Genomic DNA, 72089 nt, shown 5'->3' with positions numbered 1-72089 from the left:
GATCACTCACTTCCATACTGCGGAACAAATGGGCGACCTGTGGAACACATACCAATGGCACAATAACAACTTCAGCTAGGAAGGTCATAGGATGGTTAGACTATGGCGTTCCCACTTATAAAGAACATCCTTCAGTGAATTAATAGGATTAATGTCAATTGACCATGGAATACACCTAATCAACATCAAAGAACCGCTGGCACCTTATGGCACACAATCCAAAACACACATAGGTAGATGAAACAGTCAACGTAGACATTGTCCAGGACAGGTCACAAATGGTATACAAAGGTTCCTTCATAGACATGTAAGCGCTTTCACCCGTAGGCTCCGTCAGATTTACACATAACATAAAAGCATCCAGGCTTTAAATATCCCCCCTTACACTTTCATTGGTCAATTTCTCAGCAAACAATGAACATTTAACCACAGCATATAAAGCACAGATGCAATGTTAACTACACACACATATATTAACATCTCCAAAAACATCCTATTAACACATGTATTATATGATATTGTACTATGCCTAATACTCATCAATCAAAGATCTAACAATATATATATAGAAGATATGTATATCATATGAATGTAATACAGTGGTAAACAACTGAAAGAGTGGACTAATGTGTGTTAACTGTATATCTGTACCTAAACTACATTCCTGTTACGGGGGTTTAAGCCAACTGCTTCTCAAAAGAGGCTTCATCAGTGTTTCATCAGTCAGCCCTGGTGTGTGGTCAACCCTCCACCTAATAATCCATCTAAATCCACATTCTAAAGCATAGTTGATGAGGTCCCCCCTCTGGTATTATAACCTAGCCTTCGTAAAGCACTGAATGTAAACGTATGCCTTGTGATGTGCTCATAGCCGGCCGTAGGCATACGCCAATCCTGCGGCTGCCTAGGGCGCCGCACTAGTAGGGCCACCTGTCTAGTAGGTATGTCATGTAGGTACACCAGGATGGGGGCACCATGTGTTGTGGTGGTGGGTGCCATGGAGCCCTATAGCCTAGGGCAGCGGTCGATCTAAGGCCGCTGCCATAGGAGGGGTAGTACGGTCTGCAGGTATGTGCAGAAGTGCACATGAAACAGCGGTCCACAAGGATTACCCATAGTGGCGACACCTGCACAGATGGCTATAGCGGGACACACACGACCATGCATACAGCACAGTTAGACATACACACACCATAAATAGGCAATTATACACAAGGTTTATGGCGTGTATGGGTACAGTGTCAGTACAGCAAGGATAGCTGTCTGCCACAATATCCAGCAGATGTCTCTAGGGTGTTCTGGAATACGGACGTTGCATGGACAATGAGTGGATATGCATCGTACCACAGTTCTATGTGTCAGCCGTGCAAATATGCAATGCATGGGACAGACAGCTGTCCATGCAAGAGCAGCGCTATGGGCACAACATAGGTATGTAGATATACAACGACAGAGATACAGACGGACACATGTGGCAAGGCCGTGAGTGTAACGTACACAGCACCACCCCACCACACCATAGCAGGGTGCACGTGGAGAACACGCTACGGAGGTCGCCAACCACAGCAGGCACACAGGCAGTCCACAAGCTGCGTCTCACCATCCACAAACACAGGGATGGCGGCAGGATATGAGTGTTCTGTGGAAACTCTAAAGCCATACCCTATGAACCATGCGGCTGGGAGCATAGACACACACACACATCTGGCAGGCATGGTGATTGACCACACCCCCACATACCCAACCACACAACAGTATGACACAGGTATGGAACGCGCTACGTGGACCACCAAACACAGCACCGTCAGAGGCACATGTCCAGGTGGGTGACAACATCCGTAAAGGAATAGCCACCGATAGCCAAGGTATGTGTTGCCAAGCGTCTAAAATAACTACACTCTACTAGGGAAGCTGTGAACACACACACCCCACACATGTGGAAGGGCCAGGAGTCGAACTTACGCCTACCTACATGTACTCACTACAGCATGATGCATTTACAGAATGCGCTACCAAGATTACTGAGCACAGTTCTGTCAGAGGCATACTTCTAGGCGGGTGATATCATCCATAAGGGAATAGCTGACAATAGCCAACGTATGTGTTGCGAAGCATCTAAAAGCATGTTCATCTGCAGAGGCAGCTGAAAACACACACACACACACACACACACAGGGAAGGTCCTGGAGTCGAACCTACACCTACCTACATGAACTCACTACAGCATGATGCATTTACAGAACGTGCTACTGAGATTACTGAGAATAGTGCTGTCAGAGGCATACTTCTAGGCGGGTAACATCATCCGTAAGGGAATAGCTAACAATAGCCAAGGTATGTGTTGCGAAGCGTCTAAAAGCATGTTCATCTGCAGAGGCAGCTGGAAACACACACACACACACACACACACACACACACACACACACACACACACACACCGGGAAGGTCCGGGAGTCAAACCTACGCCTACCTACATGAACTCACTACAGCATGATGCATTTACAGAACGTGCTACCGAGATTACTGAGCACAGCGCTGTCAGAGGCATACTTCTAGGCGGGTGACATCATCCGTAAGGGAATAGCTGACAATAGCCAAGGTATGTGTTGCGAAGCGTCTAAAAGCATGTTCATCTACAGAGGCAGCTGGAAACACACACACACACACACACACACACACACACACACACACACACCGAAGGTCCGGGAGTCGAACCTACGCCTACCTACATGAACTCACTACAGCATGATGCATTTACAGAACGCGCTACCGAGATTACTGAGCACAGCACTGTCAGAGGCATACTTCTAGGTGGGTGACATCATCCATAAGGGAATAGCTGACAATAGCCAATGTATGTGTTGCGAAGCGTCTAAAAGCATGTTCATCTGCAGAGGCAGCTGGAAACACACACACACACACACACACACAGAAGGTCCTGGAGTCGAACCTACGCCTACCTACATGGTCTCACTACAGCATGATGCATTTACAGAATGCGCTACCGAGATTACTGAGCACAGTGCTGTCAGAGGCATACGTCTAGGCGGGTGACATCATCCGTAAGGGAATAGCTGACAATAGCCAACGTATGTGTTGCGAAGCGTCTAAAAGCATGTTCATCTGCAGAGGCAGCTGGAAACACACACACACACACACACCTCACACGGAAGGTCTGGGAGTCGAACCTACGCCTACCTACATGAACTCACTACAGCATGATGCATTTACAGAACGCGCTACCGAGATTACTGAGCACAGTGCTGTCAGAGGCATACTTCTAGGCGGGTGACATCATCCATAAGGGAATAGCTGACAATAGCCAACGTATGTGTTGCGAAGCGTCTAAAAGCATGTTCATCTGCAGAGGCAGCTGGAAACACACACACACACAGGGAAGGGCCGGGAGTCGAACCTACGCCTACCTACATGAAGTCACTACAGCATGATACATTAACAGAACGCGCTACCAAGATTACTGAGCACAGTGCTGTTAGAGACATACTTCTAGGCGGGTGACATCATCCGTAAGGGAATAGCTGACAATAGCCAAGGTATGTGTTGCAAAGCGTCTAAAAGCATGTTCATCTGCAGAGGCAGCTGGAAACACACACACAGAGGGAAGGTCCGGGAGTCAAACCTACGCCTACCTACATGAACTCACTACAACATGATGCATTTACAGAACGTGCTACCGAGATTACTGAGCACAGCACTGTCAGAGGCATACTTCTAGGCGGGTGACATCATCTGTAAGGGAATAGCTGACAATAGCCAACGTATGTGTTGCGAAGCATCTAAAAGCATGCTCATCTGCAGAGGCAGCTGGAAAGACACACACACACACACACACACAGGGAAGGTCTGGGAGTCGAATCTACGCCTACCTACATGAACTCACTACAGCATGATGCATTTACAGAATGCGCTACCGAGATTACTGAGCACAGTGCTGTCAGAGGCATACTTCTAGGTGGGTGACATCATCCGTAAGGGAATAGCTGACAATAGCCAATGTATGTGTTGCGAAGTGTCTAAAAGCATGTTCATCTGCAGAGGCAGCTGGAAACACACACACCTCACACACACAGGGAAGGTCCTGGAGTCGAACCTATGCCTACCTACATGAACTCACTACAGCATGATGCATTTACAGAATGCGCTATTGAGATTACTGAGCACAGCGCTGTCAGAGGCATACTTCTAGGTGGGTGACATCATCCGTAAGGGAATAGCTGACAATAGCCAAGGTATGTGTTGCGAAGCGTCTAAAAGCATGTTCATCTGCAGAGGCAGCTGGAAACACACACACACACACCTCACAGGGAAGGTCCGGGAGTCGAACCTACGCCTACCTACATGAACTCACTACAACATGATGCATTTACAGAACGTGCTACCGAGATTACTGAGCACAGCGCTGTCAGAGGCATACTTCTAGGTGGGTGACATCATCCGTAAGGGAATAGCTGACAATAGCCAACGTATGTGTTGCGAAGCGTCTAAAAGCATGTTCATCTGCAGAGGCAGCTGGAAACACACACACACACACACACACACACACACAGGGAAGGGCCGGGAGTCGAACCTATGCCTACCTACATGAACACACTACAGCATGATGCACTTACAGAATGCGCTACCGAGATTACTGAGCACAGCACTGTCAGGAGGCATACCCCTAGGTGGGTGGTATCATCTGCAGAGGCAAGGCAGCCGATAGGGAATGAAGACAGAGTGCGCAGTCACACAGCATGTTACCATCCCAAGGTGGCCGTACAGTAATACGGTAGTGCTGCAGTCGGGAATACCAACTAACTACGGAGCAGTACATCATGACATGAATACGGGGTGCACCACATACAGTATACCCTATGAGAGGGTATCTGGCATGCAGGATGTAGGCAGCCATTGTGGCATAACAACCACATATGAGTCACCTGGATGGTCACCATGGCTATGCAGGATGTCATTGGTCATGGCTACACGCCTAGTAGCAGACATCGGTGCCGACTGTAGTGTGTACCCCCGAATGGTGTACTGGCCATGCCTCTCACACCTAGCGGTTGCGAAGGGGAGACAGACATGCTCACGGGGTATCAATGCAGACGGGCGCGGTGTGCACTGTACTGTGTGTCCATCTACACAGCTGCTTACTGGGCATGCTCAGACACTTAGAATCGGCACAGTGCAGACATGCATACACATGGGGCGATGGCATGGGAGGCAGAATGTGGACCGTCGTGTGTGTCCACCCACACAACAGCAACCCGGCCATGCCACAGACGTGGCAGTTGCGAGGAAACAGGCATGCACACGCGGTATCAATGCAGACAGGCGCGGTGTGCACTGTACTGTGTGTCCATCTACACAGCTGCTTACTGGGCATGCTCAGACACTTAGAATCTGCACAGTGCAGACATGCATACACATGGGGCGACGGCATGGGAGGCAGAATGTGGACCGTCGTGTGTGTCCACCCACACAACAGCAACTCGGCCATGCCACAGACGTGGCAGTTGCGAAGGGGAAACAGGCATGCGCACGGGGTATCAATGCAGACGGGCGCGGTGTGCACTGTACTGTGTGTCCATCTACACAGCTGCTTACTTGTCCACCCACACAACAGCAACCCGGCCATGCTCACACACATAGTATGTGCTACGCGCCGTCCGGCATGCAGATGGAGTGCACACACCGCAAGTCACGGCCAGGTAAACCCGTACACACGCACAGGGTGGACACACATGCAGTCACACGTACACACACAGATGACAGCACAGGCGTCACGGGTGCAGGCTGAACATGTACACACTGTAGTGAACACTGTAGCTGCACCATGTCATCGGTGCGGCAGTATGCCTCACGGTCCAGCAACTGCATGTGACATATGTCCAGAAGACTATATGGCGGTGTACGTCCGTCGTGCAGAGTACACATGTACTATCAATGATCCCACAGGTGTGATGTAGTCCACCCATACTGGTATACACGGACAGGTGTGCTCCACACATACCACGGGCCTGACACAGATATGACACATGACTGCAGCTGTACCACAGTGAAACAATGTCCGGATATGTCACATATGTGATTTCCTGGCTGTGTGCATGGACTGCACGCAGGACACATACGAAGCCTGTGATGTACCACATGCATAACACAGGCATACGCGGTAATACACACACGAAGGGAAGGCGGATACATGTCTGTGGTATGCACCCCCTACAAGGTGTAGCGGTGTTCACTGGGACACATACCCTTATACAGTTTGCCTGTGACAGCTGTGATACCATACCACAGTCCATGTTCCATGTATGTTGACACACATGTCACAACGTAGCAATGCATACACACATGGCAACAGGGGATACATGTGACACGTGTACTGTGCATGGTGCAGCCGTGCATGAGCGGTGTCCGGTGTCCGTAACACAGTTGCAACCCCGTACCACATGCATACCCATCATGGGGGCCGTCATATGGTGGCATAGTAACAGCACGCATGGCAGTCTGTGTGTACACCATGTGTTTAAACACCTGTCCACATGCATGTGTGCAGGTGCTGGTCACAGGTGTGTCACACACCATCCTACCCTGCCATGTGCATACAGTCTGCTATGTCGCCTTTACATGACAGCGCTGCCATGATACATACCCATCGGCCATGCGTGATCGACCATATGTCACATTGCCACTGTAACCCCTACCACCTCCCAAGTGCAGATATTGGCACAGCTGCCAGATACAGTGGTAGTACGCAGGATGCACCACATACCGCTGCATGCCTGCACAAATCCCATGTAGCAGATGTGGCATTTCTAGCACCAACATGTGTGCAGGAATGTGTGCCCATGTATGCCACAGATCGGGGGGACTATGTGCCACGTGCCACACATCACTGTACACCATGGTAGAGATCTGTACCTACCTCAGTGTGGGGTGCATCGATGTGGATGGTGCAGTACATGCAACACGTCATCCCTCCGTGTAGACATGTGTGGCCACCACCATGTCAGTGTGTCAACATGTGTGTATGTCTGCTGCCTGTTGAGAGGGTGTTTGCAGATATAGTGTTGTGACTGGACAATGACCACACAGGGTGACCATCCCGTACTGGTGCTGCATTGTACAGCCCTGTCAATGCCATACCTGTGAGCCTTACTGGCCACCTGTGCAAGACCACCCCCTGTGACATGGCGCGTGGGTGCATTGTCTTGTGAGGGTGCTGACCACACAGACAGGTGTCCCCATCTGCACACAATGGTGTGTGTGCCATAGAGGTGTACGCACCGCGAATGCGGGCATATTCCTGTACTGGTACAGCATCCGACTGCTGCACACCGTGCACCACAGCTGACAGGTGACACCTGCGGTCAGTAGCCAGCACACTGCGTACGACACCTGCAGAATGTCACCATACCTGTACTGTGTCATGCCATGTATGTGATGTCTCTGTCTACCGTAGCCTGTGGCACCGACCACAGGTGTCAGGTGCAGTATATGTGTGGACATGTGCGTCATGTACCGTGTAAGCAACGTTACACTGTATCCGGCTCCGTGCTCCGCAGGTTTATGTGTATGACCTCTCTTCTTGCAATCCCGACTGTCTGTTCTCTATATCACAAAAGCTCTGCACCTGCTCCCATAGTATTCCTACATAGGTAAAGTACATGTATACTAAATGGAGTACTACACTGGCCTAGAATCCCCTTGTGTACCCACTTCCCTATAGGTGCCTTCTGACCCGGTTACACAGCAAATGCATTCACGTTCTCTGGCATATCGAAGGGTCAATTGCTAGCGACCTCTCCTGTTCAGATGGTGAATCTGGGCGTCCTGGGCACTGTTACAGGTGCCTCATGGACACGGACAAGCCGCACCTCCCCCAATGAACATAATACATGTGACAGACGCAACTATATAGCCAGACAGGGGGCTGTGCTCTCTCAAACCATGACCAGCAAGACCAAGCGGGAGGGGAAGGACACCATGCACACCACAAACCCAGTGTCACATGTGACTATCGCAAATGCTAATCAAACACATGAACACACTAAGACATACCTGGAGGCACTGTTAAAACATGTCACGAACCTAACGAGCCCTCTGAAGCAGACACACAAGCAACTGCCTCCACAAGACATAGGACATGCAACACATAGTTCTCAACATCAGTGTGCTAAACTGTCAGAGCCCCAAAGGCAACACACACACTGCCAGACACACTTGTAATGGATGACACCACTGTCAGACACACCGACGTCCCACCCACCAGACTGAACAAGGGAATGATCACAGTAGGCTGCCTGCCGGGTGCTGGAATACGCCACATAACACATGCACTCAGGTCACTCCGCAGCATGTACAGGTATGACGCGGTCATTGCCCATGCTGGTGTCAATGACTGGAGACATACCACCCTGGGATACATTAAAGGAGACATAGAGGGCTACTCAGATTGTGTAGCCCAGGCCGGCATGTCCCTGACCCTGGGCAGTATCCCACCCTCATCAAGTATGATGCCACTATACTGGCTCCAAGTGGTCACCCTTGATAATGTGCCTGGTTACCGGTGTCAGTCTGAGGGGATCCAGATTCCTCATACCTGGGATGACATGCTTGGCACGCCACGCCCCTTCACAAGGTATGGCTCTCACCTGTTGCCCCTGGTCTTCAAGGGTTTGGCTAAGGCACCTGCCACCCCCACAGTGCCCACTGCAGGCAAGGCTGGAATGATAAACCTACCACCCTACACTACAAACCTGGAGAACAGACAGGGTAATACTGCTCAGTGCCAGTGGTCTATACCCTCAAATGCCCTCCTCAGTATGGAGGACATCGATGTCAGTGCTGTGACTAAAACATTGATCAGGCTGCTGAGAGCACCCCAGCACTATCGGGTCATACCCCATATCACGCGTTCAGGACCATAACCCGGACCTAACACAGAAGGAGGGGGAGTCTCCATTTCCATGAAGGATACACACACCTCCAGGTTGGCAGAAATGCACGTAGCAGCGGGGAATATCCAGGTGCAATTAACCATGGGTAGGACTGCCCTACAGTTTGTTGCATGCTACAGACCACCCTCCCATACCCAGGATACCTGCACAGCCTTCCTGAAGACACTGGTGAGTGTGAATGCTCTCACAACACCGTCATATTGGGTGACATCAACCACCCATACATAGACCGGGAACATTACCCAGGACACAACACCCTACACCAAAGGTCCCAGGTGTTCATACACCTGAATGCTGTGGAACAACCATGCACCATACCCACAAGGGGGGACGTATACTAGTTCTGATCATCACACATGGGGACGATATGCTCCACACAGGATGTACATCCCTCAATGGTGATGTCAGACCATATAGTGAACTCACTGGAGATCCGCATCCTGCACCCAACACCGGCATGGGAGACCACAGTGACGACCTCTCCACAGCGAACCACACACGTCATACGACCGGTGTGGTACCCTACAAGGCCTCCATGCCAGTGGTAAACACAGGCCACACTGCTGAAACCCTTACAAATGCCTTCTATGAGCACCCCCAGGAATGTCTGCACCAAGCGATCCTTATAACATCAGGACCTTGTCCACCGAAGGCAGGCACATGGTCTGGTGGACCCCAGCCATTGACAAACCGTACAACAAGAGTTGAGAGCTAATACATGACAGAGCAATATCAGTACCAGGGAAGGCATCACTGATTAATACTGGCATTAACATACGATCACTCATACAATCATCCAAGGCCGCCTGTGGGAGTGGTACTGCAAAGGACACATAAGACAACCATAGGGCCTTCCTTAGCTATGGTAGGAACATGGGTGGAAGCACACAGTTATGCCCGGAATTACTCCAGAATGGTACAATGATCACTGAACCCACAGACATTGTCAACAAACCAGCGGACATGTTCCATGCATACATCTACCCCCCCCCCAAGAGGGAACGTATCCATCCCACCAGAGTCTAGCCTCCCAAACATCCCGTATGCCCAGGAGCGAGCTGATATCTGTTAAGCAGTGAACACAGCATCAGTGGGACCAGATGGTGTCCCCGGCTGTGTGCTACACAACCTCATTGAGGCCCTCACCCCGCACATAAGGCTGCTGTTTCATCTTAGCCTTACTACGGGCTACATCCCCGATGGATGGCATACGGCAGCTGTGGTCCCACTACACCAGGGTAGTGCTCTTATGGACTCTAGACATCCCTGCCCTATCAGCTTGACAAGCCTTGTCTGCAAAGCTGTGGGGAGGTCCATACTGGAGCCCATAAATAAAGACATTGGTGTACAGCCAATACCGGAACATACCCACATCGGCTTAGTCAAGGGCAGATCCTGCCTCCCAAACCTGGTCGACCTGTTTGGAGGAGTCACTAAAGCCATTGATGGGGGTACGTCGGTTTGCACAGACTACCATGACCTGGTGGGAGCGTTCAAACCACACTCCACGTGGGCATCATTGAAAGGCTCACCAGGGTAGATGTGGAGACATATGTCACACGATGGTTTGCCAACTGGATGGAGGTCAAACCACACAGGGTTTGTGTTCCTGGTGCCATGTCAGACTCCAAGCTGGTCCCGAGTGGTGGCCCACAGGGCTCAGTCCTGGGCCCCCTCCTGTTCGGCATTCAACTTTCCAATGTGCATGCAAACATAGGGGGATTGTGGCAGACAAGGTATGCAGATGACTGCACACCGGCCACCATACTCAACACCCCATCAGACACGGACATCCACCTGGGGTCTCATAGAAATGGATAACTGGTGCCAGAGCCATGGCCTGATGCTACATGCCAGGGAAGGTATAGACCTACCCTTTGGGAAAGACATGTTCACCCTGACTTACCATATAGGTGGTAATCCATTAAACATGGTGGACGTGATCAGGGACATGGGTACCAAACCTGTCGGTAACCTCTGTCGACATTCACATTGCCAATGTGGTTGGGAAGACATTCCACTGTGCTCACCTGGTCATGAAGGGATTCACATCCACATCAGGGGAGGTCACTGTACCCCTGTACTCTTCACACATCAGACCAATGATTGCGTACAACGCCACATTTGGAATGTACCTAACCTGACACCTGCAGCACTCGGAAGGACCTCAAATGTTCCACAACACAGGGATAAAGGTGCTGAGACATATGTCACACGCTGCCCGACCGAGGGGACTCCGCCTGTATACCTTCTCAGCCCATCTGCTCTGTGGTGATCTGTGCCTGACATACACGGCCATGTCCAACCTGGGTGACATGGACATGTTCCACCTCCTATGCTCGAAACAAACACGGGCACAGAAGCAACTGACAGAAACCTCAACATGGACATAAATAGGACGTGCTGGGGGGACAGGGTCATCGCCCAGAGACCCCCTACAACATGGAAAAGATTCCCAGCCCATGTGAAGCAGAGCCCCTGACTGACTTTGTCCAAGAGTAATCCTGACGTGTGGATGTGTGATCGTAGGTATGCGCCAGGCATCATCTCTGTGTCACTGCTGGACAGAGGGACAGCGGACTGATGGATGTAGTATCCTCATCCTAAGGGGTGGTGAAAGCCACACACACTCTGGCTATGCTTACACATGCCGTAGGGCACATAGCCTGGTATGTACCTATGCGCCTATGTACCTATGTAGGGGTCCATGCAGGTTGCGGGTACCTGTGGTATGCTGATATTGCCAGATGTGCCTGTGGGTAACCCACAGCTACACGTGGGGGACTGATAACAGTGCTCCCAGTAGGCACATGCAAGTACACCATATTTGGCATACAGGTTAACAGAACCAACATGGTGCTACACATGTAACCATCATGCATACCGTGTGGACAGATCAATGTATGCTGCACCTGCACTACATGGTATGTCTGCTGCATGATGTCAGTACACAACCCACGTCACATACACACCTGTCACCTGTCATACACAACCACTGCAACATACACATCACGCACTATGCGGACACAGGTATCACATACACCTCTCACTATCTTGTCCACCCTGTGCATCAGAATATGTTTGCATAACCGTGCACCGATGGTGTGGATGACAGTGCTGTGGCAGAGGCTTCATCATATCCACGGGGTGATATGTGTGCCAGGGGCATAGGCTGTACCAATGGATGACATCATGTGTGTGTGTAAGGGCCGGTGCATTTACTGGGCATGACTGTGCAGAATGCATGTGGATGTGGTGGAGCCCTACAGTTGTGTCTGCTGTGTGTGGGTATGTGTGTACACAGTTCAGCCATCTGTGATGCCTACACGGGGTATACTTGGCAGCCCCAGACTGTACAGTGCAGGTTGTATGGCTCACTGTGTCTGCCTGCGGCCACGTGACCTGTGCCTGCCTGGGGTCGCACGGGCACTACCGGGTGGAGGTATGGAGTGGCCACTCTCCGATGACACATGTCCGCTGGAACCGTGTCCACGCTGGGACCGGCCAGGGCCACATCCACGTGGCCTGCTGTGTCCTGGTGTGGTTGGTGTAGCACCAGCTGCACTGCTGCTGCTACCAGCACTGTGTGAGTGGGCATGGGAGGTGGCATGCACACGTCGACCTGCACTAGGTGGTGTTGCTGGCCTACTGCCACGTGTCCTACGCCTCACCCCTACCAGGTGTTCCAGCACAGACAGCTCACGCTCGCGGATTGACATGCCTCGGTCGAGGATTCCAACCATCTCACCTAATCGCCTATCCAGAACATCGGCAAGCTGCTGTTGAGCATTCGCCAATGACTGGATGTTCTCATTTAGGGAATGGATTGCGGCCCTCTGGAGCCTCTGCCCTTCTTGTTTCTGCCATTCAGCACGTGCCTGTGCCGCCATTACAGTCTGGAACATGCGTCTGGTGATACCAGCTGCTGCACCCTGTACGGCAGGTGCATGTCTACCAGAGCTCCTCCTACGAGCAGCACCAGCCACATGCCTGTGTGGCACATCACCAGTCATTACACTGGCAACATGGTGTGTACCTGCACCTTCTGTAGCCACCACACATTCCTGCTCAATGCCAACAGATGCCGACTGTCCTTCCTCTATGGGCAACGGTGATGTGGTATGTGTCAGCATCTGACCGTGTGCAGAGATGAAGGGGACATAGGTGGGATGTTAAACAATGGCTCAGCTTCTGCCCGTGACGACCCTGCCTGTGCCTCATGCATATGGTCATCACCGCTAGTATCTGTGGGGACACTAGCATCAGATGGACCGCAGGAGGGGAACGCACCTACAGCACCTGTGAATACAAAGACATACTGTAAGATACATTACACACATGCAGACACACACGCAGACACACACACACACACACACACACACACGCAGACACACACACAGACACACACACACACACACATGCGGAGACACACACACGCTGACACACACACGCAGACACACACACATGCAGACACATCATGCATGTGATATTGCAGATGGCATACAGCATTCCCACACCACAGCTCAGTGAATGCAGGCCAGACATTAATAGTGGTAGTATGCATACTGCCCTGGGGTGCACACTACATCAAGCAGGTGTCATTTCAGTAGGCATGCAGTACACACATTCATGGTAGTTTGCATGCATCACCGTGATACACCGTGTGGCCACAGGCGGGTTAACAGTATACATGGCTGGCGTCACTTTGTCATGTACTCCGCCAACATGTGCGATAACATGTGGACATGTGACAATGGTGTCCCACCACATGCAACACATCAAACTGGACGTCACAGTGCAGTGTTATGTGTACAGGCTACAGATAGAATGCATGTGTAACAAGGATGTCTGTGCAGGTGTGGTTGGTGTGAGCTGTGTACATAGCTGTACAGTGGGGAGTACGGGCACTGTGCCACTGCACGGCAGCAAGACACAGGTATGTTTCTGTGCGATGCGTAACATGGACGCATTGCATTGCCATGTCTGCAACACAGTCATGCTGTTCCACAGCACGTATATGGTAGACATTGGTGGCACCTCCAGTGGCTGCAGACAGGCATTTCGTTTGTCTGGTGTACCACATCAGATGTACAGGGGGTCCACTACAGCTATGATCGCACTATGTGTGGACAGGGTGCAATGGTGACTACCCACTGCAGATGTACTGTGTGGCAACATGCCTGTGGGTATCACCCATGGCCATGTTTGACTGGGTCATGGACAATTGTGTGTGATGGGCATCGTGTACACATCCCTGTGGTGGCCCATGTGACATACACCCATACTAGTCTGAGGTGTCACAATCCCGAAGGCTATGCAGACATTGTGGATGTCTGCTATGTCATGCATAGGTCATGTCATGGTGTGACAATGTTGCAGACAGAACATCACGTGCATGGGACATGTCATGTGCCATGTCACAACGTGTGCACACAATGCAGGGGCATAGGTCACATTGGTAACACCTGTGTGCTGGCCAGATCACAGCTCACTATGTGGTACTGTGTGCGTACCGCAAAGGCATTCCGATGCATACTACACATGCAGCCATTGTAGAACACCTCCACCATTGTATGCATAGCTGACTGCACATATCACACCGATGGGTTATGTGGTGTCATGCAGGTGTATACTAACGGTTGTATCTACTGTACATGGGTGGTGTGTGTGTCGGGTGGTGCAACCTGTATACCATGACTGGAGCAGACCCAGGTGTGCATGTCATACCTGGACACATGGGGAATATCTATACACTGTAACATGCCTATTACTAGCAACAGTCTCACCTGCGACGGACCCATGGATGTGCGACACGCCAGAGGTACCTGTATAGGGGCGACACAACAGTATACACATTATCCATTACTGTAGCCACAGTAAGCACTGTGCATGTCACATCATGTACCTGTGTGGTAGCATGTGTTATGCACATGTCTGCAAACACAACATAGCATACTGTAGTATGCAGCTTGTGTGGCCATATACCTGGCATGTGTTGGTACATTATGTGGTGTACTATGACACCCACACCTATGTCAGTTATCATATACACATGCAAGACTGACTTACCAGGCAGCTCCAGGCTCGTTGGTTGGGAGACACCCACCTCCACGATGGCAGCGAGTGTTTCTGCATGTTGTTCCCTGGGTGTCCTCAGACTGGCCAGGAGCTCCTCCGTGTGTGTGAGTGGGTGCTGGGTTGGTGGCCCACCACCTGTCCCACCTTGTTCTCTGGCGATTGCGGCGGCACGCTGTTTCGCGTGCCGTATTAGGTCTGTGCAGTGTCGGCGGATCTGCTGGTAGGTGCGGTTGTTGCCACCCATGTTGTTCACCCTCCTGCGCATATCCTGCCACACGTCGTCCCGCTGCTGTGCTTGTTGTGGCACATGGCTGAATAGTAGCTCGTAGTTGTCGTGGAGCAACGGTATACCACTACAGCTATGATCGCACTATGTGTGGACAGGGTGCAATGGTGACTACCCACTGCAGATGTACTGTGTGGCAACATGCCTGTGGGTATCACCCATGGCCATGTTTGACTGGGTCATGGACAATTGTGTGTGATGGGCATCGTGTACACATCCCTGTGGTGGCCCATGTGACATACACCCATAATAGTCTGAGGTGTCACAATCCCGAAGGCTATGCAGACATTGTGGATGTCTGCTATGTCGTAGGTCATGTCATGGTGTGACAATGTTGCAGACAGAACATCACGTGCATGGGACATGTCATGTGCCATGTCACAACGTGTGCACACAATGCAGGGGCATAGGTCACATTGGTAACACCTGTGTGCTGGCCAGATCACAGCTCACTATGTGGTACTGTGTGCGTACCGCAAAGGCATTCCGATGCATACTACACATGCAGCCATTGTAGAACACCTCCACCATTGTATGCATAGCTGACTGCACATATCACACTGATGGGTTATGTGGTGTCATGCCGGTGTATACTAACGATTGTATCTACTGTACATGGGTGGTGTGTGTGTTGGGTGGTGCAACCTGTATACCGTGACTGGAGCAGACCCAGGTGTGCATGTCATACCTGGACACATGGGGAATATCTATACACTGTAACATGCCTATTACTAGCAACAGTGTCACCTGCGACGGACCCATGGCTGTGCGACACGCCAGAGGTACCTGTATAGGGGCGACACAACAGTATACACATTATCCATTACTGTAGCTACAGTAAGCACTGTGCATGTCACATCATGTACCTGTGTGGTAGCATGTGTTATGCACATGTCTGCAAACACAACGTAGCATACTGTAGTATGCAGCTTGTGTGGCCATATACCTGGCATGTGTTGGTACATTATGTGGTGTACTATGACACCCACACCTACGTCAGTTATCATATACACATGCAAGACTGACTTACCAGGCAGCTCCAGGCTCGTTGGTTGGGAGACACCCACCTCCACGATGGCAGCGAGTGCTTCTGCATGTTGTTCCCTGGGTGTCCTCAGACTGGCCAGGAGCTCCTCCGTGTGTGTGAGTGGGTGCTGGGTTGGTGGCCCACCACCTGTCCCACCTTGTTCTCTGGCGATTGCGGCGGCACGCTGTTTCGCGTGCCGTATTAGGTCTGTGCAGTGTCGGCGGATCTGCTGGTAGGTGCGGTTGTTGCCACCCATGTTGTTCACCCTCCTGCGCATATCCTGCCACACGTCGTCCCGCTGCTGTGCTTGTTGTGGCACATGGCTGAATAGTAGCTCGTAGTTGTCATGGAGCAACGGTATAATCATGTCATCCTCCTGGCGGCTGAAGGCTGGCAGCCAGGAACATGGCATTATCTGTAAGACATAATGATGGTGACAGGTCACATTTACACTGATGTACTGGCATACTGCTGGACATACATTGCTATGACATGTACAACATCTGCACAGTAATCTCTGTGATGCATCATGGCAGTGACACAGCTGACATGTTGCCGTCACACCAATAAGCAGTGGGTTTCATATCATATCTGTGTGTCAACTCATCACACTATACACACACCATGTTGATGGTAGCCTGCTGTGGACATGTGTACCTGCCTGCACCTGTGTTCATACCAGTTGGCACATGTCCCAATGTGAAAACAGTTCTACTGTTCACCTGGATGCTGTGTATATGTCACTAGGCATCACGTACGCGGCCATTATGAATGTCAGCGGTGGCACTGCACACATACACATGGACACCTGTACATGCATGTGTTGTGCCATGTACATCTACACAGCACTGTACGGGTGTTGGCCAACCTGCCACGGCTCACCTGTATTGCACATGTGATACACATGGGACATTGTGTAACCATGTGACATTAGCAGGAAAGGTCATGCATAGCATGTGCACACGCACGTTGTTCACACCAACACACAGCACCTGTGACACCACAGGGTGCATCAGTGCCACATTACTGCTGTGGACGGTTGATAGTGCAAGTGCCATTTGTCCATCGCACCATGTAGGACTGTGATAGCATGTGCAGCCTTGCTGGGCAGGGCTGCATGGTATGGCAGGGTATGTCACATACATGGCACTGGGATGTGTCCCACCTGGGGGGTACTGATATTGGCAGGGTGGCTGTCCATTCCATATGTCATTGCTATGTGTATATGGACATTACACATGTCTATCATCATGGTGTGGACAATGGCCTTCTGCAAGGTAGGCTGCATGCTGCTTGGTGGGGGTGTGTATGGTGCATGCAGGTATCGCACATCCATGCATACACATTACCCCTGACAGGTGCTATGTGCTGCGATATTGTTCAACACAGTGCTGTATGTGCCCACACACTGCTATCCCGTGCACATGGATGGTTGCCTGGCCTGACATGGGTACCACATATGTCTACATCCAGTGCCTGCTGCCACCCCATGTCAGCTGGTGCACCACACAGCGCCATTCCTCCCACAGGGAGCGTGGTGTTGGGCACAGCATAGGTATCCATGTATGGGGGCAGGAATGTTCACATAGCAGGGGCACTGATGGTATCATCCATCGGACCATACACGTATGACGCCCACCTCACACACACAGCCCATTCAGTATGTTGTTCACAACACTGACACAGCTATACTGCTAGGCCGGGGACATTCCCAGACGTACATACACAGATGCGTGAACATCTGTCTGTGGCATGGGCTACAATAATGGTGGGGTTCGACACATAACATGTTTGAGTGTGGCTGGCGCAAACCTTCTGTGCACATGTCTACACAGTAAGCCTGTTCTACAGTAGCCAGCGGTGATGTGCTGTGCACATGTCAATTCTGCACACTGTGTTGGTGTCTGTCTGTCCACGGGCCAGTGGTGGGACACACAGGGGTATTAGTGAACATATATGCATGCCACCCTGTACTGCTGTACTGCTAGCTTCTCAGGTGCTAATGTGTCATGGACATGCACACCTTACCCGAACAGGTGGTAGTGGGTTGCCACCCGTACCCATCTCCTCTTGTGGGTTGCTATGATCCAACACCCTCTTTGTATTGTATGTTCAGGCTATGCACCTGTGTGGGGCATGTGGGCATGCAATGCACTACTGCGTACCTTTGCACCCATTGCAGAACATGTCACACAGGTACACTGGCAGCCATACACTTCACAGCTTGATGACGGTACAACACGTGTTGTACACACGTAACACATATTCTGTGGGACATGGTCATATGTACAGGCATGTCCAACAGTCACGTACCACTGCTACCCCTACATGATGGATATGCAGTACATGTGGCGGTACAGCAACTGTCACATGTAGTCATGCAATGCCCCCCTACCTACATGGCGTGGTACTGCCTGTGGGGGATATGCGTCTGCATCCATGCTATGGCCATAGCTGACAGTTGTACATCAATATGTGCAACATACCTCATTTGGTGTTCTCATGGGTGCATGTTCAACATGGCTCCGCATTGTTTGTGTCTGTCACACAGTCATTATTGTACATGGTTTACATGCCAGCCATGACGTACTGTGTGTGATTCCATGTACTTCATTGGGATACCAACATTATACATTATAACCGCGTATTCCAGCCATCACATAGCCTTCCTAGATGACACTGTTAGCCAGCCAGTAGGAGGTGTTCCGCCATCTGCACATAGGTCACACAGTACGAGGGCGGCTGACACCCATTCTGGGGACAGGGTTCTGACAGCTGTGGATGGGTGTGATGCTGTCGACAACCATGACTGCACCTGATGGTCACATCTGGATGGGTAATATTCACAACACACACCTACCTTCACGTAGCAACACATCATCCACAACAATGGACATTCCTGCCAGAACAATGTGTGCAGTATGTCTGTATGACCACTGCAGGCACCACTGGTGGCCCCAGCATGGCAGCCAACAGCACCAGTGTATATCCCGTGGAACCATGGGTTACACCATTCACAACACACCTGTCTCAGATGACCCTGTTGTGGATCACAGTGCAGTTCCACACATCATGTTACACTAGGCATCATGCACTGATATGTTGCGGACGTGTGAACGGCTGTGCAACTCAACATATGCACACATGACACATCACCTGGTACAACATGTCTGTCATACCACATGTTATTGTGACCACCCTGTGATGGCATTATACAGGCTACGTGTACTGGGACATGTGATGGCTCACCGGTATATTCACCCTCTGGGTGTGTGTCTAGCCAAGTGTACAGTAGGCAGTGGTCTGAACACAGGGACACTGTACATTGACCTACTCTGTCACTGCAACTGTTGACTATGCTCATACTGTACTTATACAGGCATGTGGTATCTGACCACTATGACAGTCCTGGTCGACCACACTGCTGTGGCACACATGACCTGCGGACATCTGCCTGGAGTGTGGAGCATACTACCTCTGTGGCGGTGTCACATGACTGTCTCCAGCAGGGCTGTAACAGGCAGGCATGGCATGGGGTCATGTGGGACAATGCTTGCACCTTCCACTGTGCTGCACACAAGCAAGGTACACACACTAGTGCACGACTCACATTTATCTGCAGTGCCTAGGACCTGCCTCCATGCTCTGCACAGCACACCTGCAACTACAGATTGTACACGGATCATACCTCCCAGGCACATACCTGGACTGCAACACACACAGGTGAGGGGATCCCACATCACACAATGTTTTGCATACATACTGGATATTTGCCGAACACAATGCATCGTAGGTGCTCCATGTTCAGATACCCATGTTTGTGACCGCTAGACACATTGTAACACACAACAGAGCTTACACTGTACACCACAGGTTACATGCTGTCTGTGTTGTCATACTGTACATTGGGCCTCGGACAGCTGCTACTGCCATGTGCTGACAGCAACCCACACTTCCCTAGAATGGACACCCATGTACCCACACATGCTTGGGCATGCACTCCACCTAGCTGGGTGACACATTACACAACACATACCATACCTACACTACCCTCAGCATGCACGATACCTCCATGTGTCTGGTGTGTTAAACCTGGGGTTATCCCCCCTTTGGTAGATGAACATATATGCTTCACGGCCCTGCTAGCCACACCCTGGACACACACCCATTGCAGCATACATGGTACATGTGTTCTACAGCCAGTACTACTGACGTCTGCTGACAGGGGTTGTTAATGGCAGGGCACCCCGGCAGATGGACAGTGTACATAACTATGCTGACACATATCACAGTGCAGTTCCGTAGCATGTACACAATGGTAGGGACCATGCTATTCCACACAGAGACATGGCGGTACTGGCCTTTTCACAGACGCCACAGTGGTGGTCATGTTCCATGCACATCTGCTGTATGGGCACATGTGCAGGCTGTTGCACGGTGGGTATATTCACATGTGTGGGGTGCATCACTTGACAGCCATGGTGGGTCCTCGTGGTCCATCACATGCTCCAAGGCTAGCTACCTACACATGACTGCCGCACATTGCAGTGTGGGTCCTCAGGCAGTGTGGTGGTATGTCTGCGTTGTTTGGCTACATCCACATTCGATGTCGCATACAACAGTCACCCAGGCATTGCAGACTGAGATAATGTTGGCAACATGCCAGGCAATGGTGTACCTACCAACAATACACACTCTCACTCACTACAGGGTTGCAATCCATACATGGCCATCGTAGTGTCCCTGTGGACACATACATGGTACTGCCATGCACACGTTATGTCCTAAGACACTGTCCCAATGTCACCTTCCGATCTCCCTAGCTGTTATGTCCCGCCAACCTGTTTGGTATGTGTCTTCACACCAGCCCACTGAATTCACTGCTAGCCTGTTGTCGGACATTGTGTACCTTGACCGTCACACTGCCGCATCTATCGCACTACACATGGGTGGCACTGCATTGCATGTGTGGGACTGCATTCGTGCACCAATGACTGGACCATTCTGTATGGCACTGGGGCACATCCTCACAAACGTGCTTCACGCACTCATTGATGACCTCCATGCCTTTACTGGCACCCTTGTTGGGCTTCTGTGTGCCACAGCACGCCACATACACATGCTGGCCACCTGTCATACCATTGCATGGGTGGTTGGTGTGGTACAGAAGGAAACAGATCAGACATTGTCCTCACATTGTCCTTCAGCACCATTCCACGTTCTGGTATTGGCAATGCACACATCCACTGTCACATCATACCCTGTGTCTCAGGATGTTAGGCTATATGACTCCTGGACAGGACACACAGTGGTGCAAGCATATCATGCTACCTACTACATGTCAGGTACATGTGGCATTACACAGTCCTCAGTCATGGCGCACCTCATGTTCACTATTTGCTTACATACACAACATGCTGTCACAGAGTACTGTCCATGCCTAGATATCCCACATCTACATACCTGGCACCATTATAGCTCCACCAGCTCATACTGATAACAACCGTATGGGTGTCAGTGTGGCAGATACATCATGTGGGTGTCATGGCATCAGGATGCATGACACATGGTGCATGCACATCACCTTTGCATAGCAACATTCATCCACTGAGTATCACATGGATACTGTCCCCGTACATGCATATCAAATTGTACATGGTTGCTGTACACACACATGCCCCACATGGTGCTGTCGTTGCCGTATTCCACTGTGGCATGGGTACACATCTGCAGGGCCATACCTATCTGTACTGTGTGTGATGCTGGTACATAGGTAGCCATTGTACCTGTGGCATACACACATCTACACATGGGCAGGGTTACAATACCACATTCGTGGTGTACCTTCCACAATGGCTACAACTTTACATGGCACAGCATTATCATGCCATGATGTGTACCAGGCTCAGACAGTTTACATATGCGGCTGACAGACGGGAAACACATCTGTACGCATCTGCATACCACATACACAAGGGTGTCTTCTGCTCTGACATGGACCATGTCCTCCGCATTACTGATGCATGTAGTACTCATACATGGCAATTGCAGTGGGCAGTGTGAACGGACCACTCATGGATATGTGCACACATGCCACATTGCATGGGCTGGGCTTCTGTGTTACTTCCGCAGACACAACACACACCATGCTGTGGAACATAGGTCCTGTGCACATCCCACAGGGACACACAGTGGCACTGTTCATGTGATAGCTCCCTTGCTGTTTGAGTGACATGTAGTCATGGTACCACCACAGCAGCAGTACTGTGTAGACATGCAGTTGACACCCACCTCTGCTGTTCACTGGACACTACCATGGGGAGGTCACACTACTGTGTACACTGCACATGTGTTTACACATGGACCTGCTGGACTTCATTGTTGCCCACATTGCACCTGCTACAGATCGTTTGGCCATGATTACTTAGTGTTCCTTCCATTTCGGATGGCTATTATGCTACTACTCTGTCCCATATGTACAAGCCATACGTATCCTGTTATTTGTGTAAAATATAAGAAGGTGCACCATGAGCCAAAAGGCTTAAAAAAGATATATCTCCAGTAGTTAAAACACAGGTTTATTGACACACAACACGAACAGACTGCAGTAGGGTAAGCGCTTTCACGTTATGTTTAACGCTTCATCAGACATCAAGGCAGCCTCAAACCATCTGTTTAAATATATATGACTCACAGGTCATCTGTTCAAACTAACAAATCAGAGTAAAAACAATGTATATGTCAATAATTAAAATACAAACATCATAAAATCTTAGAAGCACATGTTAATGTCTTAAGGGTCTATTTGCTAAAAAAGGTTTAAGTGCTATTCTGTCATTTAGACCAAATTTATGCGCTTGTAATTTTAATATCCACTTCCCTTCTCTTTCCTCAATCTTGTTCCTGATGTCCCCTAATCTGCCATTTTTGGCTACCAGCTCAAGAACCTGAAATTGAAAACAGTGTGCTGGTCCTTGTTCCTTTACGTGTTTAGCTAGGGCGTTGGTGGTGTTACATTTAGCTATAGCATAAATATGCTCCCTAACACGTTCACGTAAAGTTCTGGTTGTCATGCCGACATAGAAGGTTTTGCATTGCTGGCATCCAGCTAGGTATACTAGACAGTCAGACTTACAGTCAGCGTAACATCTAAAGAAATAGGTACGTTTGGTATGTGGATGTGTAAAACAATCAGTGTTAGATATATGTCTGCATTGATTGCATGTATGACAAGGATAGGTACCTGTCTTGGTTATTGACTTACTAGGTCTTTCGACCTTGTCATAGCAAAGCAATCTACTGAGAGAGGACATATTCCTATATGCAACTCTAGGTCTCTCATCGACAAGGTTCTTAATCCTATCATCTACCATTAAAAGTCTCCAGTTCTTATTTAAAATATCTATAATATGTTTGTTTTTATTGGTAAAAGGAATAACAACTCTATTGACAATAGAGTTGTTCTTGGCCTGTATATTGGAAACTGAAGGATGTCTAAATCTGTTAATCAAAGGGGCTCCTATGTCTTCCCTTAGTCTGTCACCCATAGTAATGTGTTCTAATACATACTCACGATCATAGCCTCTTGACATAAAATTCCTGGCTAATTGGGTCTTGTGCTTGTTATAGACCAAATCTTGTGATGTTAATTTAGAAACCCTTATGGTTTGATTCTTGACTATATTATTGTGGACGTGTCTGGGGTGCATACTACGGCGATGCAATAGGTTATTCCTCCAACAGGATTTTCTAAAAATCTCTGTTTCAAAACCATTGGTACCTTTGATGATCTTAACGTCCAAGAACTCAATCTCATTGATGGCCTGTGAGCAATCAAAAGTAAGAAAACTGGTCGTCCCATTTAAATAGTTGATGAATAACCGCAACTGCTCTAAAGTGCCACCCCACAACAAAAAGACATCATCCACAAATCTGTTGAAATACTTGAGATGTTCCTTGTATTCAAAGTCAGTGTTAAAGATGTATAAATCCTCCCATTGTGCCAATACCAAGTTGGCATAGGCGTTTGCACATGGAGTGCCCATCGCCACACCCTTGGTTTGTAGATAGTATCTCTCATCGTAGCAAAGAACATTATTTTCAAGTACGATCTCTAAGAGAGACATACATCTGGCCACTATATCATCTGAAACCTTCTTGTTGAAAAGCAACGTTCTGACATATTCCATACCTATATCATTAGGTATGGATGTGAACAGTGACTTAACGTCAAGGGTGACAAGTATGTCATCTGCACTGAAAAAGGATCTACTATAGCTAGCTAGACTCTCCAAAAAATGAGGTGTGTCCTTCAGGATATAACTGATCCCCATGACGATAGGTTTCAACGTCTTGTCCAAATATATGGACAATGGTTCAGTTAACCATCCCCGACTTGATACGATGGGTCTCAGGGGAGGGTTCAACACATCTTTATGGATCTTTGGTAGGCCTCTGAAAGATGGCACCACAGGTTTATCCACTACCATGTATGCATACAAGTCCCTATCTATTACATTAGTTAACATCAAATCATAGAGATTGGCATGTACACATTTAATCAAATTATTTAACTCATAGTTATTAATAGAAAGATGCGTTTCCTTATCTGCCAACATGTGCTCCATTTCCCTAGAGTAACTAGATTTATCTAGAACAACAATGGCACCACCCTTGTCAGCTTGTCTAATGGCTATTTTATCGTTATTCCGCAAGCTCATTAAAGCTTGTTTCTCTTCTATGGTCAGATTATGGAAATCAGCCTTCACATTCTTATCATTATACAGATCAAACAAGTCGGATTCACATGCCTGTTCGAAGGCCTCTAAGAGAGGATGTTGTTGTGGCATGAAAATAGAAGGTTTCTTAAACAGCATGTTATCTGTATTTGCATTGGTATTGGCACTGTTTATATCCTGGCCAAACATTAATTTTAAAGCAAGATTTCTGGTAAAAAACTTAATATCAACAATGACGTCCGTTAGGTCATTACAACCTGCAGGTATAAAACCTAAGCCTCTGTTCAAGACAGAAAGCTCATATTGATTTAAAGTGTATTTAGATATATTAACAACTAAGTCCTCAGTTGTGTTACCTTCTTGGTGGGATGAGTGTTCTCTTCGGTATTTTTCCTTTTCACCGATCTCCCTTGTGGGGACCAAGTTCTCTTGTCGATGGGCCTGTATGGAAGGGGAAAAGAAGGGAACCCTTCCCCTAGACCAAACACTTCATCTTCCACAGAAATAATAAAGGGGTCTATAGAAAGTTGTTTCCTACGAACGTCATGGTTTTTGTGAGCAACCGGAGTATTCACAGAATGCGGTACATCCACCTTGGCATTTTCAACAGCATGTACTTGAGCTTCAACGGTAACCAGACGAGATGGCGGAATAGCTGTGGTGTCAGCTGGTTCCGCTGGTATGGGTCGTGTATCCAAGACGATGTTTTCATTCAAGTGAACCTGGGCTTCTGCAGTAACCAAACGAGAAGGCAAAATCACTCTAGCTTCAAGTGGCCCAGCTGGTAAAGATGAAAGTGAAGACGCCGGATCAGCTACGCCTGTGGATGACGTCTTCATAGGGGAGGATCTCTTGTCTCGCCGATAAGATGGATCAGCTGGATTTAAAGGGGTACGCTCATATCTAGGTATATGATGTGTACGAGCATTAGTTTTCTCACGAGGCCAAGAGAAAACCTGACTCTTATTAAAATCAACAAAGTCTCGCTCGAGTTTACGTTTCTTATCCTGGGACAATCTCAAGTCTAGGGATGATATAGTACGTTTGAGATCATCGGTGAACATTGCAAATTCGGCATCCCCTAAAGCTTTCAACAGATCATATTCAATGATCTTAACATCTTCCATTAACTGCTGTAAAACAGAATCATAATGATTGATGAGGATCTTAATGTATGAAAAGCTGGTTTCTAGATTGAGCTTCTGCCATTTGGCTAGAAGCTCTGGATCGGAGTCACCGAACGTTGGCATCTTTAGTACCCTAAGACCTCTGGGTACAAGTTTAAACTTCAGGCAGGCTTCCATATGTAAACTCTGCCACTGAATGTTACGTATCCTTTGTAATTTGTTCTCAAATCTCCTGGTTAGCAGTAAAATATCCATATTGTTTTTAAAGACATTCTCAGTTGTCACTGGTTTTTTCAGTTCAGAAGCTGTTAGTTTCAACAGCGGATTTACATCCATTCGGATCAGGTCCTCTAGCATTAGTGATTTATTCGCCAATTTCAAATTTAAATCACTTTGTTCAGAAGAAGCAGCCATGTCCCAGCAAGAACAAGCACCGACAGTCTCAATAAGTAGAAAAACAACTCTTGCTGGATAAAGCACCTTCAAACCGAAGAAAAGTCAATTGTGTAAAATATAAGAAGGTGCACCATGAGCCAAAAGGCTTAAAAAAGATATATCTCCAGTAGTTAAAACACAGGTTTATTGACACACAACACGAACAGACTGCAGTAAGGTAAGCGCTTTCACGTTATGTTTAACGCTTCATCAGACATCAAGGCAGCCTCAAACCATCTGTTTAAATATATGTGACTCACAGGTCATCTGTTCAAACTAACAAATCAAAGTAAAAACAATGTATATGTCAATAATTAAAATACAAACATCATAAAATCTTAGAAGCACATATTAATGTCTTAAGGGTCTATTTGCTAAAAAAGGTTTAAGTGCTATTCTGTCATTTAGACCAAATTTATGCGCTTGTAATTTTAATATCCACTTCCCTTCTCTTTCCTCAATCTTGTTCCTGATGTCTTTTTGTTGTGGGGTGGCACTTTAGAGCAGTTGCGGTTATTCATCAACTATTTAAATGGGACGACCAGTTTTCTTACTTTTGATTGCTCACAGGCCATCAATGAGATTGAGTTCTTGGACGTTAAGATCATCAAAGGTACCAATGGTTTTGAAACAGAGATTTTTAGAAAATCCTGTTGGAGGAATAACCTATTGCATCGCCGTAGTATGCACCCCAGACACGTCCACAATAATATATTCAAGAATCAAACCATAAGGGTTTCTAAATTAACATCACAAGATTTGGTCTATAACAAGCACAAGACCCAATTAGCCAGGAATTTTATGTCAAGAGGCTATGATCGTGAGTATGTATTAGAACACATTACTATGGGTGACAGACTAAGGGAAGACATAGGAGCCCCTTTGATTAACAGATTTAGACATCCTTCAGTTTCCAATAAGGCCAAGAACAACTCTATTGTCAATAGAGTTGTTATTCCTTTTACCAATAAAAACAAACATATTATAGATATTTTAAATAAGAACTGGAGACTTTTAATGGTAGATGATAGGATTAAGAACCTTGTCGATGAGAGACCTAGAGTTGCATATAGGAATATGTCCTCTCTCAGTAGATTGCTTTGCTATGACAAGGTCGAAAGACCTAGTAAGTCAATAACCAAGACAGGTACCTATCCTTGTCATACATGCAATCAATGCAGACATATATCTAACACTGATTGTTTTACACATCCACATACCAAACGTACCTATTTCTTTAGATGTTACGCTGACTGTAAGTCTGACTGTCTAGTATACCTAGCTGGATGCCAGCAATGCAAAACCTTCTATGTCGGCATGACAACCAGAACTTTACGTGAACGTGTTAGGGAGCATATTTATGCTATAGCTAAATGTAACACCACCAACGCCCTAGCTAAACACGTAAAGGAACAAGGACCAGCACACTGTTTTGAAAATTTCAAGTTCTTGAGCTGGTAGCCAAAAATGGCAGATTAGGGGACATCAGGAACAAGATTGAGGAAAGAGAAGGGAAGTGGATATTAAAATTACAAGCGCATAAATTTGGTCTAAATGACAGAATAGCACTTAAACCTTTTTTAGCAAATAGACCCTTAAGACATTAATATGTGCTTCTAAGATTTTATGATGTTTGTATTTTAATTATTGACATATACATTGTTTTTACTTTGATTTGTTAGTTTGAACAGATGACCTGTGAGTCATATATATTTAAACAGATGGTTTGAGGCTACCTTGATGTCTGATGAAGCGTTAAACATAACGTGAAAGCGCTTACCTTACTGCAGTCTGTTCGTGTTGTGTGTCAATAAACCTGTGTTTTAACTACTGGAGATATATCTTTTTTAAGCCTTTTGGCTCATGGTGCACCTTCTTATATTTTACACAATTGACTTTTCTTCGGTTTGAAGGTGCTTTATCCAGCAAGAGTTGTTTTTCTACTTATTGTATCCTGTTATTGTACATACCAATAGGCCATAACTCCATTATGCATGATATGCCTGTGATACTGTGTATGATGTCTGTCATATCCACCATGACAGCTTTACATTACACATAGTTGACATAGTATCCCCTACTGCAAGGCATACGTGCACGTCGTGCGCACATTACGTATGACATCGATGGTATATGCCCATACACATGTGTGCTGTGACAGTATACATACATGTCCTATCCCCTGCTATGGCACTTCCTTGTTGGACATCCACTGCCAGCATCGGCGTGTGGTGTGGCATTGTTCTGTGTTATGCCCCCCTGTGGCAGCCCTTGTGTTATCCCGGCTGTGTACATGATGTCCCACTGCTGTGCACACGGTGTCCACAGTCGTTGGTATGCTCAGCAGGATAGCACTACATAACCACCTTTCACCACTCTCTGCATTATGGACAAGTATCCTTACTTACAAACACCATTCACATACAGTACAGCTTCGTCATACACATCATGCGTTACACACCCGTACATATCGTAGGTTCTACATACCTTGTCTGTGTTTCCTTCCATTTTTCGTTGCATGTATTGCTATTCCGTTTTCTCACTCTATCCGTTTTTGAGTAGTAGTTCGGTATGAGCATATGGTTTGAATATCCTGGGAGTCATCCTTATATCCGTCGTTACCTGCAACATGTGGATTCATCACACCAATAGCTGTTCCTCAGTGTGTACTTGTGCGCATATCACCTGTGCATCTACTCCATTCGTACATTACGCGTCGTAACTAGGGCATGGTTGCATTCCTCACCTGGGCATTGGCTATTTGCCCTACCTTCGTGGAGATGGTCTGTATTGTGTTATGTTATGTGTAACTGCAGCTGCTATGTGTGGCGTCAGGTACATTTCGCAGTGGTGTTAGCCATGGATTGTGTGTGCTGGGTATGGTATTATGTTCGACATGTGGGTGTCCCTGTCCTGATGGCGTCTGTTGATGGCGTTTTGCATTCGGATGTGTAACATAGCTGTTGTATTCCTTTAAACAACGGATGCGAGTATGCATTCCGCTGTTGATAGTGTTTCCCACGTGAGATGTTGCGGTTATGCAGCTGTCATTGACTGCCTGTATGTTTGTGCTGCTATTACGGCTTGTATCCCTTTGATATGTGCGATGGGGAATATCGGAGGTTGTAGGTGACGGATACGGGTTGTGGGCCTTGCATCTCTACATACATGGTATGCTTGTCTGTGTGCTCCATCCCTGCCTGGGGAGTTGGCAGTTACTTGTCTGTTGTTCTGGGAGTGTAGGTTGTGTTGTTGTCATGTGGTGTTGGTATCGCCTACGTGTGTGCTTCCTGCATGTATTCCTCCATCACATCGGTGGTATATCTGCGGTTGTTTGTATGTGACGACTATCCCTTGTCATTCTGTCCCGGATATTTACAGTCATTGTGGTCCTGTACTTGGGATGGCCTGTTTGCTAGTGGTTGCCACCTATTCAGGTGGCGATTGCTTGTTTGACACTTGTAGAACACACCAGCGGTGTTTACGGGCCGATACGTGGCCACGATCAGTACCGGGGTAGCACATGCGTATTTCCGCGGTACATACCTATTGCTGTGTAACTTTGCCGACGTATCGTTTTGCAATTAGCATATCGGTGTCATACATACGGTCATGATTTGTACATACGTCCTTTCCATTTCATGTGGGGTATATTCCTGTGGTACATTCTGGGACATTTTCACTTTGCATCGTTATACATCGCCACACACCTAGCCAGGGAGGGGCTCTCAGTACTACTTTGGGAGTACTGGTGTACATACGCCTGAGGTTACTATACTGTATGCCTACACATGTTATTCCACTCTGCCTGTCACATGGCACCAACATACACATTTTACAGTGGCACACACATTACACTCGCACAGCGAAACACACAGCACCCTCACCGCACACATACACATATTGTGGCAGTCACAGGGATGGTTGCACACAGTACCTTTGTGGCCCGCATCACCGGCGGCAGTGTCTACCTCCCCTCTCATATCATCATAGTATTACCCGCACATGTACTGTTACTGTACTGTGGCCTGGCGATCATCCCGACTCGCGGTTATGCATTTCAGTATGTTGACCTTTCCATGGGTGGCGGTTTCCTGTTCTGTTAAACCTCCCGGATGCTCAGGTTGTCGTTCACTATGTTTACTATGTACAGATATCGCGTGTTACTTCTCTGTCACCTTACATCCCTCTGATTCCCTGTCTTACCTGTTGTACTTATATGTATATGTGTACATATATTTCTATGTGTGTAATTATATCTATCTCCATATCTGTATATGCACATATCTACATGTATATATGTATACACCTTGCGGCGAACGTGGCAGCATACAACAACGCCGTCTGCTGTAGGACCCACGTACGGTTCAGGTGTTGGCGTTCCATGCTCCGCTGGCTGTTGGGTGTGCAGTGTTTGGGTGCTGCCTATGTTGGAGTCACACATGGGGCCACCCATACGGTACACTTTATGGGTGGCCATGTTTGTGTGCCGTCCATTTCACTGTGTGTGCAGGTAGGGAGGTGTCAGTCCATGGGGCCTACGCTGTCAGAGTATGTGCTATACGTTCCCTCTTTGCCAGGGCATAGGCATATTGGGTACGCCTCCGTCTGCCTACTGGGGCTGGCACAGTGTGTTCATGGTCCTGAACCCTCTGTGCCTGTACTGGCCTTGGCAGTTGTGGTGGGCTTTGTGGCCCTTCACCATTATGTCCCTGCAGCAGCTGCTTCGCAGGATCATATTATGTAGCATGGCACATACTATGAATATGTGGGCATATGTGCCTGGAGAGTACTGCAGGGCTCCACGGATGTATCCAAGCACCGGAACCGTGATTTCAGCATCCCAAACACACGCTCTATGATTATTCTGGTTTGTGCGTGTGCCTCATTATGGCGTTCTTGCATGTGTGTGTGTGCATTTCTGATGGGAGTCATCATCCACGGCTCCAGTGCATAGCCAGCATCCCCCACAAGGTGGCCTTGTGGGATGTCCCCTGGCGAATACCTGGTACAGCTGTGAGGCATGCCAGATATGGGAGTCGTGGTAGCTTCCAGGGCTGCCAGCACACACATCCATGATAATGCCCTGCGCATTGCACATGACCTGGCAATTGATGGAGGGAATCCCTTGCGGTTTATGTAGCGTCTACCCTGCTCCCCAGGTGGTGACTTGATTTGTATGTGCGTACAGTCTATCGCACCCAGTACCTCCGGGTATTGTGCCACACGGTGGAAGTGGCGCATATTGCTAGCCAACTCCTCCTGAGATCTGGGGAAGTTTATATGCTCATTGGCATGTGGTAACATGGCATCCAGAAACTGGTGTAGTACCCTGGATGCTGATGCCTGTGAGATGCCCATTATATCCCCAGTTGGCCTTTGAAAGGTACCTGTGGCCAGTATTCGCAAGCTTACACATACCTTTGTGTCCACTAGGATGGGCTCCCCTCTGTTGTTTCTTGTTCTCAGGCATGGCCGGCACAGCTCCGCTATTTGCTGTAAAGTGTCCCTATCCACCCTGTAACGCTCTACTATCTCCAGGTTTTGTAGCACCTGGTAGGTTACCATTGGTCTGAACACTCTCCTTCTCCTCTGAGGCCTACGGTAGTTGTCGGCACCCTCCTCCACAACTCCGTCTGTCTCTAACACATGCTGATGGATCACGGCCACGGCGGCACCCAACATGTACATTTTAAAAGTTCCCCGTGTGTTTACACCTAGAGTGTGGCGTTTGGGAATACACAGCTGTGTGTTGTGTGCATTCACACTTTATACTGTTGTGCTGTACACCCGGTGATGTCATAGGGTGTGTCTATGCGGCCGTATCTGTGGATTATCTTCCGTGTTTTACCGTTGGCACTGCAACGCTGTTGCCTTTGGTGTTGCATTACTCTTGCCTGCATTGGATTAGCTTTCGACCTTACCTTACTGTTTCTGCACGTTGCACCTACTATTTCCTGGCATGCATCCTGCAGAGCCCTGTCATGTATAGTTTCTGGGACATGGCATATTGTGCGTTTTGTGTGCCGCCGCCGTTATGCTGCCTGTCTACTTGGCTCTGCTGTGTCAGGTCTTCACTCTTTGTAATCTGATACCTCCCCTATTTTCTTTGCATTCATATGCCTCCCCTATCCCGTTTTGCAGGTTTCTGCATACAGAGTTGTCAGCTGCCACCAATTGGCCTTCGTGGGTTGATTACTGTTGATTGCTCATTACTACTCCGATTACACTGCTTCCGCATTTCCTCATATTCTCAACATCACCTTCCTGTATCCGATGTTGTTTGCAGGGCGAGTGTCACATGACTGGGTTAAGGGAACGTAGTCATCCTCGTGCACATGCACCTCTGCGCGCATTGTGTGCTCTCAGCTCAACTATTTCCACACACGCCGGTTCTGCAGCTGTGCTGTGCAATGTACAGCCCAGGTTTGCTGGGCTCCAATGTGCTTCCTCCTACAGTGGCACACTCCTCTGCAGGTGACATGTATTCCCTCTGAGCCACTCCTCGGTGTATTACCGCTGTGCCGTTTGGTACAGCCTTACGCCGGCGGGGATTTTGCGATTCAGTATTATCTGCCTCATTTGCATGGCATTGACTACTAATTCATAGTTACTGCGCCGAACACTGCCGCGACTCCTTGGCAACCCTTGCACCGTGGATGTGGCTTTCCTTGCATACCATGGTGTATTGTGGCTGTGAAGCTGATGTGTATTACACTGCTGTTTTATGACATTGTCATATTATTTCATTGTTTAGCACCTTCTGCGGACATTTCCTGGGGTTCTGCTGTGAGTTTATGTGGACATACCATTTATGTTATTATTTACATGTTGTGCATGTTTTCTTTTGACATTCTCTGTGTCTTTCGCCATTGGCATATGGCAACAGTGTGATACCTGACGTTGACAGCCTTCCGTTACTCCTATGTTATGTTTGGGTAAATGTAAACCGTTTTTTTTGGTTTACATTGCCGTGCCCTTATGCTACGCCTGCGCCACTTCGTGGATTGCTATATGCCTTCATTTGCATGGTGCAACACCGCACATGGGGTGTTTAGCATACCTACGCCAGGGGCGGCGCAGATCCGGCGCACGCCGGTAGTGCACGTGGGATTGGATCGTACCTGAATCGCTCGCCGGCCATATTTGGCATTGTAATGCCTACGCTATGCGTCCGCCTGGCGCAACGTTCATGAATCCCGGGGAATGTATGTATGTATGTATGTATGTATATATATATATATATATATATATATATATATATATATATATGTATATATATATATATATATATATATATATATATATATATATATATATATATATATATATATCTACATATACAAGATAGAGGTATATGTTTATATATATATATATATATATATATATATATATATATATATATATATATATATATATATATATATATATATATATATATATATATATATATATATATATATATATATATATATACACATGCATGTATATATAAATATATAAGTATGTATATATCAATATATATATATATATATATATATATATATATATATATATATATATATATATATATTGATATATACATGCATGTATGTCTACAGATATACAGACACCTACATGTATATACAAACACAGATATACAGCACAATTTATATCTACACATATATAGAGATATATACATGTCTGTGTCTACATATATACAAATACATATGTATATATATATATATATATATATATATATATATATATATATATATATATGTATATGTGTGTGTGTGTGTGTGTGTGTGTATATATATACACGTCCCATATGTTTGCATCACAGTGTTGCATGCTATATGATAGGGGATATCACACATATCAATGCACACAAATATACAGGAGTAAATGTGTGCAACATGGACAGGTATGTCACTTGTGAACCCCTTTTTGGGACCACATTGTACTTGTCTGTGAAGGTGGGATTGTGAATCCAGGTAAGGATAGCAGATATATTTGTGGAGGTGGGTTGGGTTGGTAGATAGAGAACAGAGCCTACAGGGGTGGTATATGACACATGTGGTGGGCAAACACCCTGGATGGTGAGTGTCATCTGCAATGTGGAAGACACATGAGCCCCCATATGGAAACAATGGGACCAAGGCTCCCACCTATTGCCAGTTACAACAGCAGTTGCACCGACCTGAAGGTGCCTTGGCTGGAGACTGAGCAGGAGTAGCATGTGAGCCCTGTGAGTGTGTACTGAAGGTCTCAAGGTGCTGTAGCATATCCCCCTGGTTTGTGTGTAGTGCCCTACACACCAAACCCTGGACCTGACCATGGTTTACAGGTTTATGTCTGTGTTTGCCCTTGGGGGGGGACACCACCCCTGAGGATGTTCCACTTGAAGGTAGTATGGACCAGTAGTTGAGGAGGCCCCTGGGTAGGTCACACATGTGATGTGGCCCGGTAACATGGCCAGATGAGGTTGGAGAGGTGGCTCTGCTGCCAAATATACCCTAAACCTGCTACCGTGTCACTGTTATAGAACATATGTCGGTAGTAATATTCTAAATAATCCCTGAACATGTCCAAAAGCATGCATAGATATTCCCAATAACACAGGATGCCGGATGTGCAGCAATCACATTGCAAGCATACCACATGCATATATGGAACCATAGTGGACCTGACAATGCCATGCAGGTGAATAGTATGTAACACACCGGCAATGATAGTGTCCACATAGGGAACATGGCCACAGACACATAGCACAAAGTGTGTTACAGTACAATACATATATAGCCCACTGTTACTTGAGGTGTGCCATACTTATTGAGTTGTGTCAATAGTTTGTTGTTGCAGATTGGGGGAGGAGACAGAAATGTGTATTAAGAACTATGGTAACCTTGCTGTATGATTTGCTGAGACCTGTTTCCATCTTTATGTCTTTCAAGCAGGGTGTCCTTTGGGTGGCTTCCATCATATTCTGCAGAGGAAATGGAGATCATTATCAGCTACCCCAGCAATCACTATGTGTTACTGTTTGGCAGGCATGCACATGAACAGTGGGAGCAGACTGCCCTGTTGAATGACCACATCCACAGGGTCAACGATGTCGGACACCATAACTGAAGTTATGAGCAGGTCTGGCATCATTGCTCTGACCTGTTTCACAATGCCCGCAGGTGTGCTGCTGCAGTATGGGGGGGAATCACCTCACAATGTGGGGGTCATGCAACCCATCCCCCCTAACACGTGTGGAACAGCTCTTCAGCAGCCTCGGGGCACCTGCCCATACCAATGTACAACAAGTGTCAGACAGCATTATGGAGGTGGGTGTTACCCCCACACTGGCTGAGGCGCGTGCAGGTAAGACCACAAGGAACATCAGTAGACCACCTTTGCATATGCATCTGCATCTGTATAGGTGGAGCATCTTCATCTTCTTTTGGCTTTTCCCAGTTAGGGGTCACCACAGTGGCTCACCTGTTTCCATTTCTTCCTGTCCTCTGCATTTTGCTCAATCACACCAACCACCTGCATGTCCTTTCTCAACACATCCATAAACCTTACCTTAGGCCTTTATCTTCTCCTCTTACCTAGCAGCTTCATCCTTAGCATTCTATTCCCAATATACCCAGCATCCCTCCTCAGCACATGTCCAAACCAGTGCAATCCTGCCTCTTTGGCTTTGTCTCCAAACTTTCCAACCTGGGCTGTCTACTATACTTATTCCTAATCCTGTCTACCCTCGTCATACCCAATGCAAGTCTTAACATCTTTAACTCTGCAGCATTCAGCTTTGACTCCTGCCTGTTTGTCAGTGCCACTGTCCCCAACCCATATAACATAGCTGGTCACACTACCCTCTTGGAGACCTTCACTTTCACTCTTACTGGTGCTCGTCTGCCACAAATCACTCCTGACACTCGTCTCCACCCAATCCATCCTGCCTGTACTCTCTTCTTTACCTCTCTACCACACTCGCCATTACTCTGAACTGTTGATCCCAAGTATATGAACTCATCCACCTTCACCAACTCTACTCTCTGCATCCTCACCATTCCTCTATCATCCCTGTTATTCACACACATATATGCTGTCTTAGTCCAGCTGACCTTCATTCCTCTCCTCTCTAGAACATATCTCCACCTCTCCAGGGTCTTCTCAACCTGTTCCCTACTCTCATTACATATCACAATGTTATCTGTGAACATCATAGTCCACGGGGACTCCTGTCTGGTCTCGGCTCTCAACCTGTCCATCACCACTGCAAATAAGAAAGGGCTCAGTGCTGATCCTTGATGTAATCCCATCTCCACCTTAAATGCATCTGTCAGTCCCACTGCATATCTCACTGCTGCTACACTACCCTTGTACATATGCTGTACCACTCTTACATTCTTCTCTGCCACTCCCAACTTCCTCACACAATACCACAACTCCTCTCTAGGCAAGCTGTCATATGCTTTCTCTAAGTCCAGAAAGACACAATGCAACTCCTTCTGACCTTCCCTGTACTTCTACATCAACAGTCTCAGAGCAAACATCAAATCTGTAGTGCTCTTTCTTGGAATGATACCATACTGCTGATCACTAATAATCACCTCCCTTCTTAAACCAGCTTCCACTACTCTTTCCAATAATTTCATGCTGTGAATAATCAATATTACCCCTCTGTAGTTACTACAGCTCTGCACATCACCCTTATTCATATAATCCAGTACCAAAACACCTTTCCTCCATTCCCCAGGCATCCTCTCACATTCAAATATTCCATCCAACAATCTGGTTAATCATGTCACTGCCATTTCCCCTAAACACCTCCAAGCTTCCACAAGTGTGTCATCTGGACCAACAGCCTTTCCAGTCTTTATCCTCTTCATAGCTATCTGTACCTCTGCCTTGTAGAGCATGTATATCTGATATGTCATAACTATTGTTTGTTGCTGCATAGTAGTAATAAACAGATGTGCATAAGTGCTAGTATTGTGGACTTGTACTGTTGATGTACTGTAATGTTGCACCCACCCTCTAGCAATGCCACAGCTGTGGCCACTAATATTGCATCTCTCACACTGTTATGCAGGTCCCTCCGGTATACCACCATGGCAGCAGCATGTAGCTGGTGAGTATGGTTTATGTTGATGCTTGCCAATACACCAAGCATGTACTAGCTATGGCATATGCCATGCACACATCTAACACACCTACCCTTAATGCATGCTGTACGTGTTCACATATTGTTGCTATTACATGCACTGCATCACAGTGGTGACCATGATGGGGTATTGGAAAGGTATCTGAACAAGATAATAACTCAAAACTTGTAAAACCAAAAAAGGTGAAAAACAAGTCGGAAAACAGTACAAACAGAATTTAATAAAATGAGCGCTTTCAGAATAGTCAATGCTCCTCCTTCATCAGATCCAAATATAATACATTTACATGATTTTATAATGAAACCACGTTTCAATTAAACAATTAATAAAGTATTGGAAAGGTATGTCAGACGCCTGCAGGATAAGTAACGTCCTCTCATTGTGAAATTTGTCCACAGAGATTAACATAATGGTGGCACACACAGACTACAGTAGAGACACATGAGAAACATCACCCCATGTACAGTGCACCAACAGTATATACACCAATGTTACAATGGCAGCTGTTATAGATGTACACTATGGCATAATGTATTAGTGTGGTCCACATTATTAGCTGGGCCTTGGCTGTAACATGTGCTGTTCAGTGTATGGGACACTGCAAACTGACACACATGTGTGGCCCATACTTCTCAAGCATCTGCAAAAAGCCTGAAGGTGAGGAGGGGTTGTCAGCATGACACACCAGTGCTCTGCAGCAGGAAGCCATAAGGATGGTAAGAATGGCTGTATCTGCACACAGACTGGGTCAGTAACTGTGGCAGACATAACTCTACACCCACAGAAATAGTGACAGCAGTGTGTGAACACCAAGGGGTGTGCATATGAATATACCTTGCAATCATGCAGAGTTGGGGAACATGTGTAGGGCAGATTGACCATACACAAACAAATGCAGATGGGCCATGCTAGTTATGCCTGACAGGAATAGTGACTGCTGTAGTACACACAACAATGGGTGCAACAAAATGTCATGATAATCGTGTGCACACATAGGCACACACACATGACTGTATGCAATGCGGTTAGCATCTGCACACCTAACACCTTTAGTAGACACTGCATGTGGATGTACAGGACATATGGCACATATCAGGCTCATGTACTGCTAATATACGTAGTGATGTTGTCCCATGGCAGATCAAGGGATGGTGCATCACATCAGTAAGAGTGTGTAGACTCCCCATAGCCATGGTATGATCTGGCAGTTGCCAGTGTAATACTATTGGATTGTTCATACATGGTCTGCTAAAGTTGAGAGCTGTAAACCACACATCAAGCATTCACAACTGACATCTGACCACACATCATCCCAGGTATGTTTTGTTGGAAAACATAGGGTCTGTGAGCATTACAGCAGACATAATTGACACAGTACTACACATTCTGCAATGGGATGTACACCTGTGAGTTGTGGTGCACAGTACATGGCAGGGTGCATAAAAGGTGCAAAGCAAAACTGTGTACATGGGTGCAGTGTTCCACAGGGGAAGGGGTATCACCTACTAACACAGGCCATGCCTCACACACATGTATACTGTTACTAGCATAGATTGACTATAGCTGCACTGCATGCTGTTGTGTACCATATGCTATGCATGTTGACAGATTGGTAATGGGAGGACTGTGTGTACTATCATTGTGCAACCTCACCTGTATGCGCGCGCACGTGTGTGTGTGTGTGTGTGTGTGTGTGTGTGTGTGTGTGTGTGTGTGTGTGTGCGTCTCTGTGTGGGAGGGTGTTCATGTCATCTGTAGGTTCAATGTGGTGTAGAGGAGGGGGGATGCTGCATGTAGGATGTGTGTGTGTGCATGTGTTTGTGGTTGTGTGGGTGTCCATGTATGCACATGTGTGACTGTAGAGTTTATGATATGGCAGTACTTCCCTTTGTGATAGTGCAGTACATGGACATGGACTGACACAAGACACAACACGAATACATGTCTAATATGTAATCACAGGACAGCTGATGGTCTAATAAGGTCTATAGCATGGAACATGCATTGGGATGGAAAGTAGATACCTGGTATACCCTCAATATTGCATACAGCAGGGAGGTGAATGACAACCCATTTATGCAGCACTACAGATGCATTGGGGAATTACCAGACAACAGTATGTATACATATATCACAGTTGTCACATGATAGGTTGATTGAGCAGCATGTCAGGCATATACTGAGCAATCCTTACACATGACACTACAGTGTGTGACATTATGGAGGGAACGTATCAGCCCATCACATATAGGGGCCAAGCTCACAAAGTCCCAACATACACAGGGTGAACACTGAATGACAGCAGTGAGGCCATATAAACAGTACTACACTCAGGTCATGGAGTTAATGGAGTAACAGGTCTTGTATTGTGGTCACTTCTGTAGGCATTTAGAGGAATAAGACATTAATGAGTGGCATTAATGAGTGTATGTCACCAGGTATGATGCATGATGGGCAACTTAAGGGAATACACGTGGGACTGTCTGTAGCATCACAGATAGGTAGGTATTAAGGTGGAGTATGTGTGTGTGTGTGTGTGTGTGTGTGTGTGTGTGTGTGTGTGTGTGTGTGTGTGTGTGTGTGTGTGTGTGTGTGTGTGTGTGTGTGTGTGTGTGTGTGTGTGTGTGTATGTGCATGTATGTATTATTATGTAATGCTGGACAGGTCTTAAAGTGCATTTCTTTTTATCTCCCAGAGGTGGCGAGGTGCGGCAGGGTCCCTCCTGCAGGCAACCTGATGTAGGTGTGCACGCAGACACTGATGATGAGACCATGATTGAGGCACAGGTGGGTTGGTCAGAGGTCAACACAGCACTAACATTTGACATCCCCCTCTTAGCCACCCTACCCCCGCACACAGTTGCAGAACCTATACATACCCCATCACCAGTGGCCATAGCTGAGGGACAGTTGGCAGTTAGTGGCAGTGAACAGGGTAGTGTGGTGACCATGCTAGCTGTGTCTGTCCACAGCAGGCATAGCTAGATGTCCAGCAGGCCACCACATAGGTGGATGCACCAGGGTGCTCATGGTAGGGCTGCTGGTCATCCTGCCCCTGGCAGAGGTGCCAGCATTTATATCACTTTATCGAAAGATGAAAATAGCGAACGCTATTTCATCAAACCTAAAATATCTAAACCACATAATATCGAACATTCAGAACAGCGAATCTTTTCCTTGGGAAAAAATTTGCTATTCCAAAACACATACATACAACACAAGCACACCTAAAAAACATCAATACACACACATACACTTATAATCCTACAAATAACCCTACACTAAACTATACATACACTACTATCTATCCACTTACTTTAACCCAAACCCTAACCCTGTGGTCCGTTACTGTTGCACACTCACCTAACCCGCCCCTAACCCTAATTCAGCTAACCCACGCCCTAACCCTAACTCACTTAACCCACCGCTAACCCTAACTCACCTAACTCACGCCCTAATCCTAACAACGACACAATCGCACATTTACCTGAACCCAATCCATAAATTTCCACCACAGCACTGAAAATAGTGAAGCCACAGAACCGGCCAACCAAATTATTTCCCTAGGAAAGAATTTGGTGTTCTTCAGCTTCGCTATTTTTAGTGTTCACTCAAAACGGGTCAATATTAGGACATTCGAAATTTTAAAACTTCGATGTTCTGATATAGACCCGAGGTGCCACAAATGATACCACCAGGCGCATGTTTCAGGCTGTCATGGAGGCACAGACACATATAGAAATGTACAACAGACAAGACCTGAAGCTGCAGAGGGCTACCTACTCATCTGTAATTGACAACATCCGTGAACTTGCTGCTGCCCTCCATGAACAGAACGAGATCATGGATAGATGGTGGGGTGAGATGGTGGGCCTCCTTGACCATGGAATGTCTGTACTTGAAAACCTGGTGGAAGTGGTGTGACGGCCACATGGACATAGACCAGAAACAACAACATCTGGTGGTCGATGTGGACATGCTAGGATGCCAAGCCACTCCCATACTGGAAGTAGTAGCTCCAGCACATCACTGGGGGTGCTGTCCACACCACATCAAAGCAGGCCTCATGCACATGGCCCTGGCCAGTCCCAGGCAGGACATGGTTCCAGCGGACATCTGTCATCATCAGGGGAGAGCAGCACCTGAAGTCCTGTACCTGAACATGCCCATGGAACCCCTGGCAAGCACAGTCAGCATGTCTATGGCCAGAGGCGATGAACCACACACCATGCCAGGTATGGTCTTCAGCTGTCCAAAACACCTGTATGGGCAGCCACATGACAGAACTGTGTGCATGCATACCCACACAGTATACAAACATGTAGGGCAACCCCATACTGACACACAACAAGTCACCATGCCTCATCCAAATAATTAAACCCCTCACCCACACACATGGTGTCAAATGTATTGGCCACTCTCGGCCTCTGGCAAACCAGCAACACACCCTGTGCATATGATGATGCCTGTGCCACATCCCTGTCATCCTGTTGTCACACTGTACTCATCCCTCATTAGACCCATTATAGAGTATAACACTCCGTTTGGTATGTACTTCAGAAGACATCTGCAATAGCTGGAAAGGCCCCAGAAATACCTCACTAAAAGAATCACAGGCCTAAAGCAGATGCCATATGCTGACCATCTAAAAAAACTCCAGCTATACTCTGTGGCATATCATCTACTCAGAGGTGATCTTTGCTTAACATACAAGGCCATGTCAAACCCTGAGCTGTTGGACATGCTCCACTTAAAGAAATCCAATCTCTTAGAGCCACATGCTGCAGGGATCTAAACCTTGTCATCACAATGAACAAAACATGCTGGAGGGATAGGTTCCTGACCTAGAGACTCTCCATACTCTGGAATAGACTGCCCATACATGTCAAGCAGAGTGTCTCCTTGGCCCTCTTCAAAAGGAACCTTGATGATTGGATGGGAGATAGGAAATTCACCCCTGGGATCATGTCAGTCACTAGACAGGGTTCCAGGGAAGTAAATATTGTGGGGAAAATTATCCAGGAAATTTTTATGGCTAGGCTTGTATAGGCCCTTGGGCCGATAGCCTAGTATCTACCTATGAACCTATGAACCTATGTGGCCTCAGAATGGTGTACCCTACAGATATGCAGACATGCACACACATACACACACTTGCCAGACCTCAATGGGTTTTGCATGGCTATCAACCCATTTGTACAACACTGTTGTGCTGGTAATGCATGGCTCATGTAGCCATTAGGGTGAGGAGTGTAACAGGGTACATGTCATGTCCAACACAGCAGCAGCAACATCTGACTATGGCAATGGGTGTTGAGATGGTTGTGAAGGCCTTCATGGAGTTCCGACCTACAGGTGTACTAACACACAGACACTGCTATCCTCAGTAATGCACACGTACATATGTGTCAGTACTGTGGTGCATTGCTGTAGGTGGTCATAGCTGTGTCCATGGCTACTGTCCATGGGGAGATGGTTGTGAAGCGGTTGTGTGTAAATTGGTATCATGCCACCTGCCATGTGCCAGCAGGTAATATATCGACAGACACCACTTTGGTGACCATCAAGGTGAGAGTGACATGCATCAGCCAATTCTCGGGGTGCCTTCTCCACATGACCACTGAGGTGATCCAGTTGAAATGTATGCAACATGTATTACAACACATGCTTAGTGCCTGTGTTGGAGACCTGTACCCAAGCATGTTATGTTGACTGTGGTAGTGTAGTGTAGGTACCCATGGCAGGTGGTCTGTACAGGTTGTTGTCTCCTATATGTGCCATTTAGTACACAGCTGGGCAGACATGTCAGCGTCAATCAAGCATAGGTTGTCTGTACGTATCCCAGCTGGATACCTGCCATCTACACACCTGTAGACGGACTCACAGACATCAGCTTGGCAAGTAGCTATGCAGTAGGATGAATGTGTAGACAGTTGGATGGTTGACAACAATATGTATGCCAGTACTAAATGTTGTACGCCCTCACTAACATGTTATGTACAGACAGTACTCTACAGTGGCATTCCACATGTTTGATCATTATCCAGTAGGGGATATACACGGTGATACAGCTCACACATCAAGAACATGACACTGAGGCTTCAGAGTCCAGCTATGCCTGCAGGTGTGCTTGTTATCAGTAGTACTTTTAGCACTCTACCCTTGCCTGGGACAGCACTGTCAAAAGTAGTACCGCCATGTTACACTAAATGCCAGTGTGACAGCATGTACCCTGGGTTACTACCCCTGCAGGTAACACATTCATATGGATAACAGTGCTGTGCAGGTCTCATATACTTGTGTGTCCCAGACATGACACTCACACCCCTTGCTACTGTAATGACAGCACATAGATGCATGTATTGTACATGGCATTACATACACTTATTACAGATGTCAATACCCAGGGTTTGACATGGCCTTGTATGTTAAGCAGAGATTTTCTCTGAGTATACGATATGCCACAGAGTATAGCTGGAGGTTTATGAGATGGTCAGCACAGGGCATGTGCTTTAGGCCTGTGGTACTTTTAGAGATGTATTTCTGTGGCCTTTGCAACTATTGCAGATGTCATGTGAGGTACATACCAAATGGAGTGTTGTAATCTATAATGTGTGTAATGAGGGATGAGTATAGTGGGACAACTACCTCTGTTTTCCTGGATAAAAGTCATTAGTGATGAGGTGTACCACATAGAAGGATCAACTCAATGTTATGGCAATGTGGTTATTTAATGTGACACCACTGTCCACCTGTGTCTCTAAGTCTGTCATCACACCTTTGGTGTTTAGTGTACTGCCACCTATGTTGTAATTCATGGGTACATGGTATTTCCCAAGCGGATAACCACACATTTCTGGCCATTAAGCTTGAGCCCATGGCTCTGGAACCAAGCATATGGTTCTGTAATGCTCTTTAGTAAAATACCCGCATCATTTGGGGATTCAACAGTGGCTCCCAGTTTGCAGTCATCTGTGAACTTTGTTAGACAGGGTCCCATAGTGTTTGCATGTACTTCAGAGAAGTAGATACCAGATATGAGCAGTCCCAGGATTGAACCCTGAGGTAATCCACTTGTCACTTGTTTGTAGCTGGTATTGGAGTCAGCTACTTTTACAGTGTGTGTTCTGTCAGTAAGCCAGCTGACAACCCATCGTGTGGCATGGGAATGTATGGCCATACATCTGTAGATAGCAATGGTAGAGTAACAAAAACAAATATGTCCACATGCACCATTAATGGGGTTGAGAGGCCCCAAATAATATACATCTTGTATGAATAGGCATACCCTCCAGCCAGACATGTCCACCCTGCAATACACTACCAAGTGTTGCAGATCCCATAACCAGGACCTGACATGACATGGGCACAAGATGTTAACAGTACTACATCTCACCTGTATGATGTCAGGCTGGTATTGGTAACATATCATGCAGTACTGTCTGGCTCCCATGGGAAATGTAAAATGTGGAAGCTATCAACATCCCCAGGATGCATATACACAGACACATATATGCAGGTACAGATATACATATATATATATATATATATATATATATATATATATATTTACATATATAGAGATATACATATGACTACACATTCACACACAGAGATATGTACAGTAAGATACATGTGTAGGAGGTGCACAAAATATGGAACAGCCACTATGCTAGCAGTTCACACCTGAACAACTGGACACTGTATGGGCCACCCATACAAATGACAATCATTACTTGCAACATATGCCCACAGAGCGATCATAGGAAAAAACACCACACACAGGTTTGCAGGAATGGAAAACCTTTATTTGTGTACTATTACAGTTCTATATACTATTGCTACTGTAACTGGGATTGTCTTCAGAGACATGGTGTGTGTGTGTGTGTGTGTGGGGTCACATTTGCTTTCCACATGTCTGCCATTGGCTACTGACAGACATCCTAAGGACATCATAGTAAAGTACCGCTTCTAGCACATACTGCCCCTGTCAACTGCAGCAGAGATATTGGCCAATATGTGTGGACATTCTGACACACTATGTACAGTCCAGAGGTATACACAGAACCCCTTAGTGCAAAACATGTGTACCGTGCCTGACAACATGGATGTTAACAGCCATGTAGATGGGTATAACACATAACAACTGGTATACATATGCCACCATAAGTTATGCATTCACACACACCTGTCTGGCCTGACACATAATACCTGCTGGTACAGGGGTGCCATGACCACATACTACCCACTAGATATTGACATACATCTGTACAGCATCCCACTGCTCTGTCTGACATACATGACTGTTAAGGGAGGCCTGGCAGCAGTATATCTGGCAAGTATCTGCACATGACATCTCACTGGGTAAGTACACTAAGCTGCTAGGCATGTAACAATGCACTGTGCAGGCTACAGGCAGACTGGCTCCACACTGTCTTACATCTCCTATGGGGGAATGCACATGTACCTGCATATATAGCAGGCTGTGCAGGCATGTCACAGCACAGGGTAAGATACACCTGTGTGAAAGTGCATAACCACAACCAATGAGAACAGAGCCACAGCCACATATGCCAAGCTAGCATAATATTACAGTATATGGACTATCAAACCAAGACAAAAGTGGTCAAAGGCAAGCTCCACAGGAGATGATAATTCGGCAATACAAACGCCTCCAACAGCTCACAATAAGGCTCGAAAATAAGGCACAAATATTGCAAACGAGATGGTTTATTTTAACGCCAACAAATAGTACACACGTTTTCATCAGTATTATGACTTCATCAGACAAACACAAAATGGTTACACAGACTTAAATACCTCAAACTACCCCCTGCCACTAATGAATTAATTGTTTAATCAATTTTTAAAGACACAAAACTCACTAGTTTAAAGATTCAGTGTATACTATATGCTTAATAACATTTAAAATACTAAGTTAAAACATCATTTAAAAATACATTTTGTGTTTGTCTGATGAAGTCATAATACTGATGAAAACGTGTGTACTATTTGTTGGCGTTAAAATAAACCATCTCGTTTGCAATATTTGTGCCTTATTTTCGAGCCTTATTGTGAGCTGTTGGAGTCGTTTGTATTGCCGAATTATCATCTCCTGTGGAGCTTGCCTTTGACCACTTTTGTCTTGGTTTGTTGGTTCTTTTGCTACTTGTATGTTGGAGTTTTGGTAGTATATGGACTATCTGTTCAACATCATCCTTATTTGTGCCACTCACACACTAACCCTACATATACTGGGCCACTACACAGTTTGGTCTGATGGCTGACTGTGGTATGGGACATGTGTGTGTATGGCCCTACAAACATGTAAGCCAATATGGTAACATGCAGTGGAGCAGCATGTAACATCAGATAGGATGGGACCTAGGACGATGACAACTACCACAGTCTGTCCACAGGCCTAGGTACATATTAATACACACACTGTCGACATTCACCAGAAGTACACAGACCTCAGTACTGTACAAACAACCACAGTATGTCCAGGTTATGTCATCAAATATAACCCCTACTGTACATAACGTGTAGCAGTCTGATATGTCAGTGGCTTGTTATCAGATATGATGACGCTAACTATGGTGTACAGCACATAATCACCTCTTCCTGCACGACATATGTGCAAAGGTTGACAGAGTTGGGGCTGGAAGCACATACACAGGGCCAATATTGATATATAAATATATGTTGCTGTGATAACCTCTTACATTTACTGTTGTAACAGGGTTTGTTGCAACATATGTCCTATGAGGGATATGAAGTCAGTAACTGTCACGGCTTTCACCATCTACAGACTGCAAACCTCACACTACCTTCTGCAGTCCACAGACAGATGCTCCATGGGTAAAACATGAAACCAAAGGCACAACACACTGCCCAGTCTGCAGATGACCCTGCAGATGGGGATTCCTCATAAACATAGAATTGACATGGCAGGTATTGAGACATGTAGGACAGCCATATCCACACATACACTGTTAAACCAACATTACTCCATATACAGTATAGCAGCACTTACAGTCTGTATTCAGGTCAGGCACATCCCCCTCCTATGTGTTGCCCTGTTTCCACAGTGTATGTTGTTAGAGGTAAATCCCCAATCCATCTGAGATGCTGTTTGCCAAACAACAGATCTAGTTCCTGCTCACAGTGAATGAAAAGGGCCAACACCAACATGATGTTCCTAGATATTGGAGTGTGTTTCCATGCAATTGGCTATGGGAATGTTACCACAGCTGTTCCACATGCAATCAGATAGGGGAGGCCTGCAATTCGTGCAGAGGCCATTAGCTGATCATGAGCATCACTTAAAATACACATGCTGCTGCCTAAGCAAAGCAGGTGTAGGTCTCCACATCCACCAAAGAGGGAGTGGGAGAGGCAGACAGAGGATAATACAAGTCAGGGTGGGGTGGGAGAGTAAAACCTAAGCATGTTTGTGTCACACACCTATCAACACAGGGTATCAAACCCCTTATGACTATATAATGCTATCACAGTTCCGTGTAGTTACTGGATGTGCAACCAGTTGTGGAGCCCTCAGAACATATATGTGATGGTGAGTGACACCTGCAAAAGGGATATGGTAGCTATATGGTATGTGACGTACACGTGACTGTCCACATGAACAGGTGCCACCATCAACACAACCACACTCTCACTGGGACACACACACATTGACACACTTGGCAGAGCCAGGAATACAACCCATCACCAGTGGGATTGCCACAATGCATTACTGTGCAGGTATCACATGCACCACACGGGTCATATGGAGGTTGTATGGGCAAAGGGCATGGGGAGGTGTCTGACATTAGACAGCATGCGTAAGTATGCCACTGGGGGTTGTAGTGAGTGTGGATGTGATCATACACATAATACAACACCCAAACACACAGGGTGCCAGTACTGACATGCATGGGTGCATTTCTGCATGAGTATGTAGTGGTTGAATGTAGCAGATGGCTACACAAGGTTAGGTGATGGGTATACACCTTGGCATCATGCCACATGACAGTGGTCTGCATTGTGGCTCAGGCCTGTGGTTTCTGCAGTTGCCTACACAGGTGGGTAATGTATCCACCACCCAGTCACCTGGGTGGCTATTGCATGTGATCAATGCTGTGCATCGCCTGCCATATATGTGTTCCCTAGTCCATGACATGGACGGTGTCTGGGATGTGTACACCTCCCACATGCATGTACAGTGACATGTGGAATTGTACCTGGGGTGATGGGCCCATGTTGTGTACACAGATTATCATCAGATGTGCCACTCATGGCAGGAACTGGTAATGGACAGCAGGTTAACCCTGCACCTACATTGATAGCATGCTACTGGCATTCCCTGGCATTGGTGGCATCTGTCCATACAGGGCATGTGTTCAGGCATGGTATGTCCTTTGTGGTTTACATGTGATGGCAACACAGGTGTTGCAGGTATCCAGTGGGGGACATGAGGAAGGTGCACTGTCTGCATGTATGTGCCTATTGGACAGATGGACAGGGTGCCATGCCCTCTGCAGGCCACTGCAATCACTCCATAGTTTCTATCAGTCACCAATATGCAATGTACTACACACATATTGGTTGTTGCCTTGGCATGTGTGTTTGTATGTGACATGGGTTGAGATTGTGCTCTGGGTAATACTGGGGTTGCAAACTGTGATTGCCTAGCCGTGATGCCATGTGTATAGGTATGGAATAGCACCTCAGCCTCGTGGCTATTTCACATCTGGTATCCCTGTACAGTGGGCATTGTGATATCGGGCCACCATACCAACATTGGGCCCAGGTGCCACAGACTCACACCCACCTTCACACAGGGTACAAGTTACACACACACACACACACACACACACACACACACACACACACACACACACACACACACACAAACACACACACACACACTACAGCACTATACAGTTATAGTATGCGCCACAGAGATTATTGGAGTACTCATTCCCTGAAGGTGTATTTCACATCAGATGACACACACACACACACACACACACACACACACACACACACACACACACACACACACACACACACACACACACTACAGCACTACACAGTTATAGTATGCACCACAGAGATTATTGGAGTACTCGTTCCCTGAAGGTGTATTTCACATTGGATGACATCAGCAGGACTGCCAACATAGGCCATTGGATATGTACTTAGTGTGACTAGCCTAAAATGCATTGCTCCCCACACAGTGGAACACACACAAAACATATACAACTGACACACATGGGTATATAACTCCTAACAAATGTTTATATCATACTGCAGCAGTACTCAGTTACAGAACACGCTACAGAGATTACTGGGCTATAGTTTCCCAGAGGTGTATTTTTAGGTGGATGATATCAGTAGCCTTGCCAAAAATGAGTATTTGAATTGTAGGGAGTGTGACTACCCTAAAAAGCATTGCTCTCAACACAGACAAACATAGCTGCCATGTCGGGGAATTGAACTCCTACCTAACTATTTTAGTCACACTATGTAGCTATGGGATGTGCCATGGAGATTACTGGGATGCAACCTTTCCAGGGATGTATTTCTAGGTAGATGACATCAGCAGCCTTACCAAAGTAGAGCATTTCAATTGTTGGGAGTGTGACCACCCTAAAAAGTGTTACACTCTATACAGACAGACACACACACACACACTTGCCATGCCTGGGAGTAGAACAGCTACCTACCTAATTTATCACACTACAGCAGTACGCAGCTGGAGGACATGCTACAGAGATTACTGGGGTACACCCTTCACAGAGGTGTATTTCTAGCTGGATGACATCAGCAGATTTGCCAAAGTAGAGAATACAAATTGTAAGGAGTGTGACTACCCTAAAAGCATTGCTCTCTACAAAGATAAACAGACACACAGTTGCCATGTCTGGGAATTGAACTCCTACTTAACTTCTTTATCACACTACAGCAGTATGCAGTTATGGAATGCGCCATGGAGATTATCAGAATACATCCTTTCCAGGGATGTATTTCTAGGTGGATGACATCAGCAGCCTTACCAAAGTAGAGCATTGCAATTGTAGGGAGTGTGACCACCCTAAAAACATTGCTGTCTACTCAGACAGACACACACATGCCAAGGCTGGGGTTAGAACTCCTACCTAACTAGTTTGTTACATTACAGCAGTGCACAGTTATAGGACACGCCACAGAGATTGCAAGAATAAGACTGACCTGAGGTGTATTTCACAGTATATGACCTCAGCAGGCTTGTCATGGTGGGGCTATGGGGAGGGTGGTATGTGTGCATGGGCCATAACCCATTCCTCTAGGGGTTGACACGCCACATGTGGGCACAACCTGGGTCATATTCCACAGGTCCATGTATACAGCTGCTAGATGACTACTTCCTTGAACAGTCATGTTGCACAGCTGGCATGTGCACCACATACTCTGTAATGCTGACAGATACTGGTGGCTAGTATCTGCAGTGTGTGACATCAGACCTTTGTGTGGTTGTGGCCCTTTGGCTGTGTGCTGGGTGGGAGAGCCCTGGATGGCTCCTTGTCACAGTCACCCTCTTCCACACATCTATGTATATCTACCTTTGGCTTGTTATAGTGTGTTGTCCTTACATATATACCTGTATTCCTATCCACTGTGTGTGCAAAGCATGTGTGGTGCTTACTGAGGAGTGCCTGCACTAACATCTGCAGCTGCCAGATATGTCTGATCCACTGGTGTTTGCAGACATGGCCTTCATTTGTCTAAGTGTGTGGGCATGTCCAGTATGACCTTTCAGTATGTTGTTGACTGACATTGCCTTCATTCCTCTGTGTGTGAGCATGCCCAGTATGGCTGTTTGTATTGCATGTGTGGATCAGGTCCAGGTAGTTTGTACTGAATTGCTGATGTTTGTGTTGTACACCTACAGATCGCATGTTGTCTCTGCAGGGTCTCCATCGATTATTTGACATGGACTGTTACTACATTTCTGCATAGGATGGGGGGGGCACACCTGACTATTTCTATATTTCTACGCAGGATTGGGGGCACATCTGACTGTTACTATATTTCTACGTAGGATGGGGGGCACACCTGACTATTTCTATGTTTCTACTCAGGATTGGGGGGGCACACCTGACTGTTACTATATTTCTACGTAGGATGGAGGGGGCACACCTGACTATTTCTACATTTCTACACAGGATTGGGGGCACACGTGACTGTTACTATATTTCTATGTAGGATGGGGGGCACACCTGACACTTGTACACATTTTTTAAGACTGTACTGGTATGTCGGGTACTCCATTTCAGTCTGTAGTCTTACCTATCATGCTGGCTAGAGGCATACCAGTGTACTACAGATCTTAGCTTTTAATTACCTACATATTAGTTACTGACTTCCTAGCCTTCAGAACTGACATCCCACTGTCTGACCTGCTGTAGTCTGTCTGTGTAGGCCTGGGGGAGAGGTTACCCATAGGCCTCATTCAGAGGCCATAGCACAGCCTTTGTTTGTGTTTGTCTACACCTGTCCTGCTGGCTGTGACTGTTGTTGGGTATGTGACCCCCCCGACTGGCATGTGTGAGTCACTTACCTTGTGGGTGTCCTAGTATTGAGGGTGGTGCTACAGGGCTGCCTATGTCAGATGCACATAGTACACTCCCTACACATGGTTAGGCACAGGTAGTGCAATGTTTGGCATCCCTTTTACTGTATGTGAGAAGTCGGAGAGAGATGTTATTCCCTGGGACCCTCCCATGTCAGTGCATGTGCTATGCGTTGCCTCTTTGCCAAGGCCAGGCCATACTGGACACGTTTCCTTCTGCTTAATGGGGCAGGCTCAGGTTGTTCCTTCTCCGAGTCGCTCTGTGCCTGTGCAGGCCTTGGCAATGGTGGGGGGCTGTGTGGCCCTGCTCCATGTTTCTGCTGCAGCTGTTTCCACAGGATCATATTGTGTAGCATGGCACATATAAGGACAATTTGACTATATGTAGCTGGTGAGTACTGCAAGGCTCCACTGGATGTGTCCAGGCACTGGAACCGTGACTTGAGCATCCCAAACACATGCTCTATTATGATTCTTGTTTGTGCGTGTGCCTCATTATGGAGTTCTTGTTCGGGTGTGTGTGCATTTCTGATGGGTGTCATCAGCCACGGCTCCAGTGCGTATCCAGCATCCCCCACTAGGTGACCGTGTGGGATGTCCCCACTGGCAAATCTCTGGTACAGCTGCGTCAGATGCCAGATGTGGGAATCATGAGATCTTCCAGGGCAGCCAGCACACATATTCATTATTATGCCCAGGGCATCGCACACAACCTGGCAGTTGATGGAGGGGAAGCCCTTGTGGTTGATGTAGACCTTACCCGCTCACTGGGTGGTGCTTTCATGTGTATGTGCGTGCATTCTATTGCACCCAATACCTCAGGGTATCCTGCTATTTGGTGGAAAAGACTCATATTGCTGGCCAACGCCTCAAGGGTGTTGGGGAAATATATGTGCTCACTGACATGTGCTGACATGACATCCAGGAACTGGTGGGGTACCCTGGATGCTGATACCTGTGAAATCCCCATCATATCCCCATTTGGCCTTTGGAAGGTACCTGTAGCTAGTATTCTTAGGCCTACACATACCTTGGTATCCACTGGGATGAGTTCCCCTCTGTTAGTTCTGTGTGTCAGGCGTGGCTGGCACAGCTCAACAATTTGCTGTAGGAGGTCCCTGTCCACCCTATAGCACTCCACTATCTCCAGCTCATGTAGCCCTGGTAGGTTACCCTGGGTCTATACACTCTTCTCCGTCTCCTCACTGTGGGTTAGTTGGCAGCATTCACATCCTCACCACCCTCAGCCTCTTCCACAAGTTGTATGATAGCTATTGCAGCCCCTATCATTTTGCTATTGTGAGTGTTAAAAGTTACCCACTTGTTTACACCGGTGGTATAGAGTGTGGGAAAACCAGAAGGAAAGTGTTTGCATAGTTTATAGTAGTGTTCTGGGCTGGGCTGGTCTGCTGCCTGTGTAATTGGCTGATTCTGATGCATTTCACCTGCCAGCTAAGCTAGTTCTCCTTGATTACCTTCCTACTGCTGTTTTCCCCTCCCATTGCTTTCCTGTTTAAGCCTGTGTGCGCGCCGCACAAACAGAGTGCTCAAATGTGCACACTGCTGCTATTTCCAGGTTTCACCTCTTTTTTCTTCCTGTAAATCCCAGTGCGTGGCATGCAAACCCTCTTAGGCTTTGTAAGGAGTGCTATGCAGGTTTAGACACACCCCCTAGCTAAGCTAGGAGCAATCCTGTGCCACAGGGCTCCAATCCACTTACAGTATGCCTGACACCCCCCCCCCATGATGCCACCTAACTCCTAGGCTTGCACCAGGCTATTCCTACTCTTACACTATTGTGACCTGACTCACATGCTGGGGAAAACTGGGATTCACTATCCTTCCCCTCATTTGCATAGGATTGCCTGCTAATGCATAGTTACATGTCTCACACTGAGCCTCCCCCCTTAGCAACTACTACTCACTGGTCATATTGTCTTCTGCCTGCCATTGACTTGCATGCCAGAATACTGATTTTAGTTAGAATGCTTATTTTAGGTTTATTTTATTATTCCCCCCTGATCCCATTTGCGTGCCCCTCCCCTACACTTAAACAACCGAGATCAACGACAAAAAAATAAAAGTTGATTTTTTTATTTTTTTATTTGTTTGCAATGCCAGTGGCCTTATACTTGGCCATTGGCATGCTTCCTCAATTATATGCACCCTTTATTTGGAGCTGTCACAGCTCCATTTTGGATTTTGCAGAAATGTATTCGGTTATTAACCGAGTACATTTCTGCTGATTGCACTAGTCCTGCATGGACAGTCGCAAGCTTCCTGGATCACAAAATCACCTCATTTGCATGGATTTCTCCTGCAAATGGGGTGATTTGCAAAAAAAGGGCATCATCCATGCAAGATTAGTGCAGGAGCTCTCATGCATGCCCCTGCAGGCTGTTCCTGGATCGCATAGCAGACATATTGCCTGCTAGAGCTCCTGCACTGATCCTGCATACCATGTAGGGCATAGTGAATCTGGGGGTTAATGTGGGAGGGGTGCAGGAACATTCACACTTTGAAAGTAGGTGAGACTGGAGAAGAGTTTTGAAGTTTGAGTGGCTCTGAGTATTTGGAAGGGTGGTAGGGAGAGAATTCCAGAGTTTAGCTAGGGAGCAGGATAATAGTAGGTGGCCAAGGGGTTGGCGAGACCTGTATATGTTTAAAATATTGTGGTTTTCTGATCTTAGAGAGTGGCTGGGAATGTAGGGGGTTAAAGAGGTGGACAGAGAAGGACACCTAGAAGGTTTGAATATGAGCATGTGAGCAGTAGTAAGTCCAAGGAGTTTGAAGTAGTTAGGAAGTTCAAGCCATTTTAGGGGTATCCTTGAGTATAGGGAATTATTGTGGCAGATCACCCTAGATGCAAGCAGGACCCCCGGGTTAAATGAGAACATCTCAATTGCACCTCTACGAAAACTCAGGTCTGCCAAGCTATAATAAACTTTTAAAACAAACACATTTACTTACATTTCTTTTACAAATGCACTTTTCTTAGTAGTATAAATGTCTTTTTATTAATTGTTACAAACATACTATTGAGTTATTTTATTGACATTATATGAGTGATTGCGTGAACAGTTTTTACACATATATTTTTACCATTGTTTTTTAGGATGTAATTAGTATGTTCTGACACCAGGTGGCAGCACTTAGAATTTTAAAATGTCTTTTTAAATTGTATTTTGTGATTTTATTGGTCATTTTTTGATTGGGGAACTATTTAATGGGCCTTTGCTATGTAATTTATTATTCTGATGAAGTTCTTGTGAACGAAAACTTATTTGGAGTGTTATCAGCATTTTGGTGTGTTGCTCATCTACTTTTTTGTGCCATTAAATCTTGAAGAAATTGTGAACCTGAGTGCTTCCTTCCTGCCTGTTTTTCTTCTGTTACTGGTGACTATAGTGGTTGGAATCCCCGTTTTTACTATTTTTCCAACTTGTAGTCCAAATTTTTTCTGAAGTTTATAATTTTTTGGAGAGTTCGTGCTCTCAAGTATGGGGAGGGAAAAAACAGACCCACTATTTATTTGAGATGTACAGACACTGGATAGAAGCAGAGAGGATGTGGAGGTGATCAACTAGTAGTCCAAAAGTTTTCTGAAGTTTATGTTTTGGAGTGTCCGTGCTCTCAAGTATGGGGAGGGGAACAAAGTGGACTCACTATGTAGTTGTGATGTACAGACAATGGGAACTCACAACACCAGGGTCTGCAGCCTCTTAGAAGTTTGTAATGCTTAGAAGTTTGTAATATTCTACATGAACTTAGGTTATATAAATTCAGGGTTATGCTATGAGGTTTACTGTAATGTATATGGTGAGACTAGATTATCTAAATTCAGGAGCATGCTATGAAATTTGTAATATTGTATATAATGAGACTTAATTACTGAAATTCAGGAGCAAGCTATAACATTTGTAATATGCCATACTGTGAGTCTTGATCACTTTAAATTGAGGAGCATGATATGAAGTCTGCAACTATCTCAATGCTGAGACTAGACTATTTAAATTCAGGAACATGCTATGAAGTTTAAAATATTCTACAAGCTGAAACTAGATTATTTATATTCAGGAGCATGCTGTAAAGGTTATAAAATTTTACATGCTGAGATTAGACTGCTTAAATTCACGTACATGCTATGAAGTATGCAATATTCTGTATTGTGAGACCTGCTTCTTTAAATTTAGGAGCATGTTAGGATGTTTGTAATATTTTACATGCGGAGACTAGACTACTGAAATTCAGAAACATGATATGAAGTCTGCAGTATTCTACTTGCTGGGATTAGATTATTTAAATTCAGGAATGTGGTATAGAGTTTGTAATATTATATATGATGAGACTAGATTTTTTTAAATTCAGGAACATAATATGAAGCTTGCAATATTCTACATAATGAAACTAGATTTTTTTAATTACAAGAACATACTATGAAGTTTATAATCTTTTACATGCTGAAACGACATTTAACTTCTAGAGCATGCTATGAACTACATAATTCCCCGGATTCGGTAAACTCTGCACGGTGTGCAGAAATAGTGCAGGAGCTCCTGGAGGCAATATAGCTGCCGTGCAATCCAGGAATAAGCTCCAGAGATGTACACGAGTGCTCCTGCACTATCCCTGCATGGACACAGCTCCTGTATGCAAATTACCCCATCTGCCAGGTGAAAACCATGCAAATGAGATGAATTTGCAATCCAGGAAGCTGTAATCCAGCCATGCAGGACTAGTGTAGTGTGCAGAAATGTACTCGGTTAGTAACCAAGTACATTTCTGAAAACTACAAAAAGGAGCCATGACAGCTCCAAATAAAGGGTGTATGTAGGGTGTAAATATATGGCCATTGGCATGGAAAAGAGTTGGCAAAAAAAAAAAAAAGACTTTTATTTTTTTATCTGATTTCGGCTGTTTAAGCGTAGGGCAGCACCGTGCAAATGAAATCAGGCCGAAAAAAAAAAAAAACCTGAAATAAGCATTTTAACCAAAATCACTATTTTGCCATTATACTCAATGGCAGGCAGAAGACAGCATGGTCAGTGAATAGTGGTTGCTAAGGGGGAAGGCTCAGTGTGGGACCTGTAACTATGCATTAGCAGGCAATCCTATGCAAATGAGGGGAATGATAGTGAATCCCAGAATTCCCCTCAATGCTAGCCAGCACCCAACCATGTCAGTGCAGGAATAGCATGATTCAAGCCTAAGGGTTAGCTGACATCATGGGGGGGTGTGTCAGGCATACTGTAAGCTTATTGGAGCCCTGTGGCTCGGGTTTGCCTTATCTTAGCAGAGCTAAACAAGGGGTGTGTGTCTGCAGCTGCCTAGCACTCTTTACATTGCCTAAGTGGATGTGTAAAGAAAAAACAGTAAACCAGGAAATAGCAGCTGTATGCACATCTGAGCACTGTGTTTGTGCGACGCACTCCCGGGCTTAAACAGGAAGGCAATGGGAAGGGAAAACAGCAGTAGAAAGGTAATCAAGGAGAAATAGCATAGCTGACAGGTGAAATGTACCAGAATCAGCTAATTACACAGGCAGCAGCCCAGCACACTACTATAAATTATGCAAACACCTTTCCCTCTATTTTTTCCTACATACTCTACACCACTGGTGTACACAAGCGGGGAAATTTTAACAAACAAAAGCAACAAAATGATAGGGGCTGCAGCAGCTATCATACATCAACATGTGGAAGAGGCTGAGGGTGGTGAGGATGAGAATGCAGTCGACCAACCCACAGTGAGGAGATGAAGAAGAATGTACAGACTCAGGGTAAACTACAAGGGGCAGCATGAGCTGGAGATAGTGGAGCACTCTAGGGTGGACAAGGACCTCCTACAGCAAATTCTTGAGCTGTGCTGGCCACACCTGACACACAGAACTAACAGAGGGGAACCCATTCCAGTGTATACCAAGGTATATGCAGACCTAAGAATACTAGCCACAGGTACCTTCCAAAGGCCAACTGGGGATATCATGGGGATCTCACAGGCATCAGCATCCAGGGTACTCCACCATTTTCTGGATGCCATGTCAGCAGATGCCAATGAGCCCGTATATTTCCCCAACACCTGTGAGGCATTGGCCAGCAATATCTCTTCCACCAATTAGCAGAACACCCTGAGGTAGTGGGTGCTATAGACTGCACGCACATATGCATCAAAGCACCACCTGGTGAGCAGGGTAGGGTCTACATCAACCACAAGAGCTTCCCCTCCATCAACTGCCAAGTCATGTGTGATGCCCAGGGCATTCTAATGAATGTGTGTGCTGGCTGTCCTGGAAGCTATCATGACTCCCACATCTGGCATCTGACGCAGCTGTACCAGAGATATGTCAATGAGGATATCCCTTATGGTCACCTAGTGGGGTATGCTGGTTATGCACTAGAGCCATGGCTGATGACACCCATCAGATATTCACACACACCCAAACAAGAACTCCATAATGAGGCACATGCACAGACCAGAATCATAGTAGAGCATGTGTTTGGGATGCTCAAGTCACAGTTCCGGTGCCTGGACACATCCGGTGGAGCTTTGCAGTACTCACCAGCTACATGTACCAAAATTGTCACTGCATGTGCCATGCTACACAATATGATCCTGCAGAAACAGCAGCAGCAGGAATAGCATGGGGCAGGGCCACACAGCCCCCACCATTGCCGAGGCCTGCACAGGCACAGAGTGACTTGGAGGAGGAACAACCTGAGCCTGCCCCAGTAGGCAGAAGGAGGTGTGCCCAGTATGCCCTGGCCTTGGCAAAGAGGCACATACACTGACACAGTAGAGACCCAGAGGATGACATCTCTCTCTGACTCGCACATACAGTAAAAGGGATGTCAAACATGACATTAACTGTGCTTAACCATGTATAGGGAGTGTACTATGTGCATCCAACATAGCCATCCCTCCAGCACCATCCTCAATACTGGCACAGCCACAAGGTAAGTCACTCTTCCTACCAATTGCCGAATGGAGTAGTATGTGTTGTTACTTGTATCTATGGTGTGGATGTGAGCATGCAAGGGAATCTGGTGGCTGAATGGGATGCCAACAGATAGTAGACACCTATAGTGGCAGCATGAGATCTGTAATAAATACTGGTGTCACCATAGTAGCCAGTACTAGACAAGATAACAAAACTCACTACAGGAAATGTGCTTGGCCACGTGTGTCCATACGACACACACATGCCTGTCAGGGAAGCTCACATACCCAACAACAATCTCAGCCAGCACAATGCTTCCCAGTATAACACATTCCAGCAGTAAGCAGTAGTAAATGTTTGGAAGTAATATGTGTCACCATCTGAAAGATGGACATGGCATGAATGTCGGCCCAGATATACAAGCAGTAGGCAGGGGGAAGTACCCCGGACAGACAGTGTATAATATGTAACTGTCAGATGGACACACTATTGGAATTGTGCATACAGGTTTGCAGCACATTATCTGGGCTTCTAGTAGGGAATACTGATATCATCTGGCCAAACACTGGCAGACCACAAAGGACATAGGAATGATGTATTGAGAAACAACTGATGTCCCTGCACAAGCCAGCATAAGTGGAATACCCCATGCATATCTGTGAGTCAGATGCAAGTAGTGCCCATAGCACACATGCACTCAGCTCACCCCACCACCACCCACAGGTACCTCTCCGGTCTTATCCCTGCTGTTGAGAATGAGTACTATATGACGCCACCTGTGTATGGCAATAGCAAAAGAATACAGCATGCAGAGTATGTGTCCCATGCAGGTGTGTCCCTAGCTGTAAGCAGCAACCTACCAGAATCCACACCACTGGATCAGTACTGACAGAAAGTATTGGCATGAACACCTTGCACACCTACCCTGTCACCCCAGGGGAATATAGTGTATCACAGTCTTGAACTGTAGGACAGAGAGAATGCAATAGCCCGCTACAGCTGGCCTGCATCAGTACTGAATGGCCTACAGTCCTCTGCCAAAGGCCTGTGTCCCAGCCATACTAGCAATGTATGTTATATTATGAACTCCCAAATAATAACATAACACAGTCCACAGAATGCAAATGCAAGGCCATGTGAAGAAATCACAGTAACATGTCCACCATGTCCAACTGCATAAACTGTGGACCAACACCAAATTACTGCTGTGATGAAGTGATAACTATAGGGAAATTATCAGATAATGTTCACATAATGTATGAAAGAGGATAGAATAATAGAGGGGGGGTAGGAGCATGGGCGGCATGGAGTGTGTGAAGTCTGAAACTCAGCCGTGTGCACATGCTATCCTTGGCTGCAAACACAAGAATGTGCAGCTACAAACCTGCTTGTAAACCACAATGTGTAGGGGTAATATGCAGAATTATGACTCCTGCCTCTGGTTAACCTGTGTGAATCTGTACAGCTGTGAGGTTGATACCTCAGCAAGATATGGCCATACTATCATGTTGATGGATGTACAAGCATGGGATCCTCTGCCACCACTGTACCAAGGTGCTGAATCAGTTACACAGACCCAGCAGCAAGTGTCTGCAGCTTCCCCTCCAGTATTGCATGAGTGTGCAAGAATATGTAGGCTGCTGACCACAATACTGGACACAGCTGCATTCACCCTGTGTTCCCCAGGATATCACTGCAAGCAAATATGTCTACCTGACAGTACTTGATGACATAAAACATCACACTGTATAACAGTACATATGCCTGAATATCTCTGCTAACACCAGGACCATGTAGCAGAAGCAGCACAGACACAATTACCTACAGTAACCCACTATCCTTTGTCCATTTTGACCCCATCTTGTCAACTGATCTACAGATATCCTGCAGAAACAGTTTTCTAGCTGTAGGTCTAGAACACAAAAGTCTGCATTGGAGTACAATCTGTCTGGAATGGATTCACACATTCAATACAGAAAGTCATACTGGGCATGCTCCCACACTTAGAGAAATGAAGGCCATATCAGACAGCAAAATACTGAAAGGTCATACTGGGCATGCTCACACACAAAGAAATGAAGCCCATGTCTGGCAACAACAGTGGACCATACATATCTGACAGTCGCAGATGTTAGTGCATACCCTCCTCAGTACACACCAGTCATGCTTTGCACACACAGTAGATAGGAATACACACATATATCCAAGGACAACACACTATAATAGGCCAAAAGTACACATACATAGATTTGTGGAAGAGAGTGACGGTGACAAAGAGCCTGCCATCATGAGGCCTGTCCCACCCAGCACACATCCAATTGGCTAAAACCACATGATGTGCAAATGTCAATCACCATAGACATTTGCCTATGGAATCTCTCAGCATTCTGTGGTGCTAATGCCAACTCTGCAACATGACTGTACAAGTCAGTAGTCATCTAGCAGTTGTATACACATACCTGTGGAGTATAAACATGTGTGTGCCTGAGTGTGGTGTGTCTGTCTCTAGATGAATGGGTTATGGCCCATGCACACACACTGCACTCCCCATTGCCCTACTATGGCAAGCCTGCTGATGTCTTCACCTTAAAATACACCTTTGGGGAAGTAGTAGCACAGTAATCTCTGTGGTGTGTCCTACAACTGCGTAATGCTGTAGTGTGCTATACTAGCTAGGTAGGAGTTCTAATCCCAGATGTGGCAACTATGTGTGTGCTTGTCTGTAAAAGGATCAGTGCTTTTTAGGCCAGTCGCACTCACTACAATTTCAAATGCCCTATTCTGGCATGCCTGCTGATGTCATTCACTTTGAAATATACCTTTGGGGAAAGAGTGCCCAGTAATTTCTGTGGCACATCCTATAACTGCATAATGTTGTAGTGTGATATATTAGTTAGATAGGAGTTCTGTTCCCAGATATGGCAAGTGTGTTTGTTTGCCTGTGCAGGGAGCAATGCTTTTGACGCCATTCACAGTCACTACAACCTCCAGTGCCCATCTTTGGCAGGCCTGCTGATGTCATTCACTTTGAAATACACCTTTGGGGAAAGGGTCGACCAATAATCTTCATGGCGCGTCTTATACTTGCATAATGTTGTAGTGTGATAAACTAGTTAGAAATGCTTTCTATGCCCAGACATGGCAACTGTATGTGTGTGTGTAGCGAGCAATTTTTTTTGGCCATTCACAGTTACTACACACATCTACAAATGGAGAATATTAATAAATGTGCCATAACAGAGACCTGAGCCAAGCCTCCAGAGAGCACCCCATGCAATACCTAGAGCAGCTCTCACCACAGCTGTTGGCCACCAAACCAGGAACAAAACAATAAAGGTGGAGGAGTATCCATATTCAACAAGAATATTCACACCACCAGGCTACTTGCCCAACAGAATGTGTCTGAAATACCCCCGGTGCAACTAACAGTAGGTTAGACTGCATTCCAAATTGTATAGCTTGCTACAGACCCCCCCACCACTCCCCATGATACCCACTACAGCCTTTGAAACATATTGTGAAATATTATGATACAAGCAAACACCCTAATACTGGGTGAGTTACACTACCCTGCCATTAACTGGGAAAACTACTTGTGTATCAACACGTGTGCCCAACAGTTCTTGGAAGTCATAATTTTCAATGCCCTGGATCAAGTAACCCATAGTCCCACCATAGGTTCATAGGTTCATAGGTTTATACTAGGCTATCTGCCCTAAGGCATTTATAAGCCTAGCCCAAATTTTTGTGGCTTACGCCACCCCTTATATGAAAAAATACTGTGCCCATTAGTTTGTTGTGCCTCTGTCCAGCAGTGACACAGATATGATTCCCGGGGTAAACCTACGATCTCCCATCCACAGGTCTAGATTTCTCTTGAACAGAGTCAGCGAGGTGCTCTGCCTCACATGGACCGGGATTTTATTCCACAGCATAGGGAGTCTCTGAGTGATAAATCTATCCCTCCAGCACGTCCTATTTATAGCCGTGCTAAGGTTTAAGTCGCTTGCTCTAGTGGTTTTGGTGGATTTGGATTTTTGAGGTGGAGCATGTCCATTAATTCGGGTTGGACATGGCCTTGTATGTCAGGCACATGTCACCTCTGAGCAGACGGTATGCGACTGAATAGAGCTGGAGTTTCTTCAATCTGGCAGCATATGACAGATTTTGGAGTCCCTTTATCCTTTTGGTGAGGAACTTTTGGGGTCTCTCCAATTGCTGCAGATGTCGGGTGAGATACATCCCGAATGGGGCATTGTACTCGATCATTGGTCTGATAAGTGAAGAGTACAGGGAACAATGACCTCACTAGATCTGGATGTGAATCCTTCATGATCAGGTGGGCAATGTAGAAGGTCTTTCTAACCACTTTAGCAATGTGAGTGTCAAAGAAAGGCCACTGTCAACCTGGGTCCCCAGGTCCCTGATAACCTCTTCTGTGCTTAGTGGATTGCCACCTATATGGTAGCTTGGGGTTACCTTGTTTTTCCCGAAGGGTATGACTATACATTTTTGGCGTTTAACTTCAGGCCATGGCTCTGGCACCAGCTATCTGTTTCCGTGAGTCCCTTCTGAAGGATATCCATGTCCGATGCACTTTCCACTATGGCGCCCAGTTTGCAGTCGCCTGCAAACTTTGTCAGCCAAAGTCCTCCCATGTTGGCCTGTACTTCTGAGAAGTAGATGCCAAACAATAGGGGCCAAGGACCGAGCCCTGTGGGACACCACTTGTGACCGGCTTGGAGTCTGACACAGCCAGCAACTCTAACCCTGTGGGTTCTGTCCTTAAGCCAGTTTGCAACCCATCTTGTGACATATGGGTTTACATTTAAGCTGGTAAGTTTTCTACAATACCCGAGTGGGGTATTGTGTCGAAAGCCTTTGCAAGGTCAAGGTAGGCTGTATGGACTGCCTTTCCCTCATCAATGGCCTTGGTGACTGTTTCAAGAAGTCGACCAAGTTCAAAAGGCATGATCTTCCCTTGACAAAGCCAAACTGGGTCGGGTCCAATGTCTGCAAGTCCCCTATATCTTTGTTTATGAGCTCCATTATGATCCTCTCTATAGCTTTGCAGACTAGAATTGTTAATCTTATGGGGGTAATTACCAGGGTCCGTGAGGCGCCGCCTTTGTGGAGTGGGACCACAGTTGCCGTCACGCCACTCCTTGGGCACGTATCCTGTGGTAAGGCTGAGATTAAACAGCTGCCTTATGTGGGTTTAATTCCTCATTTAGCTCATGTAGCACACAGCCGGGACACCATCCGGTCCCATTGATGCTGTGTTTTAGCTTTAGAGAGAGCAGCTTTCACCTGCATTTGAGATGTCTGGGACGCTACACTCAGCTGGGATAATTATCTCTCCTATAGGGTTGGTGAGGGGTGAAGTTAGCACTAGACCTGTCTGCCAGTATGTTGGCAATGTCTGTGGGTTCAGTGATTTTTGTATCATTTTGGACTAATTCTGAGCATATCTGGGAGTTTCCACCCAGGTTCCTAACATAGCTGAAAAAGGCCTTATGATTGTCCTTTGAATCCATGGCAATTTTTCTCTCAAAATTGGCCTTAGTTGATTTTATGAGTGCTCGTATTTTTTACTAATAATGATCAGGGTGACTTCCCTTTATGGATTTTGTTCTATCATGTAATAGCTTTCTCCTCTTATTGTAAAGTTTGTTAATGGTTGGGGTCCACCAGACTGGACGTTTGCCCTTTGTGGAAAGAGTCTTGGTTTTATTTGGGATTGCCTGATCCATGCAGTCCTGGAGGTGTTCATAGAAGGCATTTGTAAGGGCTTCCAGCTTGGGTTGTGGTTTCCTCTGGCTCAGGGGCCTTGAAGGATACCACACCAGTCTTGAGTAGTGTGAAGTTTGCTTTAGAGAAGTTCTTCACTATGGTCTTTTGTTTGGGGTGGGGGGTATGTGGATTTCCAGTGAGATTAGTTTATGATCAGATCTCACCAATGAGGGATATACTTCCGGTGTGGAGCATTTTGTCCCCATGTTTGTGACAATGAGATCTAGTATATTTTCTCCTCTTGTGGGAACAGTGACTAGCTGTTCCATGGCATTTGAATTTATGAACTCCAGGAACCGTTGGGCTAGAAAGTTAGGGCTTGAGTAATGTTCCCAGTCTATATTCGGGTAGTTGAAGTCACCCAATATGATGGTGTTTGGAGATACATTTATACCCTCCAGTGTCTTCAGGGGCTCAAATATCCTCGACCTTGTCATTACCAACATGGGAAATCAATGCTCTACACCTATGGTTTCCCCAGTGATGGTCAGGTATGCCCATGAGCTAATCACCCTTAACATCAACATCCCTCCCCCACACCCCAGTAAGGACACCTCCGTAACACACATCTCTAAAGCCAGTGTCATGATACACATGTCAGATGTGACCAACATCATGACATCCATGCAGAAGGGAACTGAAAGGACATCTGCTGAATCATACATGAAGGCACTATATGAGCACATCCACTTGTGCATTAATTGCGCCATCCAATATTGAACTAAGACGCTCCCCATCCAAGAAAAGGATGCCAATGTGGTGAACCCCTGCCATATGCATACTGTACAACAAAAGGAAGAAATTCTTGCAGAAATGTGGGACTTTCCAGGATGCAAAATACTCCCTTACCAGCTAAAGTAAGAGGCAGAGACCCCTCATAACATCCACCAAAGCTAGTTACGAACATAATATAGCCACAGATGCCAAAGACAACTGCAAGCCGTTCCATAGCTATGTGAGAAATAAAAATGGCAATGCTCAGAAGTGCTGTGAGCTACAACAGGATGGTACTAAAGCTACTCCTCTCAGGGATATTGCCAATATCCTGACAGATCAATTCAGTGCCAACTGCACCCCCTCCCAACCCCCAAAGGGCCCATCTCAACATGGATAGATTGCCAGATGCCAGTAATAATGGCCACACAGGTAAAAAACACACTCTACAGAGCTATGACACCAGCAGCCATGGGACCAGTCAACATCCAGGGCTGCGTACTACATGAGCTACAAACTGCACTGGCACCTCACCTATGTGCCATGTGTAATCATAGCCACACCTCAGGTTTCATGCCAACTGTGTGGTGCACAGCTACAGTTATCCCAGTCCACAAGGGGGGATCCACCTTGGTTTCTGGGAACTACAGCCCCAGCAGTATGGCGTGCCTGCTCTGCAAGGCCATGGAATGTATTATCATGGAAATTAAAACAAAGGCATTGTCAACCTGCAAACACTGGACTCTAACCAGGTTTTGTTTGTGAAGAGCCAATAAAGTCACCTCAACCTGAATGACAACTGTGAATCCATCTCCAGAGCCATGGATGAGGGTAAGATGGTTCACACAGCCTATCTGGACCTTGCCAAGCCCTTCAACAGCATCCCCCAGTCTGGAATCATAGATAAATGTATCAAGCTGGCCATTAATCCCAATGTCACGTGATGGGCTGACAACTGCTGTACTGACACAACCCACACTGCAAATGTAGGTGACACCAACCCGAGCCCCAGACAAGTGACAGTTGGAGTATCTTAGGGTTCAGTCCTGGCACCAAAAAAAAGGTCGTAGATGGCTGCACACTGGGAGCCAATACTGAATCCCCACATGATGTGGATATTCTACTGAAGGGCCTTACAGAAAGACATGCTTGGTGCTTGAGCTATGGCCTCAAAATCAGTGCCAAGAAATATATAATTATCCTCATTGGGAAGGGACATGTACCTGTGAAGTACCACATAGGTGGCAGTACACTAAACACATAAAGTGTGATAACAGACTTAGGGATACAGGTGGACAGTGGTCTCACCTTTGATAACCACATCACCATAACAGTCAGGAAACCCACCTATGTGGCACACCTCCCACTAAGGGCTTTACATCTAGGAAAAGGAGCCCCTTGTCTTACTGTAGGCATCTATCAGTAAACCCAGTACAGACTACAATGGCCTGTTACATATGTATCTCACAAGACATCTGCAACAAGTAGGGAGGCTGCAGACATACCTCATGAAATGACCACAGGCCTAAACCAGATACCCTATGCTGACCGTCTGAAAATCATCCAGCTATACTCTGTCACGTATTGTGTTCTCAGAGGTGATCTCTGCTTAACATACCATGCCATGTCAAACCCACAGCTGTTGAACATGCTACACTTAGAGAATTCCAAATCCTCACAGCCATATGCTCCAGGGATCCAAATCCTGTCATCACAATGAACAATACATGCAGGAGGGATGTGTTCCTGTCCCAGAGACTCCCCAGACTCTGGAATAGACTGCTTAGACATGTCAAGCAGAGTGCCTCTTTGGCCCTCTTCAAAAGGAGCCTGGAAGATTGGATGGGAGATAGGACATTTACCCTGGTGATCATGTCAGCTGCCCTGCTAGACTGGGGTGCAGGGAAGTATATATTATGGGAAGTCATAGCCAGAGAATTGTCATGTCTAGGCATGTATAAGCCCTACGGCCAATAGCCTAGTATCAACGTATGACCCTATGAACCCATGAACTACACTTTCAATTGCCCAACCTTGGCAAGGTTGCTGATGTTATTCACTTTGAAATATACCTTTGGGGAAGGCATAGCCGAGTAATCCCTGTGGTGCATCATATGATGCTGTAGTGTGCTATACTAGTTCAGTAGGGGTTCTATTCCCAGACATGGCAAGTTTGTGTGTTTGTCTGTGTAGGGAGCAATGCTTTTGAGGCCATTCACATTCACTAGAACTTCCATTGCCCTTCTTTGTCAAACCTGTTGATGTCATTCACTTTGAAATACACCTTTGGGGAATGAATAGCCCAGTAATCTTTTTGGCATGTGCTATAACTGAGTAATGGTATAGTGTGATGTACTAGTTAGGTAGGAGTTCCAATCCCAGACATGGCAACTGTGAGATTGGTGTGTGTTTGTCATTTGTATCCTGTGTGGAGGGGGCTGTGAGTGTGTAACAACTGGACTCATTGTGGAGCGGGTTTTGCAGATTTCTTATATGGTGGGCCTGTTATACGTCACAATGTCCACCTACAAGGATAACAAATTCTTATATGGTGTGTCTATTATATATCACAATGTCCACCTTACAAATATAGATGTCAAACAATAGAGAGGCTAGGGTTGACAATCCATACCCCTATATGTGATATTAAGGCCTGGTGAACAATTTAGGCAACCCTTGTATTACCCAGAGAACACTCTCAACCCATGTCTTATACACAAACGCACTCGGCTAGGCAACAACCACTTTGTTGGTAGTTCCATGCATATTGCCCACAGATAGTAACCATGGTGTGATTGCAGTGGACTACAGAGGGTACGGCACCCTGTCCCATCACATAATTGCATACAATGCTCCTTCACTTTGTTCTCCACTGGACGCCTGCAACAACTGTAGTAGCATCAAATGTAACCCACAAAAGACATACCATGCCTTAAACACATGCCCTGTATGGACAGATGCCACTGACACCAGGGAATACCTGTATCACGCTGTCAGTGTAGGTGCAGGGTTAACCTGGTGTCCATTGCCAGTTCCCACCACATGAGGCCAGGAATGGCACATCTGATCATAACAATCTGTGTACACAGCATGCCCCAGATACCCCAGTTATGCTTCCATATGTCACAGAACATGCATGTGGGATGTGTGCACATCCCAGACACTGTCCATGTCATAGACTATAGAACACATACATAGCAAGCATTGCACAGCACTGGCCACCCACAATAGTAAACCAGATGATTGCATGGTGAATACAATACCCATCTGTGTGGGCCAATCCAGACACTACACCCCTGAGCCACACTGCAGACCATTTTCATGTGGCCTGATGCCAAGGTATACCCTATACCTAGCCTTGTACAGCCTTCTGGCACAGCCAACCACTACACACCTGTGAAGCAATGCACCTATGGATGTCAGTAGTGGCAACCTGTGTCTGTGTGTGTGTGTGTGGAGTATAATGATTTTGACCCCATTCACACTCACTACACCTGCCATTGGGGTGGGTATGCACCATATATAACTTAGGCTGTTACAACATGTGAGGGATATCAGTAGTAAGCTGCCTTAAGGTATATGGATGTACATTACCATACATTTCACCTTGGAAACATTGCTAGCCTCCTGCTTACTGTCATACAGACTGTTCTGTTTGTCAGTGTGATTTTGATGTTTTCAGTTATGCATTGTTATGTATCAAATACATCCCATTGTGTCACCTTAAGTCTTTTCCCCCTAGGGATTGAGTACAGAGTGTAGTTAGAGGCTGCTGGGCTATACATCTGCATTACTTACTGCTGATTGATTGTTATCCTGTGGCATAGTCTGACTTTACTGTTGTAATACTTGAAGGCCTTGGCCTGGACAAAACATATGTTATGCTTTTAGATTACTGTATTAAATGCTCTGCTTGAAAGTTGCATTAATCTGTTTGTATGTATTTCAAAGTCTAAACAGCTGTATGACATGGCATATACAACTGTAATAGTCCACAAATAAAATATTCTTATGTATGCAAACCTGTGTGTAGTGTTATATCCTTTGACTTCTCTGTGGGTATATGTTTCAGGCAACAGTTGTCTTTTGTATGGGTGACTCATACACTGTCCATTTGATAAGTTGGCAACTGTAGGAATACTGGCTGTTCAATATGGTATGCACACTCTAAATATGTATCTTCCTATTTATTTATTTATTTATAAATGTTCAGTAAACGCCATGTGTTAGGTGATTTAACTCTGTTATAAACTTCAAGCTGGCATTATCAAAGGCTATTAGCTGCATTTTTGATGAAGTGTATTGGCTAATGTAATATACAATGCCGAGGAAGTTTGCTGGCTAAATTATTTGCTATAGAAACACCAACTTCCAAGTGCTTATTATATAGATTCCATTTGCCCTGTCTATTTTTGGAAGTGCTTCTAATTGCTACATAATGTGTGATGTCTTTTATTTTAATATAGACTTAGCAACTGTCTTTTACTGCTATTAGGAAACAAGGTGTGTTTAAATAGTACTAAACACTATTTTTCTCTTAACTCTGTCTCCTGTTTTATAGCTTTCTGCCCTGAGTTACCCCTGTGACTTAAGCCCGTGAGGACACCTCAAACCTACCTTAATAATACAGCTATCTTAATTGCTCAAGCAAAAACAACCTACTCTGCTGCCTCATCCCCTTTTTTCTGGACATTGAACCAAGAGGAAGCTAAGGAAGTATGTGTAACTTCTGCTGAACCCTTACTACCTTACTGTTTCAGCCTTGATAGCTGTTTTTAGTACACTCCCTGCCAGGATAGCCAGCAGCCTTAAACCCCCTTATTCTAGTTTCTATGTTCTCCCCCCCGACCTACACTAGCTGCCCTCTTCTTTAGTTCAACTTGGCCCTGAGGATATCCTAGTGGAGTAAGGCGTATTTCTGTACCTATCCACTCGGTGACACCCTCCCCCAAATAGACTTCACTGCATGAACTTCAGGTATTCTCTCAAAGCTCTAACCTTCCTCCTTCTCACTCTATCTCCTAAACTCTTTTAGTCCACTCTAGCTGTAACATCTCTTTTCCTACTCACTCTCTCTAGTTTCTCATAGTTCACTCTCGCCCAACACACCCAGGTCTTACTTCCATTCTAACTTACCCCTCTGCAAACAACGCTTCACTGATAGACTCTTGAACCTCACCGGACCTCTTTGGTTCTGCCCACTCCGTTCGCCCTGCGGGCTCACTCCGCTCCCCTACCCTACCCTACCCCCAATTTCCACCCACCACCAGTGCATCTACCTTTATTTCCCCCATAGGCACACCCACAGAAATTCTTATCCAACCAACCACATAATCCCTAAATCTACCACTCCCTCTTTCTGCCCATAAAATCTTTACTTACCCACCACAGCTATCCCACCTAACCAGTAGGATTCCTCTTTATTTTCACTACACACCACCCCACTCCCAAACCACACCCACTCCAATCCCAACTCTATTTCCCACTTCTACTCTTATACTCCTAAACTTACCTGCTCCTATACAAACATAACTCTCTTATATTCATAAATATTTTATCAACAGCATATCAACTCTACATATTCCACATTCCATCATGCCTTCAAAATCCTCATTCATTTCCTTTTTATTTCTACTTCTCCTGAATGTATCCTATCTTTACTACCTCACCCAACCCCTTAACTTTCACCATGCACAATCTCTCCATGTTACCAACCACTTTGACTCTACTTTACCATACTCACACACTCCTATTTCTCCACATCTATATCCTATAAATAACCTCCTACTTTCCCCTTACAAATGCATTACCCTTCAAAAACATTTCCCCCATAGTTACTAGCAGATTCCTTAAATCCACAATAGAATCCAATCTACCTGACAAACTGTCCATCTACCTCTCTAAGCCACTCTTATATCTAATTTCCACTCTACTATCCGGTGATATCCATCCCTACCCTGGCCCCTCCACAGTTTCCTCTACAGACAAGTCCATTTTATTTACTTCCTTTAACTCCCAAAGTATAGTAAACAAAGTTCCAAACCTTCATGCCTGGCTCATTCACAATAAACCAGATATCCTAACAATCTCAGAAACTTGGTTAAAACCCCGTATAAAAGACTCTGAAATAATTCCTCCAAACTATTCAATCATTAGAAAAGACAGGCCCCATAAAAAGAAGGTGGAGTAGTTCTCCTATATTCATCCTCATTGTCAGTTACCCCCTAT

This window comes from Protopterus annectens, chromosome 10.part0 (assembly GCF_019279795.1).
Source record: "Protopterus annectens isolate FY-2018-M chromosome 10.part0, PAN1.0, whole genome shotgun sequence".
Classification (NCBI taxonomy): domain Eukaryota; kingdom Metazoa; phylum Chordata; order Ceratodontiformes; family Protopteridae; genus Protopterus; species Protopterus annectens.
This window is presented reverse-complemented; position numbering follows the sequence as displayed.